Genomic DNA, 72,089 nt, shown 5'->3' on the forward strand with positions numbered 1-72,089 from the left:
ATGGCTATAAGTAGCCATCCGAATTTAACGGTATATTTCTGCATTATATAACTGATGTTTTTATACAAATGTAATCTTTTTTATGAGATGATTAGTTTTTTGTGAACGCCAGGCTTAATGCAACGTGAAGCTAAAACGGTAAAAGTTTGTTTGCACAAAAACATCTCACAGATAGCAACTATTGATTATATGTCTAGGTTTTAAACTGTGACGTAACGCACATACGAGCAGATTATAGTCTTCATTTGCATTTTAAATCTTGTATACGAACTTTAATGTTACCGTGGCGTTTTCTTTTATAAAATCAATTTATGAACAATATTTAATGAGATTTAACACGATACTGTTAAAAAGGTTCTTGAAACTGTAGAATGCTTGTTTTTAAGCCGACGGATATTTTTCCATTTTATAAAATGCAGCTTTAAGACGTTTACAAATGACACATTGAAAATCAAAATGTTATCTTTAGACAAAAAATGTACGGCATTACACATATGGGAATTAGCATAATTATGCCTTTAAAATATTTTGACATGTTTTCTAATTCGAAATAAAAATGTTCTTGTCTCGGTAAATGGATTTCAAGATTTATCGAAGTTTAACTATGTAAATGCATGTTTTATCAAAATTGCAATAAATAATGATGAACCGATCTAAACAGGCTTAGATCTATATGCATCAAGTAAAATTTCGTCAAATACATCAAGAAGTCTATAATGACAGTATTTATTATTTAAAAGACAAATTAAAAAAGTTAAGTTGCCGACATATACCACTCAGTCAAATAGGTTCGAATGAAGAAATACATTTTCAAATAACTGACTCATTAATTAATTGAAATTACAATCAGTAGATATCTATACGATCTATTTTTATCGACGTACCAATACATGAACAGAAACCTCATCTACACTCTAGCAAATATTTATTTTGGCTCAATATTGCAATTAAACCGAAAATAATATGAGATAAACTTTAACGACATTCCATTTTCTGATAACTAGAGAACAATTTTAAATTAACTTGGATTGATTTTATGAAATTTGATGGCTCCTGTTGTTGTGTTTTATTTTTTTTTTTAAATCACCATGCTCTTTTAAACCTATTTATCATCCATGTAAATTTAACTTGTTTGTGTCTTAGTTTATTAAACTTCTCTTCACGTAATGTATTTGGTATTCTATCCATAACCATAATTTCAGACGATCGATATTAAGTCTGTGTTATCAGTCGTTGATTGGACAACTTAAACGTATATTTTCTTCCTCTATCGATATTTATATAAACATTTTAGACACTGTTAAACATGAACATATAGATCAAGGATTATAACTATTTGAAACAATTGAAATTTGGCTACGGTAGATAGTTGATAGGTTGATAAATCTTATTTTGAGTTTTTTTTATGGTGGATTTCAGATTTCTCAATTATGGTAAGTAAATGTTTTTAATTTGAAATAATTATGTTGTAAAAGAAAACATGTTGTACTAAACCATTTATATAGAATGAAATTAACATCAGTGAAACGTTATTAGCGGTTTAAATATTATAAACAATAAAACAGTAAACATAATCACAATTTGATCATTTTAAATCGATGGAATAAAACTACGGGCACACGTTACTGCGTTGTAAATATGTATCTTTTAAAATCTGTCGGCACGACAAAATTGACAATATTGTAGATTGGGGTTGTTAATAGAAGGCAGTTTTTTTATGAATGCTGGACTTCCCAGCACCTGCTTTAAGCAGAATTCAAAATTCAACAAAAATATTAAAAAACATAGCTATTTGTGTAAATTTGCTCATATGCCTGTAATCTTGGAACCGCAAATGTGACACTTCTTTGTGATTCTATAAAAAAGGTACAGTATCACGCATAAAACAATATATCAAGGGTCATTATTATCTGTAAATATATTTAATTAACGCCTTGAAAAAAAGTTAACGAAATGTAGTGTTTAAAATCAATCAATACACATGTGTTCAATGACAGTGCTCTTAATGTCCTTATTTTAGAATTTATTTCTATCATTCGCTAAGGCTTCGGCATTTAAACTCGTAGTATTGACATCTATAAGTGTACTATCACTTTGGATGTACGCCTGGTATTTGTACATTGTTTTAAATATATTTTAAATCATGTCATTGTATAAGAACTATGAGCTACTAACGCATTTTTTCCAGCCTCCTGGTGCCCGAAGTTCAAACGTGGACGATGCTATTATGGAAAAAGTTGTAGAAGCTATAAGAGAAAGCGATGAGAAGACACTAAGAAATATTCTTGATTCAAATGCTGATATCGACCTTGACGATCAATATGTAAGGAACATGAAATTAAATGCAATCATATTTAAATTTTATTTACTATTTTACACGTTAATTTTGTTGTTCATTCATCTAGATGCCCACATTGTAGAGCAATTTTATGGTGATTTTGTAGATACTCAATGTAAAAATGGATTTTCAATTTTACAATATTGTTTTTCAATTTCAAACACAGAGATATTTAGACAAAATTAACTTTTGTAATATAAAAGGTATCAGAGTTGAAATAACATTTATGGGGAAGTTTTATTTTTCACAGGATGGTGCATATCCTTTGCATATGTGTGTAGGACAATTAAATTGTGTCAAAGTGCTTCTAGAACATGGTGCCAGTCCGGACATTCAGGATCTGGTACAAAATGCTTTAAAACTTGTTTTTATCCCCGTTAAATGTTAATTTTATATGCTGATCATTTCAGTATTGTTAGAAAATGTAATTCTCGTTTGAATTTTCCTTTTGTCATAATATTAAGAAGTGAACTTATGGCTAATCAGATTTATTATTTTTATTATTCTAACTTTTTCTATTCTACCAAAAAACATATCCTTTACATCATCACGCTCTGTTTAATTATCTTAATGGACATGACGAAAATAACTTACTTATATTACTAAATATACGATCAATGTGCCTTTCTTTATGAATTAAGATTAAAAATTAAGTTTGATTGAACTTTTGATATTTTTTTATAATAAACAGTCATCATTAGTCGCCGGTAGAAACCGGCGACTATATTTGTAACAGTTTAATATTATACCTATGGTAGGAGAAGGCATTAATTTCTGTAAATAAAAGCATTATAATTACTGAACAATTAAAGACTACAATTGTTTTCAGTAATCACAAAAATTCAAACATACAATAACGTTGCTAAATGAAATGAAATATTCAAATATTGACATCGTAAAAAGCAACATTACAATTTTTATAAAATGAATTAACGACGTATCCCTATGGACCAGTCATTGAATTTAGGGATGCTTTTACTTTTTTTTTAAAGTGTCAAGCGTTGATATTTTATAATAAATAAATCATGCATGATATTTGAAATGGCACTTTTAAATTATCTGGTTGTTTGTATCTTTTGAGACCTATTCTATTTTTTATCTTATTTATTATAAACAGTTTCTCCCAGCATCACGTGACTACACGTTGTATGTTATTGTTATAAAATCTATTAATAGTAACAAATTGCTGATAAGACAGACAAACAGATGGTTGGCAGCTGATAAAGTGCAAAAGTAGTTTTGAATGAAAAATCGGGTCGGAATCGTATTGGATACAAAGAGAAAACTAATAAACCATCTTTGTGTTGATAGTTTATCGCACTGAAAGGCAATTAAACGTTAACTATATCGTATGTAACGGCAGGAATATTGATTTCAGCCAAATAATATATTTTTTCGATAGTGCATATTAAGAATAATTTTTTTATGCAGACACCACTTTTACAGTAGAATTGCATTGTTTTATAAATGCAGTAATTAATCATATATATTTTCATAGTCACTTTGCAAATATACGATGATCGGTAATAATTTGTCGGTAATTATCGGATGCTGAAGAAAACCATACGGAGTTCAAATATATGGTACAGCGGTATATGTATAAAGTAGAATTATAATCATATCATTTGCTTTACAAGCATCGATGACAAGGTGTTAGATTTTAAGTTAGTTTCAAATTGAAGACTGTATAGGTTCGATAAAGTGATTTTTTATGTTTTCTTTTTATAATAATTTTTGTATTTTGCAAAAACTTGACCGTTTATCAAAATTATGAAATAAAAAGTGCTAGAAATGAAACACACGATTTATCAACTTATGTTTCATAAAGTTAAACGATATAATAAAAATCAATTTATGAAAACTACACACAGGATTTGTCCGAGTTTCGAACTTGCGCCTACTTCATGTAGGTTACAACTTCGTCATACTTACCACTAGGCCATCGAGCAGTATTAATTGATATAATTATACATGTAATTATACTAAAAAATAAAATCGTTAACATTAACCATAATAAATTATGTAAGCAAACGGAACAGCTCCCGAAAATTATTGAGTCTCGGGTAAATATTGCCAAACAATAATTGCTTATTTAATAATGATAACAGTTTTTTGACAAAATTGCTAAGCCAGTTTGTTTCAAATATGATGTTTTATTATAACATATATAACATAAATTTATTGCATAAAACTCTCAGCAAGAAAGATATAATTGTGACAAGTAAATGAAAACGTGTTTATGAATAAACATTACTAAACTTATTGTTCCTCTTTTCTTTATACTCGAACCATTAAACTGATATTTTCTTTTATTTATGATAATACAATCATATTTCTATCCGGCGACTTGATGCTTTAGCATCAAAATCTCTACTTGTATTTTTATTTACCTGTTTTTATATATGTAATTATGTAGGAAGGGAAACGTCCTATTCATTATGCTGCAGAGCGAGATTTTGTTGAAACTTTGTTGTACCTAGTATTAAATGGAGCTGACTATGACACACCAGTAGCATCTGGGAGCTCTGATGTAAGTTGATCAGCATTATCGTATGTCTGTTTATACTTGTTAATAAGAAGAACCAAAACTATCAACTTCAAAAACAATTTATATTGTAATATCATAAATCGGTGCTATAAATTCACTTACATATAAAACATCAGCTGTACATGAGCGGATGTGTACACACTAACTGCAGAGATGGAGTAGAACCTTTAATCGTTTTTTGAAGCCTTCATTTTTTTTATTTTAAAGATAAATTTTGAAGGAAACACTATTGTTTAGATAACTTTAATGTTTCCAACTCCAGATGAACGGTATGACACCACTTGATATAGCATTTGAAAATGACGCATTTGCATGCCAAGACTTCCTTCATTTTCTAGGAGCAAAGGTAAAAATGAATGTTTATATGCTTCTTAAAGTTGTTCATTCACTACATATTTGACAGTATTTCTGTGTCTTATTCTGAAATGATGTTTATCTTGAATAAATACTATTGATCTCTTATAGAAATTCTAAAATAGTGAACAAGAGAACAGAATATCATCAAAACTTTGATGTGTAATTTTCATTTTCAGTTAGGCCTTTTGTGTTATTACACACGATTTTATTCAGATAACTAATGTTGGGTTGAAATGAAAAAGAAAAGAAAAAAAAGAAAAAAGGAAAATAAAGTTAAAAAACATTACAAAACAACAGAGCAATATAGTCATACGAAACTTATTTTTCAGATTCATCGTCACACTATTTTAGATGAGGATGCAAAGTCAAAATATGATATTATTCAGAAAGGATATGCGGATGGGTTTGTTTTTATAATATATTATTACTTTAAACGTCTTTAAACATATATATTGTGTGTATTTTACACATGATGAAAGCAATCGAAAAATAGGGAATGTCTGAGGCAATTCGAAAACCATCATTGATTTCGAATTGGCAAAATAATTGCAAATATTTACAAGTGTTTCCTTTTTTAAAAGAAATACTTACCATTTTTAGCAATTTAATCTGGATTTCGAATTTTGGAATTCTTATGCTTTATGTTTGGTAGAATTTAGATTTATGATCATTTCCGTATATAACAACAAAGCTATTACATGATGATAATAATAATATAATATATGGCTATTTTATATTATACACATGTAATCAACAGTCGGTATACTTATTCGCTTTAAACTCTAACATGACAAAGATAATTTGTTTGGATAATACTTAAAAGTCGTTTAAAAGGATATGTAAAAACATCTCAAAACACAACAGATACAAGAAAACATAATCGTGAACGTGAAAATATTATAAACTGTTTATTCAAGGCCACACTATCATATATGCATCTATTTAGTTGTTAATACAAAGAACGTATTTAAATAATATATAAACAATGAAATTATTGTGTTCTTTTATTTTTTAAGTAAAATTATACACGGCGGAATTACAATAAAAGCCAATACTGGACGACCACATGATGTCGTTAGTCGCGATGGTAAGAGTGTTGATATAGGCTTACAAGGATACGGTGACTCGTTTATTGTATATATACGTAGAATGGAAGTGGACTACCAGTCAAGCAGCACAAGAATTCCACTGGTAAGTAACCTTTAAAATAAGTACAAAATGTACTTGTTTCAACGAAATGGTCTTCATTATTATTACAATGAATGACACCTTAATTGTTTCTTTAATTCATATACTTAAACATATTTGGAACAATTTGAATATATCAACGTGTTAATTTAATGCACGTTTTTAAGAATCTACATATTTTAGTAATATCTAAATATTCTAGTAATTATTGACTTTGAAATAATAAAAGTATTACTAAATGTTAAACAAAATTGACAGGTACTTGTCTCAGACATCTTTCATAACATTTTAGTTCATATATTTAATTTAAAACGTAAACCACATTTCATTGATTAGTGTGAATGATGAAATATTGCTCTTTAAGGTATCGATTCAAGACGGAATGGAATTGGTCAGCGACATATATCAATATAAAGTGGACAGAAATGCACAATGTGACTTACATATACCTGTAGTGGAGGGTCTAATGCTTGATAAATATAACAACCTTGTGGTGGTACACATGACCGACTTTGAACAAACCTCAAGTGATGTGTATACAAACGTTGATATTGTAGGCAATAAGGTGCACACTTTAAGAACTTATTATATAATAACACTTTGCATGCTACTTACAAGTTGCATTAATTATATTTGAATAAGAATTTGAGTTAAAATTGAAATATTTTGTTGCTATGTTGAATCATAAATAATAGAAAATCTAACTTTCTTTCTCAGTAAGATAAAATGAGACTAAAACGATATAACAAACTATTTTAAATATTCTTACATTTCTCTCATGCAAAGACATTTCGTGTGTTGCATTTAATAACTTTATAGACAACTGTCAGTTTATTTTTAATTTGCATTGAATAGATGATTATCAAAGGGATGACTTTGTGTTCTTATGGTAGCAGTCCGATTGTGTCATTTGGGATTTTTACGAACATAAAAACTGACAACATATCTCGTGATCCAAATGAAGAACTGAAAGTAAATTCGACGGTAGAAAACCTTTTTGCAGTCACTGTTCCAGCTGGTATTGCACCAACATGTACACAAATACAGCTTCAGGTAAAATGTTTACGAAAATAAGAAAAGAATATCAACGGTATAACGCCAAATAATTATCACTTTTCCGATTTATCTTCAAACTGAAGCAAAGACAAAATAAAGAAATGAAGTTTCTGGTACATCGAAAAATTAACCTTTTATGTCTGTAAACAATTCCAAAGATCTCTTGCCTGTCAATTCAATGAAAATGGTACATTTACATTTCTGTATTAAATAGATTCATGATAGTTATAAGAACCCGAAGGTACTTTCCTTTCCATTATTCGTTTACCTTGATAATGGAAAGTACAACGTGTCATTTAAACAATATTTCATGTATATTTTAATTTATTATCTAACGAAGTGCTGTTATAAGTTTTCGTGAAAGATAATTTTTAAATATAAAGAAAATACTTTCACTGTTACAATGCTCAATCGAATTTAACATACATTGACAATGTATATATCATGAGTTATATAAATCTCTTAAAACGTATGCGCTTATATTGATAGATCCCTACTCTGATCTTTTTTTTTGATTTAACCACAACTATTGACATGTGTTCTTTTCTTAACAAATAGGTTGTGGTGAAATTCTTTTTGCAATGCACTTATCTGGTTATTTGATTTAGATAGGTTAGGGTAATATAGGGATCTATAAATTGTCCTATCCATCAATTATCTTTTAATATTTAAAATGTTAAATAGTAAATAATAGTCTCCAAAATGATAACTTAATGCTTTGCAGTGTATATCGAAACATAAATTCGTGGCCTAATTTATTTCAAAAAGGTGATAAAATCAAGTGTAGAGAACTCCAGTGATAGCATCGACGATAACGACGAAGACTATGGCAATAGTTCTGATTTCCTCTCTGTAGCGAGTGTCAGCACGCAAACAAGTCGCAAAAATTCTATTGTCTCGTCCCACAATCCTCCTCTAGATACAAGGCGTCCAGTATCAGCTGCAAGCAGACAAACACACAGTGAAGAAAACCTTAACATACAACTACCAAAACCAAGAGATGAAAAAGGAAAAATCCAAGTAGTTGTAAAGTGTCAACAAGGTGATTTTTAATCAGCACATTTTTTAAAACATGAAAAGTGAACGCTGGAAGAAAATAGAAATTATATCGAATAGGTTGACATATACCTTGTTATGACTGAAAGAAAACACTTAAAAGTTATAATAAAATATTGTACAGGATAAAGCTTCATTTTATCGAATAAATATTAATCTCATTGCTAAATAATATCATTTTTTGTGACATTGATGAAAATAGTTTCAGGACTGATATCTAAATGATATACATAAATTTAAATCCTTTGATCTAGATCAGTATGATTTTCATTTCATTTTGATTCAAGAAATTATCGTGAAGATATAATTGTTATATGAATATTAATGTTGATTAAACAATTGTATCCTAAAATAGTTTACATGTATGTTTCTTCACAGGGCAAGACGGTACGGAACCTATGAATTGGGTAAAACACGAACAATATGAAGTTTCAGGAAGAGTTGTTAAATGTAAAGAAGCAAGTTTTGCAAAGTAGGTACATTGTATTACGCAATGATTATTATTTTGTAAAACGTGTTAAAATATTCGTTCTCATGAGTCAAATGCTAGAACACGGTACACTGTATAAGTACAAAATAAAACTTATTTTCAAAAACCACACGTTCTTACGCATATATACACCAAAACATTCTTTTCACATCCTTACGTTTATCCTTTACGCATTTCAGTTACATAGTAGTTAATGTGAAGAAATTTGGACACCTCATTAAAGAATTTGTGAGTGAACTGTACACAAGAGCGCTCGGCAATAAAAAAGAAGTTAGATTGTTTGCTATGGTTAAACAGGTTAACAGGCTAGAATATATTGTCAAAATAGTCTTGTGTGAATCAGATGTCTACCCAAATAGACTACAATCATGTTTAAAAGATGGTTTCCAGGAACAAGAATGTGGACCGACTGATTCATTTGAAATCAATACAAAATGTACATTCATGCTTAAACTGCTGTTGAAGAATGCTGAAGTCAGTATTGGTCCGGACACATTACCTATACAATATCAGGGTAATCATCCAAAATCACAAGACTTTCCTGTTGATGCACAAGACTCAGACACAAAAAGCGCATCCGGTCGATGTTTGATGTTCAAGAATGCTGTTCCAAAGAAAGAGGCCTCTTTTTATGGGTAAAAACTTTTTCTTTAAGATAACGTACTGATACATAACTATGACTTATCACATTTGTTAACTTGTACTTATGTTATTGTGATTCTAAATTTTTTCATAATGCATTAAGAGTTAATGTCAAACATCGTTTTGACAATGATTAGATGAATAGAATAAATGTCATCGTTCAATTTTAAAATAATAAATTTCTGTACTTCCTTATATGAATAGAAACATTTAGATATTTTTAATAACTAACACAATTTGTATCAATCATTCCCCTGGTGCCGCCTTTGATAGCATTTGTTTCAACTACATTAAATCTCTTCACTCTCACTGCAAATACAAAGCCAGAATTATACTTGATTGATATGTATCACTATTTGGTATGTTTTTAAAAAGAACTTTATAAAACCTGCTCTTTGGAAAATTGCCCATTTCACTAAAGTGATAATGCTGTAATTATGGACTTATATAGAGAAAAAAACTTTTGAAATCTTCTTCTCTGAAATAATTTCGTACGACCCTTGATTTTTTTTCATTTTTTTGAATAAAAAATACCAATAACATACTAATTCTTGTGACAGATAAACATGAATAGCCCATTTTAATTATTGTAAAAAGCATCAACTGCAAGACCTAGAGAAGATATTGTGTACTTAGATTTGTCCAGTATATAGACTAATGTTTATACAAATCATTCACCATAATACCTACTTTTCCATTTACTTATAAGGATATAATATGTATTTCTGGACTTTATCGCCTAATTTGTTTAATTTTTACTTATTTCCCATCAGTCACATTCATTAAGAACGTATGTTTTGAGTGTAAAAGGACAAATGCCATATCTTTTCTCATTTTCGTTTATAGCAAGAAGTGTATAACAACATTAGCACTTAGGTTTGGGAGTTGTAAGATTGACTGTATACCAAATGGTAAGTAACTTTCACTAGCTCTTTAAAGTAATCATAGTTTATTGACATGAATTTGAATTGAAAACATATTTTATTCCAGTAAATAGTACCATTTAAATTGGAGTAAGCTACTAACATTAGTGCGAAGTTTAAAGTTCGCATGCCCTTTGTTGTGTTTCTAGAATAATGAAATTCCAAAATTGTTAAAAAGGTAAGCCAATAACGTAATAGCGTTTAAAAGCTTTTCACTTGCAAATTGCCTAAGGAAGAAAATCAGAAAATATCATTTAGAAATTTACTTCAAACTATAATTTCTTAACAAAATTGCTTATGAGTTCTGTTTTAAACTGCACAGGCCATTATAAAAATTCAAATGTTATGTTTTTAGGTGTTTAAACCTCAGTGGAGTCCCTTTAAGTAAATAACATAAATATAAACAATGAAGATTAATGAAATTGAAAAAAAAAACATATTTGACCAGTAAAATAGTAAAAACTTTAAATTGGCAGTAAGCTATATACATTATGGTAAGTTGAAAAGTTCGCCAAATGGCCGGTATTGTTGTGTTTTCTTAGATTCCATTAAATGAACATTATGTCTCAGAAACGAATAAATTGTTTTCTAGTCCTAGGGCAAGGGTAGGCATGGTTTTTATAACGTTTAAGTATTGGTTTAGAGCATGTTACTTGCATATTACCTTAAGAAAGAATGTAAAATCATTTGTCATAAAAGTATCAAAATGTTAAGAAAGTAGTATATTTACTCCCATAACTATAATTGTACTTTACAAAATTGCCTTATGAGTATCTGTTTTGGAAACTGCAACAGGAAACCATAAACGTTGAAAAAAAACTTTTGAGAAATTAAAAGGCACTTCTGTGTTATAATGGGCCTTAGATATAAGATTAATCTGTATAAGATGACATTTGTTGTTATCCTGTACGTCTAGTATTAAGTCTTACATTGTCATAACTACATGAGTCTAGCTGTTTCTGACTTTTTTCAGACAAATTTCTGAGTGACAATTTCATTGAAGACGTTGCAAATAAAACAATTGGATTCAAGTGGTTTTCCCTTGGTGTTCATCTTGGATTTAGTTGTGAAGAACTATTTGCACTTCAAGATATTGAGCCGCGAAAAAGGAATGCGATGGTAATATTTGTTTCTATCTTATCATATGTGTATTCTGACAATTGTAAAAGCGTAGCTGTGTTAGATTATTACTTATCCATTGGTATTTGTGTAATTAAACTGTACTTTTGATATTAAATGATAATAAATAAACACATTTGTCTGTTTTTTAACAGATTTTGTACAAATGGAGAGATGAACAAGCAAGCAGTTTGGATGAAAAGTTAGACAACTTAATAATAGCAACAAAAGCAGCTGAATTGCCGAAACTAAAATCAGAATTATGTCAGGCTGTTTCTAAATTGTAAGAATCTTTTTAGTTTTTATAATCAGATATTGAAGTTACAAAAAGGTTGCCGAATAACTTGTTTTTAGATTATTTTGTTTAATAATTAACTTTTATGTATGAGATATACTGATGTTTTTCTGAGTATTATAAAATGTTAAAAATTGTTTGAATCATCTTGTGTACATGCATTGATAACCAAAAATTCTTAAAAATTTGACAAATTCAGGGTAGAAAGATATTGTATTGAACAACTTAGACATTACTCACAATTACAATAGAGTTTTAGGTCGGTGAGATTAAATTGTTATAAAAAAGCACATTAAGACAAAAATCAGGATACATTGTACATGTATTGATTTGTTTATAATTAGTCGTCAAGGAAACAGTATACTTGAAAGTTGGATACAGAAATATCAAGGATCGGACACCAGTTTGGATTTACGCAGTCTTCAACAAAAAACACGTAAGTACAAAAATTGTAGACATTTTACTAACATAAGAATAAAGCCGATAATACGAACTATTAAATGTTAGTAGACGATTCGTAGACCATTAATTTATTGAGATTATTACCCTCCAACCATCTTTTTTAAATATGATGCTAAATCAACTTGTAGCCTCCCCATATAGTGACAAATTCCTTCTGTACATTGCGGAACAACTTGGAGGAATAGACGAAAGATTGTTTATTGAACTAGACTTAACTGTTGCTGAGCGAGAGGAAATGCAGACAGGTACCACTTACCAAAGATGCAAGGTAAACATTTCTACTACTTTTAAACTGCTTCTAAACAATGATTTTGCAATGATTTACCAAGCAATGTACTCCATTGACCAATCACGTGTATTTCAGGATAATTTTACAGACTGTTCTTTTTCGGTTACTCCTAATATACTATTTATCAAAGAATAATGTAGCCTGCACACTCCCGCTGATGTCTTTCTTTTCTAGTTATGTCTTTCTTTTATATATATTTGTGTGTATCTTTACAATGACACTGTTTTAGCCTACTTTTCATAAGTTTAAACTTTCCTAGTAAGCTCTTGCGTTGAATGTTTATGTTTGGATGGCATAATATATTTTCCTTATTAATGTATATTGGTGTGTTGGGGGTCCTTCAAAACCGATTTTACACTATAACTTATTGTTGTATAAAGCATGAAGATAAAGAGCCAGAGAGCCAGAAATCAACGGGCACCAGAAAAACAAGTTTTTTTGTGTCTTTCCATGCTTGCTTAATATAAATTATTAAGTTAAAAGATAGAAAAGATGATAAATTATCTTGATAAATTCAATTCGAAAAGAAGTAAATATTTTCTGGGACACTAGATTCTGTAAACAAAATAGACATACATAGCTTTAATATTAACACTTTCATACAACACTTTCATACATTTATCATGTGCATACGTTGGTATACATGCATGTTTATACAAATCAAACATAATTTATCCTAATCTTGTGAGCCGTTTTAGTATTGACCTTTTCGGTTTTGGACTTTTTATTTACTGTGCCATTCTTGAAGTAAAACATTTCAACCACTAATAAACATAAGCAAGTTTGATTTTATTAAATGTATGTTTATTGAGTCATTGCCAGTTGCTACGTTTTTTTTATATAACTGAAGATCTTGAAAAATACTGTATGTTGATAGAAATATATTTTAGCTGAACTTTTCTACTTTACACTTTTACTCACAGCTTCTTATGTTGGCAAGAGACAAATCATCAAGTGACATAGCGTTTTTGAAGAAGCTTAAAGGAACGCTGTCCAAACAAAACTTAAACTTACAGCTTCTGGAAATATCCGAATGCGCAAATAAATGGTAAGCAAAATCTTCTTTTGATTACTAAATAAACGACGTGGGCAATATCAGGGTTAGTAGCTTTAAAGGCAATGTGACGAGTAAAAATTAAAGGCTTATGTCTGTGTCAGAGCCATAACCTTGTGGTGCCATAAATGTTTTTTAATCTATAATCTATCAGCATAGTGTTATATTGTAGCATCACTGTGTCTTTCACTCACTAATGTGTCCCATATAATATTGCGGGATACGTGATCCTGTCCTCCTGTTTACATTCGCAATATATATTTTTCTTATAGCGTGATGTAGACAATGAGTATCGTTTTAGATTTTTTCTAATGTTAAATTCGAAATTCTTTGTTTACATGAAAGAAAACATTATTTTATGCTAACCTGCTATGGAGAATAGGCAGAGTGGTAAAATAAAAAGAAAACTCACTTTTTCTAACAGGCTCTCGACTGAGGAAGCACAACACGTGGAGAAGAAAAAACGGGATGCAATAAAAGAAGTGTTCAAATGACAAAAACGTGTGTCTGATATTACAACCGTCTCGTAGCTTGCCATTTACAGATACAACTACTACACAACTATGTCAGTTTTAGTATTCATTTATGTATACAGTCTGTGATATAGCTATTTAAAACGTTATTTCATCGACATTTTATAAACTCATATTTGCGATGGTGCATGCATAACATTATACATATGTTTTATCCCTTTACAATAAGAATAACTAACACTTAATGAAACAATTATCAAAATGATTAAAAAGTATAGTAAACGTTTTCCCAGTTTTACTTTTCATTTTGACACTTCTAAAAAAAAAAAAAACAACAAAAAACAACAAAAAAAAAAACCACTACATTTTTAATTGTTTCTGTATGGTCATAAATAATAATGTTTAGGATCTACCTGATAAAAACATTATGGATTAAATTGTAATCCATGTAAAATGTCAAAAATGATACAAGTTATATATGTAAATGTTAAGTCATGTGATAAAAAGGCCAACGGCTTGTCATTCTCAGATTTTTTATGCTCCCCTAAGGGAGACCATATAGTCGCCGATTTATACGACCGTCCGCTTTTCTTGTCCGGAACATAACTCTAAAACAACAAGAGGTATCAACCTGAGACTTTGTTGGTAGATAAATATCATTTAGAAGATGTGCATCGCACAAGAACCGTAACACTGCCTTGCCTAATTTTGGAGTTATTGCCGTTTGTTCATTTTTACACTTTGAACTTTGTCCGGGACATAACTCTTAAGCTATAAGAGATATTAACATGAAACTTTGTAGAAAAATCTCATTGGGTAGAAGAACAGTACAAAAACCGTAACTCTGCTTTGTTTACTGTTGGAGTTATTGCTCTTTGTTCATTTTTACACTTTGAATACTATTGAGGACATAATTCTGACACTATAAGTGATATGAACAAGAAACTTTGTAGGTAGATAAATCTCATTGGGTATATGTGCAGTGCAAAAAACCCATAACTGTGCCTTGCCTTATTTTGGAGTTATTGCCCTTTGTTCATATTTCCCTTTTGATCTTTGCTCGGGTCATAACTGTGAAAATACAAGAGGTAGCAACAAGAAACTAATCCGGAGATATATCTCATTAGTTAAAAGTGCAGTGCAAAGAATAGTAACATTGCCTTGCATTAGTTTGGAATTATTGCACTTTGAACTTTGTCCGGGACATGGATTTAAAACTACAAAAGGTTTACTTTTCTATGTCCAGAACCTTTTCGAGGAACCTTTTCGAGGAGCATTACCAGGTTCAACCGGATCTTGTTTGATGATACTATTGGTGTTAGATAAGGAGGATCTTTATCCCAACTTATGTATAAATGGTTTTATATTGTTTTCGTAATGTACAGTTTTATGGTAGATCAATTTACTTTGTATGAATAAAACGAAATAAATACTACACGATCACATGAATGGTGTAATTCTATAAAGTGTATGTAAGAAAATCTTGGATATGGATTTTTGTATGATATTTTAAAGTAAACAATACTAACTATAGATCTTTTAACTCAAAGATATATTCAAGTTCAATATGTTCAGGAAGAGAATGACCTAATATGTAACTAATACAATATTGATATTATTAACGAATTATTGTGAATCAGATTATCATTTTTACATTGTTATCCAAATACAAGGAACTACGTATAAAAGTCATTCGTATGCTCATTTAAACACACATTTTCAAAACTTCTTCATTTTTTATTTTAGTCCGTGTAATATTTTCACACACACACGTGCATATCACTTTTTCTAAAATGATAATAAGAACAACATAAAATACGAATATCAAAAGCCTTTATTTGAGATTCTTACAGACATTTTTCTCAAAACGACGAAATTACAGATTAGTAAAAAATCTAAAACTAATATTGTTTAAATCAAAGTGTTCATATAAAGCTTTGTTCATTATTGAACTATTTTCATTGAAAACATCACAAGCTTTGAATTTAATATATCCACAGATGTTCAGTTTGAAATATCTTTAGAACACAAATATACAGGACAGTAAAGCAAGCAACAAATGAATCCATTTAAATAATGAGTATTGTTTACAGATCTCATATTTACCCTGCTGTGCATTTATTCATAGTATTTATTATAAATAAAAAACAAAAGATACACATAATATACCAAAACAAATTTCTAAATACATCTTCCTTTCTTTAAACTATCTTTCAAAATACATAGTACATCAATGATAGGCTAAAGAATATAAAATGTCGTTACTACCATATCAATCAAAAGATTTTGTTGAAAATATCAGGCTTTTATATATTGCTAATATCATAGATTTAGTTTATAAAATAATTGAAAAAATAGAACATTTATATATCTTATTTTTATTGCGCCTGAAATTACACTATTTAAGTAAAAAGTATTACATTTTAATGATTTGAATGTACTACGAAATAATTCCAATTTTGTATAAAACGATATGACAGCATATTTTAAGAACTGTTGTTAAAAACACGCAGAAATATAAGTAATTAACGCAAAAACAACATTTTTATACATACAAACTCATACTTTATCATTATGCTAATAATAGAAGAATTTACTGGCATAAAAATTTTTGAAAAACAAAAAAACTCATAAGACAAATTTCAAAATTAAAACGATGCATATATATACAAATCATTTTTATCAAATGCTACCGATACATGTGACATTTTTTACCTATAAAGCATGTAATATTGTAATCGTCATATTGTCTACTGCTCTGTGAAACAATAAAGTTTGTTTGAAAAATCATTACATGCGATTTTACGAATGTTATTGCTTATTATAAAAGTGAACATTATTAATTACACATTACAAACGCTGTTTAATATTCTTGTTATGCAGCTTATTTTGCGATGTCATTAAATATGACATATTCTATACTGGCATATACCGTGGCATTTGTGAAAAACATATACAAGTATATTTATAATATATATATTAAATTAACTGTGTGCAATCTTAAAAGTGAATCAACAAATGAAATGAAATGAGCGTATGTGCATGAACTTAACCTGAAGTGACGCCCATAGGGACCTGATAAATACCTCATCTCCTGTCTACATCTGCAGCTAATCTCACAGAGCAACCTCCTTACAACGATAACACCATAATAAGTTATTTGATATAGTTATTTATTACATAAACTTAAAGTTCAGATAAGAAGAATAAATCTGTCCTTCTTATGTTTATTCATAAATACGACAGAAAACGTTGTACTTTTTACTTTTGTTATGAAAACTTTAAACTATATTATAATCACAATAAGAACTTAAACTAAAAGTTCCAGAATCTATCATTAAAACTTCTATAAACTAAGACAAGTGTTCGTCATAGTGTTAAGGTAATGTAGAATTGCTCTGTCAAATTAGATGCAGGTAGCAGAGATCTTGTGATGAAACTGCTCGAAATTTCTAAATGAAAACTCAAAATCGTAACAAAATACATGCTCATGCACAACAGAAAAATGGAATAAAATATACATGCGCTACTGTAGTGTTTGCAATTGAAAAATGATTTCTTTGTCTATTTCTATCAAGATTCATGCTTGAATACGTTATTCTGTGTGCTAGTATATATTTTACATGCTTGAAAGCATAGCAAAACTATTTCTTAACAACTTTTCGAAATCTCATTTTCAGGCGGCTTTTGCAAATAAAATGTTATTTCTATATTTTAAAGTATGCATTTTCAAAATTGTTGATTTTTTGTAGAAAGACAAGCATTTTTAAGCTTATGACTATTTTAAAATCCAATTACTATTACAATCTTATTATGATAAAAAATCACACGATAACATATACGAGAGTAAATAAACGAATGAAATGTTCATGCAAAGAAACAAAATTCACAATTAAACTTTGAATCCAAACTTGAATACAAAAATTGGGACTCACTGGAACAAAGCATACTATAATAAGCATCATGACATTTGCTACACAATAATAAACTAGTATTAGTCGACACACTACCTAGTATATCTTACAAAAACGAAAAAATAACAAAACATACTGGCCCGTTTTGATTTTATGAGTTTAATATTCTTTTTTTTTTTGCAATTTTGGCAACAAAAAATGGGTTATTTATTTGTTTAGACTCTGTGCATTATTAGTTTATTATTACTTCCGAAAACGTTGTACAGTCTGAAAACAATAGTTGTTTTCTTTTATACTTAAAAGCAGTCGAACAAAGAAATGCTAAGCGAAAATTTGACGGGTCAACATGCTTGGGAAGTAATGAATTAAGCAGGGACATGCGGGCACCTACTGTAATAATGCTGAAACTATATGGAAAAGTAAATGAAAATAAAATGAAAATAAGAAGCATTCAGAATTATCACAAGTCTTTTGATTTGGTTTAATGTAATATCTTTATGGTATGTGATATTTAAGGCCCCTTGACATTACTCCCAGGTAGTCGCACTATCTGTGGTCCTCCTGCTGGTGCAAAATTACAATATTCGCAATATCCCGGAGGTCCCTGCGAACCTGGTGGACCTCTTGGACCATGGGTACCAGGTAATCCTGATGGACCTCTTTCTCCAGGTCTACCTTCTTGACCAACTCCAGGTGGTCCAGGATTACCTGTAAACACACATATATCGATAAAATCAATCATAATGAGGCAAAGATATTAAATAAAAACTTAAATCCGAAAATCTTGTTAAGCAAGAATAATTCGTGAAGTTAATACTGATATCTGAAGTTAAATAACTTATGACTATAATGTTAATCATAACGGATGATTTTCAATATAAAAGGATAGAAAATTCATAACACGCATAATAACATGTATGTCATCAATCAGCAATAGTAAACCAAGTTGATATGTAACTAAATACCTGGCATTCCACGTGGTCCCATAATGCCATCTTTGCCTCTTCCTCTCGGTCCTCGGTCTCCTTTCATTCCTTGTTCACCTGGTGGACCTACTGGTCCCTGGGTTCCTGGAAGTCCTGGAATACCCATGAAACCTCTTTCTCCTGGCTGACCTGGCTCACCACGTTCACCTGTTAACAAAAACATTGTTAAATATAAAAATAGGTTCAAAACGACTGTAACACTGAGAATAACATCGTGATCTCTTCTGATATCAAATATAAGGCCAGTTTAATATGGCTCAGAATGGGCGAAACTTTAGTGCTATTATATTTATGTTGGTCCTTCAAGATAATTGAAACCTAAACATTATTTTGTTGAACATTGACTACGGTTGAGCTGATGTTAGAGCACGCATGAGATATTTCGTTACCTCTCATGAGTAGACTCAATTAAACAAGTCTGCAATTTTCACAATAAAACTTTATTTCCGTGCTCACGAGTGATTTCTTCCAGATTTTGCCACAATCTAGATGATCTTCAGGATAAGATACTGCCCATGAACTAAATGAAACCGAGCCTACGACATTTTGTCGTTTTGGGCATTCTTTTAGGAGGATATAAAGAGAATTTATCTTTTCACTTTATTAAGTACAATTTGTCTATCATATGTCTGTTTCTTCAATAAGTTTAAAGGCAAATTACGCTTCAGTAATCCATATTTTATATTTATTTCTTTAGAAATATCAGACACTTGTTAAATTATGTTTCGATAATAGATTAAGAGCATGTTAGATGTTAATTAACTGAAGAAAGTAGCGCTGAATGTGCAATTACGTGTCAAATGTAAACAAAGAAGTATTTTGACTTCCATACAAAATACTAATTCAATATAATTATACCAATTTCCAACAGAGAAAAAAGTAAAAGATGGCTAATCTTTCTGGCCGAGGAGGTTTTGTTTTAACTAAAACACGATACTATAAATAAAAAAAAGTTTGAGAAATAAAAATGATTTTCTTTATATCTGAGGCATAATGGGCCTTTAATGGGTAAGGGAATTTTGTTTGTAAAGGAAATTCCCCTTTTGCATGAGCCTTCGTTTAAGGTCATATTATTGACTGCTTAACATAGTAAAATGTTAACACGATTTATTGGTTAAAAATAAATTTAGTTTTTAATAATTTGATAATTAATAATTATGGCTTAACCTATTTAACCGTTTTGCATTTTTTTTATTATAACAATTGTATGATATTTATTCATATAATTACCTGGGAAACCCTGCTGTCCAGGAGGTCCGGATTTTCCTGGTTTACCAACACCTGGTGGTCCGGCTGGTCCACGCAAGTCTGCTACTAAATCTTCTAGCTGCTCACGTAATATTTGGAAACAAATTTGTCTAACCTCTTCGTCTGAAACACCCCTACCCTAATTTAAAAGAATATCATTTCCTTATTTTTAATCTGTATTTTACATAAATATAATATCAAATGACATAGAATATATATATATATATAAAGTCCTGACGAGTCGTATAGGTACAGCATGTTTGGTTAATATTAAATGATTAATTTCATTTTCATTTTAAGACAAATTTTCATATATCTAACATTCAATTTTCATGTTCAATGTTGTTACAAACATCTGTATTATTTTTAACCATAAGATTATTTGTAATAGCTTAATATTAGAAGTAAAATTGTTGAATTTAATTCAATTCAGTGGTAGTTCAAAAGTAAAGTATCAGCACACATAAATAGTATCAATAACAAACATACTGGAAGTCCTGGCATGCCAGGAGAACCCGGTTGTCCTCTCTCTCCAGTGGGACCGGGTGGACCTGTAGGCCCCGGTATTCCAGGGGTTCCTGGTGCACCATTACTTCCCTGTGGTCCGCGTTCTCCCGGTGAACCTCTTGGACCCGACTATAAAGTGTTAAAACTCTTTAACATTTTTATCAAATGGCATGCGTTGAAAAAGAAACAATTACTAAATTCAACAGCAACATATTTTTTTCTAGAATAAATTTAAGTAACTGAAAGAAGAGCAAACATTAAATATTAAAAATAAAAATTTGTTATGTTTGTAATTCATGTTGCAAATTAGATTCAGCAGAAGCGTTAAGCACCCGTGTGTATTTAATCGGTTATAATTCACTATCCCTTGAGTTTTTGCTGCTCTCACATGCTTGCTAATTGGCTTAATAGCTTATTTCCTTTTCAAATTCAAGCATCAAAGCAATGTCCGTGTGTGCTATCAAGTTGATGCTTTTGTCTTATCAAAAACGTATAAGACTTCAATTAAACTATGAAATGAAACACACACCATGCGTTTGTAATTAACAGAAAACCAACGCTGGTTCAACATACCCATTTCAAAGCATTCTTTCCATTTTAGATTAAGGGGTTTAATTTTCGGAAGGTATGTCGAGTCAGTTATATAATCCTTTATCTACAAATTAAATAATCAATTTACATGCGAATCTGTTTTTATGTGTGAGAAAAAAACTTTTCAGAAAAATGTGAATCGTTTCCATTTTCACAAAATTTGAAGGGGTAGGAATAGTTTATTCACTTAAGAATTAAATTTTGTGGATAATTGTGCGTATGTCAAACAAAATCTCTTACCAAACCAGCACTCCCAGTGGGCCCAGATGGTCCCTAAAATATAATTTAAGATAAATACTAGTATTATATTGTTTAAATACTTATCTGGTTTTAATAGTTGTATATGAAAATAAATAATATTTTAGGAGTTATTATCAAACAAAATGCATATTTTATATATTAGTATCTGTAATATGAAATATCAAGAAACATTTCCTTCTTGCTAATTTAAGATGTATTAAATACTTATTTATTATGGTCAAATTGACAACAAAATATTTGAATAATTGCTGAACTACAATTTATTACTTATTTAACTTAGTAAAATTATTAAACGAATATAACAAAATCTGAACAACCGGTCTGCATTACAATGTAAATAGCTCTATACAACCATGACGTTTATTTTTTTTAATCTCTTAAAAGGTGACAAATCAAACAAATATGATTATCATGAACATTGTCGGTTTTTCCTTTTCCTGAAATAAATTGAAATGCGGTCAATATTTATTACGCTTTGAAATAAAAATAAAGGCTATCTTTTTACGAATTGCATTTAGTTAGTATATGAAGCAAAACCAAAATCAATATACTTGATGTTGAGAATACTTGAAAGAAAATTATATATATAAAGATTTCAAATAAATTTGACATATTTAATTGAAATTAATAAACTAAATGACAGATCATCCAAAAGAAAACGGGCAAACTGAATGTTTAAACAACACAACTAATAAGGTTTGGCTGTTAGGTAAACTACGCAATGCAAAAATAATAGTCAAGTAGGGAGAAGTAACTTAATGAGAAGAAAGATGGAAGAAAAATAAATTCAGCAGAATGGTCGTGGCGAGCTAAATGCTTACCGGTTGTCCAGGAGGGCCCTCTTTACACAGGGCACTTACCGGCAGCCCAGGGGGACCGCGCTGCTCTTGTCCACCGTTCTGAGCAAGTATATCATACGAACCAAACTCCTAATAAAAAAAATAATTGTTGATTGATATCATAATATATGTGCATTGAAAAGGAATATTTATATTCACATACATTTCATTTATTAATAAAAATGCTTGCTTTGTTTACACTCAAGAAATGTGTATTTGAAAATAGCATTTACCGTATCATTATACCTTATTATAATACTGTTGTCAAACACTACATACATAACATGTTTCTGTGACAGATAAACGCTTGATTATTAAATGATTCTTTTCAAATTTGAATATATCGAAGTTACTTACCAAGCCCGATCCCTTTTCTCCAGCTGGTCCTGGTGGGCCCTATAATGTAATGAATATATTTATTTCTAATGCATCATTCTATTTTCATTTTATCAATTTACGTTCTAATATGTGCGAAAGAGCATCTTCACTATAATTTTTCTTTAACGTACCGTAAAGGTAACTCCTAGTCACATTTCAGTAATCTAATGCAGTGAAATGTTACTTGTTTAAATGTTTAACTTTAAACATCATATGTTTAATCTCAACATATTTGTAAATAACATAAATATAGTTTAAAGTTAAGTGAAAACAAAGGTTTTCACAATTCATATTTAGACATTCAAAAAGAATATAAACAACACACATGTTAATTCCTTACTGACAGACCCATGAAATAAAAATAGAGCAGGAGTAGCCTAAATATTCATGCAGTTTAATTAGATTGTGATAACAACAACATCCAAAGAAAATAACCCATACACTGACAAGTCCAAAACACATAAGCTCCACCGAAATCCTTTCAATTACAAGCAGGACTCAGTCAGTTCTAGATGACGCTTAGTTAGATATGATTCAACTAATGTCGTTCAATGTAAGAAAAAAAACCTTACATGTATCTTTGGAATACTATTTATTCTATTATATAAAAACATAGAATGAAATTAGATTGCTATAAATGAAGATCACCATATGAATAAAATAGAAACAAGAGAAAGAAAAAATCAAAGAACGCCTTAAACGGCGGAAATTCGCACTTATCGAGCATGAATTTGAACCCTTAAATGAACATTTTGAATATCTTACAATTTTAGACATTTTCATATGTTTGTAATCTTTAGTTCTTCATTGTTATCATTTCAAGATTTATCAGCGTCAAAAAGTAAAACTCGAGCATATCTATCATAAGTCTTACCGGTGGTCCAGGTGGACCAGCTTGTCCCATCATGCCCATAGGGCCGGGTTGTCCAGGTTGGCCTGTTGGTCCCTAATTCGTGAACAATCATATCATGCATGGTAAAATGTACTTGCAAAAATATTATTTTATTTAATATTAAAATGTTTCATTTCAACATTTATTTATATGACAAAAAGTTTCTAGTTTCAGGATTTATATTTAACAAAAATATTTCCGTTTGTGCTACGAATTGTTTTATCTGTTTGTTAAATCAAATATTTTAGATTTTTGTTTTGTTTATACATAAATTAAGTTAAATTTCTTTGTATCATATCAACTGATGAATTTTTTCAAAGCAAAAAATGTTTTGTTAAATTGTGTTGGTTTTATCTTTATATCCTATATATAACCTACACATTTCAAATGTTTATAATGTTTATATAAATCTATTTTTTATCTAAAAAAATAAATTTGCATGATGATAATTCACATAAAATTAATTTTGTACCACTCTTCCATCGGTTCCAGGTGATCCACGTGATCCTTGTTCACCCTTTTCACCGGCAAGGCCCTATTTTAAATACAAGGAATGACATGCATGTATAATAAAAGTACTTACATATATCATACAGAAGTGCATTTCTTTTTCCAGACTGAAGTTGGACCTTTTTGCTTTGCATTATAAATGTGTTAGACAAAGAGGGACTTACTGTGAATGTTGTTCCTTTCACTCTAAATTCCTTCAATTTTCTACGTTTATTTTTCCTATTTCTACGTTGTTTTCGTTCTGTTTCCTCTGCATTTAGAGTTGCTACCACTAATAGCACGATTACAATGCAACAAATGCGTTTAATTAACATAATGAGGAATGTCCTTATACACAGATATATCTCCTCTTTTACTCTTAAATAAGCTCACTCTTTCTGAGGTCTGTTAACGTTTGGTCAGGGAATGCAAACAGTAAGGAGACCTGCTGAGCTAGGGGTTTTATATGAAGTCTGATCTCTATAAATCTGTGAAACTAAGTTAATCTAATTTATCAAATAATTGGTATGTGAATGTCTGTTTTTATAGTTTACACGTTGTGGTCTATACAACGCTTTTTCAAATATTACGGTCTCTTGCTTTAATTGGCTTTTAGATACTTCTAACATTCATTGAAAACCTTCAAGTAGGTCAACTTCAGTCAGTTTCGAAAATGCTTGAAAGAAAAAATCAAATTAAACAAACCATATTGAAATGAAAACAGTATAAAGGAATAATTAAGAACAAATATCAAGAAAATCAATAAAATTATCTATAATAATTTTATATATTTAACAGAAACTTTTAACCTAATTAACAGAAACTATTTTTTATACATTACATTAATCCTATCTCAAATGAAATTATCATCATATATTGAATTTTTATTTATTAATTCTCACCCTTGGCCCCTGTGCTCCTGGCTGACCGGGGGTTCCGTTGTCTCCACGCTTTCCCTAAATTTATATGAGATTCTATTTAATATTTTATTACTTTAAATGATAATTTACAAATAGCTGTTGTGCTTAAAAAGATGTTCTATTCAAGGTCTAAGAAAACTATACCGATAGATTTTAACAAAACATTTATAGATAACTAAAGTATAAAATATATCTTGCTATTTCCTAGAAAACAAACGAAACATTTTTCGCTCTGGGTGTTCTTTACAATTATTGTTAAAGTTCTGAAAGGTTATTTTATTTCCTCTAGTTAAAGGATGGGAACGTTTGATGCAATTCGTAACCTCTGAACAGCTTCCAAACGCATTTAAAACTAAAATAATGTAAGTGAATTATTTTTTTTATATCTATCACAATCTACATTGATGTCTACTTATATGAAAAAGGATTTTAAAAGCTAATCAGGTACACAATTAAAATTATGTGCTGTCGAACAAATACTATTCGAGAATACATTCAGGTGTTTATTTATTCAATTTTGGTTTAAACAGTATTTATTTATTATAATACAAACATATACAATTATGATACAACAACATTATATAAACAGGATTGAAAAGGAAGTCAAAGACTTATATTCAATTATATTTATTCAATTTTATTATTCAAGAAAATTCAACAAGATATTTGAGTACCTGCTGAGGCTAATATTCTTAAGTCAACATAAAGTTGAGCAAAATATCGTTTTTTCAGTAATAAAATCGTGAAATATAAGACATTTTATGTTATACATATTAAATATAATACATATTTGATATAATACAGAAACGACTATATTCATACACATCGAGAAATGAAAATTCGTTGACGATATTATATCATCAGGAAATGCTGATATCATTTTGAATATTAAACATACCATGAAAGATTATACTTAACAAATAACTTAAAGAAGAGCTCCCAATTTAGCAAATATTCAGTAAAATAGAACCAGATCTTATGTCGAGACCACTAAATTGCTAATAAAAAGAGAGTGTGTATCTGTTTAACATGAAAGAAAATAGAATTTGTCTGGGTCACGTACACTAACATATTCACACACGCTGTAATCAAATCTTGATCATTGATTAAACGAAAGAAATTTCTAAAGGATTTAAAATCTCTTCTTTATTATCAGGATTGATAGAATGAATTAACTTAATCCGGGGCATTCACTTAATGTACTTCAAATAGCTATTAAAATGTTGTAATTTCAGTAACATGTTGTTGAGAAAAAAAAACGCAGAGCAGATTCATTTCAAAAGTAACTGAGTCAGTTTTCAACTGTTAAATTTCTTGTTAAGCTGACTTTAACATTTGATATAACTTATTTCAAGAGCATTTTTCCATTGATTCCATTGATTATATTGAGGAATAATAATGTTTTAATAATAATAGAAATGCACTCCCTAAAACATTAGAAATTGTTGAAAAGAACAGTACAATGTTTTAAATGTAAAATTGTTATGAATCAAAATTATGCAGAAAAAAACCCAAGAAAGACAAAATTGTCGTACTAAAAGTGTTTAAGAAAGCTATACCAATTTATATATCAGATGTTACAATGGAAAAAGCTTTCTTAAGATTTAAATCTGTTCAACGATCGCATAATAAACTATCCAGTAATGAATCTAGTATACTGTATAGATTGTATTTGTCTGTTTTGGTGTAAGATCAAATGAAAACCAGATGCTATAGGCTTTGTATGAATTGTGAGCCATGAGCTAAATTATAACAACAAATTTTTATTTTCCGTATGATTTTTAATCGTTTTAGTTCATTTTATTGATGTTTTCCATTATTCATGACATCAACAAACCATAATGTCTAACTATTGAAAAATGATTCTCAAAACATTCTGGTATTGTGAACAATTTAACGATAAGTGCAAATGTGTATGTGCTTACATACTTATGTTATTTCTTCTGTCATTTCCATTCATTTATAAAAATATATACTTTTCATCTGCATTAAAATATCGATCGGCTTTGTCAAATTGTAATTTACTACAGTGTATAAAATTTTGGTAAATATACTAAAAGCATATAATAAATACATTTATTACTTTAGACAATCTCTTTTCTATGGATGATATCAAGTGTTTACTCAAGTTGTTTATGCCAAATGAATGATTTACTTACTGATGGACCTCTCGGACCTTCTGGTCCCTGTCGCCCTTCCTCTCCGGGTAATCCCTGAAAAATAGAGCGACAGAAATAGAATATTCAAAAACAGTAACAGAATAAATGTACTTTTATTGATATTAGAATCGTATCAATGCTTCACCTCTTAGATGCGTTTTGATGGTATTACAATTGTTTTGCTTACAAAACATTTTAGCAAAGAATAAACTTAAAGTCCCCTGAAAAATTCATTATCGTCAATCACATCAAAAGCATCAATGACTGGTGCTTCTATGTGTAAAACTTGTATTAAAAGAACTGGAAAGTAACTTTCTTATTATGTTTAAAATATTTCAAAAATATAAAAAGGCACAACTGCTTACTGGTGGACCTTGCTCTCCGTCAGTACCATCTCTTCCTGGGGGACCCTACAAAATAATTTGTTAATATAAATGACTGCATTTCAGGATGAAAATAGTATGAAATTATGATCTCATACATAGTGTTTGCAAGTGATATATGCATCAATAAATATCAAACAGCAAATTTATGTATTTCTTCAAAGTATCATTTTCACATAAAAAGAAAACAAATGAAACAAATTAACCTTTTGTTCATTATATAGTATATTTTTTACTTATCTTGTAAAATATTATTTATTACATTCACATAAACGACAGTTATATACAAAATATAACATAACATAACATATAGTGCATCATACGTACTGGTTCTCCGTTCTTTCCGTTTTCTCCCGGTGGTCCGGCTAAACCAGGTTGTCCCTAAAATGTAATTAATTTGTTTTTAAAATAACAATTACCCCTATCCACTGTTTGTACATGTACTTTGTAGATATTTTAAACTTTCATCAGAATCTGTTGCTAATCGCAAGCCATGTTTGTGGCAATGTTATTTAACAGTAAATACTTTTTGTAATGCTAAATTAAAAACCCAATATAAATATAAATTCAGGTTAATTTAATTTTTATATTCATTTTTTTCCTTAATATACTGTAAAATCTTATATAAAAGTGATAACGATCAAGTTTGTGCACTGTCTGCGGTCAGTTACGTTCATTTCATATTAATTCACATTGATTCGTTGTTTACTTGTTTTGACAGCTGTCATCTGTCAAATTAAAATTCTATTTTTTTATGTTTGTATAATGTTACTTATTTTCATATTTTCTATCTTAAATACAGATATTATTTGATGATCACTTTTCATTGATAGATTAAACCTCATTCAAAATATAAAAAAAATATTTTGCCAACAATTGAACCAATGATGCCAGGATGTAGGGTCGGATTCTGATTAATCGGTTACATTTAAAGTAAAGAAAATATAATTACCGCTTCTCCACGCGAGCCCTGAATACCACGTGGCCCTGGTGCTCCAGCTGGTCCCTGTAAAATTATATATAAATGAGTTTCCGGCTTCGTTTTATGCATAAATGCATTATAAAATAATCTTGTTATATGTAAATTTTCTTTTTGTAGAATAATCACAAACATGTATTTATTCTTTTTAAGAAAATATGTTTTATGTGATATGTTCATTTTCATGAATGTAATATATAATTATAAAAGATACTTGAGAAATTTTTAAAGATATGTCTGTTTACTGGTTGGAAATTTATTGAAATTAATAATGATGATTTTTGTTTTCATATATACAAAACCTAATCAAGCTGCATACATGAAACATTGATAAATAATGTAAACATATTGATGATACGTCTTATAGCATATTCGCAACAGCGTCTTATAGTTTGTCATTGCGCCAAAATTGTTAGTTCGCTCGCTTTGCAACACAAATCGCTGCGTAATTTTGCATGATTCCGTGCTTCTTAAATATAATTTCCAAGGAGCATTTTTCAAGTATTGAAAATTGTTTTTGGTCTTTTTGGTCTTTAATCCATTATAATCTAACGTTATGAAAGATATTTACTAGAATACATTGTTTTAATGATAATTGTTATAAATTTAATATGCTCTAAGACGGATCCTTTCAAAACAACCAAATACTACTCCAAGTAATTACTCACGGGGTATCAAGACAGTAAAAGTTTAATTGGTTAAAATGGAAGGGAACAATGAAATCATTAAAAATATTCTCATCACACATATTTGAATTGGAAAGCGTGTCAGCTAAAATTCTACTTACCCTTTAGGATCAGAATACTTCTGCGTGCATGTTTAAATATAAATAACATTACGTTTTATTGAAATAATAAGTGTAGCAATTGCATGTACCACATAAACAAAACAGACTGAACGCACAACGTGTCAAATTAAAGCCAACATTAGAAAAAAAACATAAACATTTGTTAGATAGAACAGAAACTTGTGTAGTGTAGGCACATTGCTTGTAAAATAGTTTCTAATGTATTAATATTTCAGTATAAATTAATATTTTTAAAGTAAACAATAAACTGAACTTAATATACACTAAGGTGAGCAGCGCTGGTGTAAAAAAGAAATGTACTAAAAAGGCGTTTTCCGTATATAATTGGCTACATGTATTGAAATAGCATATGTATAGTCTATTTCATGCAAGAATTACGATGGAGTAGTACTCGGAATTGCTGCTTGTATTCCTCAAGTACCGATTCTTCTAGATCCCTCAATGTTAAAACCTCTCCAGGTGGGCCTGGTAAACCCTGAAAAAAAATCATTTTTTCTCGTTTATATCTTATATGTAGAACAACTTCTTTTTGCCCGAAGCGTTATTGGAACTTGTTATATCTTTTATGTATACTCGTATAATTTACACAGAAATGCATATAAAAATGTATATAAAAATTGATTTAACTTTGATTGAATTGCGTTCATATTTTGCTCTCCTTTTTTTCTATTAAAGCTATTCCTTGGCTTTAGTCTTTAGTTTAAAGCCAAGTTTTTTAAGTCGATTTTCGTTTTGTATTCAACTGATACTTTTTCCTTTTCTCATTATGTGAATGTAACATTGTCTAGTTCTTCCTACTTTTAGTCTGGTTTAGCTACTAGTATACAGGATAAAGCAACATTTTACACTTCTTCCTATTTTTTGTAGATATGTTTTACAGGCGGTAATTTACCTCGATATCAGACAATAACAGAATGACATCGTAAATAACTTACCCTATCACCCCGGTCCCCTTTTTCTCCAGGTTGACCCGGTTTACCAGGTTCGCCATTTACTCCCTATTGTAACATAAATAAACAATTTTTTCATTATAAAATAAATACAACAGTTTAGATATATTCCATAAAAAGTGAGAACAATATCATATGTATTTACACATAGTTTGCAAATAACAGAATTTGTTATGTATCATATATTTAAATGCATTCAAATGGGCAGACAAAATCCGTAACTAGTTCAGAAATAGTGTATTTACAAGATATCAAATTTTAATGAATTTTAAATGATTAAATGTTTAAATGATTTTGCGAAAAGAAAGTTTAAAAAGTGATTTACCGGAATTCCTTGCAATCCCATCGGCCCAGGTTCTCCCTGTAACAAAACGGAAAAACACGTTTATTTCAGAAAAAAATATCATTGTCATCACAACCTTCATCTTAAGATAAACCCTATGACGATATTAAACTATAGTAAATATAATCAACTTTGAAATAACAAAATAAACCATGAATATTTCTATAAAACTGATTATTGATTCAATTAAGAAACACGATTATAATTGTATATAAAGAATAAGAAACATACTCGTTCTCCATTAATGCCAGCTGGTCCCTCCGGTCCTCGTTCTCCTGGTCGACCCTTCAATATAAATTCAACTCAGAACTCTATAAAAATTTCTAAAATTCTAACAATCATCATGTAATAATAATTTGATTTTTTATAAAGAGTACATAATAGTAAATTTATAAAAAAATAAAGAGGGTTACATCAACAACGTATTACATAATTGTCATAATGTTTTACCGGAAGTCCATCGGTGCCATCTCTGCCCTGTGGTCCTCTCTCTCCCGTCAATCCCTGCAATATATCATTTCATTGTTCAAAAAACCATAGGACTATACAAATTCTTAAACAAGGGAAGTAACACAAGTAACTTTAGAAATTCAATACATATAAAGTTATTTACCCTTTCTCCTGGCGATCCAGGCTCACCTGGAACTCCTGGTTCTCCCTGAAAAATTACAACAATAAATGTCAAAATGATTTTTGTAATTAGAAAAATAATTTTCATGATTATTGAAGGCTTACCTTTTTTATTTTCACTGTATATAACTCTTTAAACAACTAAAATATGTGTAAATCACTATCCTTCTTTATTATTCAACTGACATTTATGTACATGTATCATGAATATTACTAAAAGTAATTTCTACTATATTTTATCCAAGTAAAAAAAGCATTATAAAATAAGTTGGATTAACGTACAGCAATTCCTGAAGGTCCTTGTAATCCCTGTGGTCCTTGTGGTCCAGCAGGTCCCTGAAGGTAATTAATATATGAGCGTGCAAGACAAATTCCACATTAATGGGTTCGAACCAGTATGAGATCAGACCATCTGCGCACTAAACGAGTCTTAAATAGGATACATTAGTTCCTAATCAGTTTCTCTACTTGGAAATATAAGTTTGAAGCAACACTTGATTCTGATCAGAAGTGGAATGAGCATGCTAGTTGTATCATGCTTGGTCGCAACCATTATTATGGTTTTGTCACGACACGGTTTATGTTAATATTAGTTATAAAATGTTCTCTTGAATTTCGTAAGAAACAGCCTGTAAATGATAAGACAAATTTATGGCACTGAAACTATCATTTAAATAAGTACATATATTTAACATAATATTATCGCATACTGGTAAATTTAATTTAAGTCAAATCTTTGTATTTTACAAAATGGAATGAAGCATAAAATAGTTGTTCATGTTGGTGAAGCAGTAACAAACAGTAACAGTAATGATAAAATGACTTACTGGGATCTGTTTAATTTCTTCTTGAATTTCGTTAGAGACGACAGCCTGTAAATAATTGGACGTAAATTATTAGACGTTTTTCATGAGACACTCAAAAGTCACAGAAATATAGATTTCTCAATATCTTTAAATCATTAAATAGACAGATTAAATATGCCTCAGAAACGAATAAGTTTTACTTTTTTTTAAAAAGGGGCTGACATGAGTTGAATAACATTTTTAACTAGTAGTTTAAGATCAGATGCTTGTAACCTGAAGAAAAAAGAAATTATATGTCATTAAAGCAGCAAAAAATAAACAAAATACTAAATCACTATTGCTGTACTAATGGCCAAAAAAAAACAACAGACGAAAAAGAGTGGCTCGCTTTAAGGGAAAATAAATTATAAAAGTACACCAAAAATAAATAAAAAGCTTTTGAGAAATAGAACTGAACACATTTCTGTGGCAAAACTGGCTTTTTAAATATGAACAAAAAAAACAACAACAAATTTGTACTTTGAAAATTCGTTTATAAGTTTTAATAATAATAATAATAATAATGATAATAATAATAATAATAATAATAAAAAAAAAGAAATAATAATAAAAATATTATTATTATTATTATTGATAATGATAATAGATAATGAAATAAGATTTATGAATATTCTAGACTCTATAATATTTAAATGATAACATTTCTAATCTTATACAAAATGAACAATTATGAGAGCCAAATAACTTTGAAGTGTTGAGCTTACCTGAGGACCGGGAGGTCCCGGGGGTCCTTGGATACCTTGAATGCCAGCACTGCCATCACGTCCCTGTAAATATAACCGACATTCAGATATCTGAATAATGTACATCATGAACATTCTATAGTAATGATTATAGCAGCATTTAAACAACACTTGGTTTATGACAGAGTAAGTTACTTTAAATCAAATTTTATCTAGTATTTATATATCATTTGCCTATTGAAATGTTTATTCATAACATTAATGTCTGTTAAAAAACCTTTCACAAACTATTATATAAAAATCTGCATTTAACATAGTTAACTTAAACTGGATATTACCGGTGTACCAGGAACACCCCTATCTCCTTTTTGTCCAGAATCTCCCTTCTCGCCCTGAAATGTACATCAAAATGTTAAATATCTTTCATGTTACAAATTTAACACCGATTTCTTTCAATTGTATATTTATTTCTTTATCAAATCATGCTTTGCATTAAAGACGCTGGACTGCTTCTATTATTATTATTGGTAATTTTGTTATGTTAATGCATCAATTTTCAAAGCTTTTTATTGTTTAATTACATTATTATAACGAGGTGGCCAACAACGACTGTATTCCATGATTTGTGACGACCTATATGCTCATTATAGTTCTATAGTGTTCCACCGGGTTACCCCTAATTGTAATATTTTGTGTAAGGGGGACTTCAACATAAACATTAAATTTCTTTGTAGACTTTAACTTTTCGTACATTTGTTTTCAAATAGTGTTATCTATTCGCCTTGTGAGACTTTAAACCCATATCTAAATACATTTTACCATTATGTAGATAATGTTTGTGCCAACCCGATATCCCCTATGGAGAGGACGAATAAAAGATCGGGTTAACTATTTATTTATTGTGTTTTCACCTGACATAGATATCTCAGACATGATGTGCCATCAGAAATTACGACCGTGGGCTTAAATGCAGTTAAATTTATTTGAAAGATATTATAGTTTTACATGACCGATTTTTTTAAAGAACTTCAAGGATTACTTTTTGAAAAAAAAAAATAACAAGAAATGAGAAATTAACTTTTTCTTCGCAATTTTATTAGTACATCAATATTAAATAGCTTTCACGTCTTGTTTTCTTTACATATAACAAAACAATATTATATATATATCGTCAAAGAAATTAATGTTTATTTATATTAGTTATACAAAGATAATTCATTCCCTAAAATGCTCCAATGAAAACAATATTTGTATAATTATATAATCTTTTAATATCAGAATTGATATATACGCGTTTAATACGACAAGTTGTAGGAAATAATCGACAATAATAAAACTCTATTTACAAAATAAATTCTATCTTGTAATCAGTCTACATATTTTTATATGCATCTACTATAACTTTAATCAACAAGAGAAGCTACCAGAATGGTACACATAGATAACTTATGTGCTTGATTTTTCATGACCATATATGAACAACTTCTTCTTTATTAGTAACCAGTTTATTAGACATTTGATATTTCGACGAGTTTACCGTATAATATAATAATTTCAAAGTTAACGCCAGAGAACGTTCAGTGACACACCGATAGACAAAATGAATGCAATTAAAGAAATGGCTAAATGACGTGTGGCCACTTAGGAGGCAATAATGCGTTCAATGATACACAAAAGTGAAACATTTTAAGAAGTTAATGACTGCACGAAGATAATTGTGTAAGATAGAAGACAGATAAAACCTGGTGAAAGATGATAAGGTTAACGTTTAATGTGTGGAATGAAACGATACACCGTTAAAATTGTTTATTTAAGAGAGTCCTCTTTCAACAAAGGAAACTAGTGATTATCTGTTTTTCGCTTAATCATTTAGGCATAATCGTACATACATGATTGCACACTGTCTAGAGATAAAACAGTACGAACTGACAATGTAGGCACAGACTAAGATGAATGAAATGTAAATTGCTGCGCGAATGATGTCAAAATAAGTCAGAATAAACACTGATAATGTAAAATTTACCTTCACTCCCGGTAATCCATCCTGACCATGTTGTCCAGGATTGCCCTGTAATTCAAATTAAGAGTTAATTACTTTATAATAAGATTTTGTTAACTAAATGATATCTTTTTAAAAGTTGTTTAAATATAAAGTGTTTCTACAGGTTAATAAAGAATAACCGAATGATTGTAAGTAATTGGCTAAATTTAAACAACGAATCAGTAAGAATATATGATGTAAATTGTTACGTCATATCCTGGTGTTCCGGGTTCTCCGGCAGGACCACGTGGTCCGGGGGATCCCATCACCTAAAACAAAATAAGAGAACATAAATCAATCATTCTTTATATGTGATATTCTGCCGTAATTCCCTTAACCAAAATTATTCAAAAAATAATTAACCCTTAAAGTGACATTATGCCCATCTAAAGGTACATTGTATATAGTGAGTGAACAGGTGAGAGTCAAAATAAATTTTCATTTTGCCATCATTCCGTTTGATTAAATAATTTACTCCGCATCAACAATAAATAGTGGCCCGATCCAAACGAATTTCTGTAAATATCATTTAGAATTTACCTGTAACGTTCAATTTATAAAAAAAGTGGGGCAGTCTTTTTATATTTTAGCCAGATTTTAAATTCCATCCTAAACCTTTTCCAATATAAACAGTTGGTCAAACATCATTTAAACAGTCAATCTTTTGAAATATAAAGACAAGTAAGCTCAACTTGACTATGAAAATATGAGCATAATCGCACTTTAAGTCTGTTGGCGGCAACTGTTTCTGACCAGAAACCAGTGCAGACCAAAGATCAGCCGGCAAAGCTGCTATTCAAACATGCCAAAATATAATGGTTCAATTTTGTATTTTACATAAATCATTATCAGTACAATTTATGCTTACACTTTCACCAGGAATACCAGGTTCTCCTCGTTCTCCATCCCTACCAGGATCTCCCCTCTCACCCTACAAAACAAAACATAATCAAAGAATTACACAATAACACACTCTGTTTTATGTAATTATTTATTAATTGAGTATTAATAAATCAAGAAAATGATGTGTTAAGGATATAAATACAAGAGAAAAAAAATCTGGAAACAAAGTGATCCCTCCGAATCATTAATCACAATAAAATTACGTAAGAATTGCAGACTCGGTTTGATTGAGTCTGTACAAGAGGGATAATGAATACGTGCAACATCCCTCACGCCCCCTAGCACCGACTTGAGCGGTACTCAATTCTCAACACTTAATAGTGCTGGCATCAATGATCCCGAAGGACATTTACATTATATTTTACATTATATTGTCTAGGCGTTTGAGGATGGTAAAATTCTTAGAGAATAGCTCATTCTTTATTGCAAAATTAACGCTTTGATCTAGTAATGAGAATCATAATAATCAGACACTTATATGAAGTAGGTACAAAATATATTCATAAGATTAATGTAGATGTTGATAAGCATGATAATATATTTAACATGTGTTTGTTTACAAAGTACATCAAGTAAGAAAAAAAGGTGACAATGTTATTGCTGTTTGTGTGTTGTTATTTAAAGCTTATGGAATACATTTGAATTATCTTAGATACATTTTTGTCATTTTAAAAGAGCAAACAATATGGCTGAACATGAAAGTATTTGTTCACTCACTCTTTTCCCTGGAAGACCTTGTTCGCCTGGAATACCAGATTCTCCTTGTGGTCCCTTAGAAATTAAAAATATATTAAATAGATTGCTGACTGAATAATCTAAACAATGAAATAAGTTTACATTGAGCGTTGCATAAATCGACAACTGCATAATTTTGGCAGCATCTACTATGACGCTATCGTCAATAAACATGTAAAAAAAATATTTGTCATGTAAAAGGAAATTTATAATTTGGATTATATATATTTTATGGCTTAGTTGAAACAATAAAATGCATTATGACGGAGATATTTGTCATTCCTTAAATGTGTGATCCGTTGTTATACACTATATAATAATGTGTTTCATCGTTCAATGACTAATTGACATCAAAACACACTCAAATATTAAGGACCAAAATTCAACAATCGTTCTCACCCTTTTCCCCGGAATTCCATCAATACCTGGTAAACCATCTTCACCTTGGTAACCCTTTAGACGAAAAGAACTTTTTGTACATAACAGTATTTTAAGCTTTGTGTATAATTAGAATCTTAATGGATAACACTAAAATATATTTCATATATAAAGCCGACACATACATGAGATTGAACAAACTAATAAATCTGTTTAACTATATAAAAGCATGTTCCTGTACTTTCTTTTCAATCAATTTCATTTTTTAAATGTTTGAAAATTGAAATTTAAAAGCCTAATTATACATTTAGTTAACTTCCAAATATTTGCATGTAGCACATTTTTTATTATACTGCACGTTTTGTAACGTCGCTTCTCATTGGATAATCGTGACGTTTATATAAAAATGATGCTTGCTGTATTATCAATTCGTTATAAATATTTCTGACAGGTTATATGACCGTATATAAACGGTTGTTCGCAATATAACCCGAGATAGTGGCTCGAGTTATATTTATAAACAACCGTTTATATAGGACCATATAACCTGTCGAAAAAATGTATAACTAATAATATAAGTGAATCATCAAATTACCCTCTCTCCGGGAGCTCCTGGCAACCCTGGTTGTCCTGGCTGACCTGGCGTTCCCTGAAACATAATGAATCAGATTACTTATAAAATTAATCAAAAAGTTAGATCGGAATAACAGGCTAAAATCTAAATGAGTACATTTGCAAGAAAAAGATACTAACGTTTTTGATTGTTTACAAATAAGGCATTTGACTTGAAGATTGACAAACTTATACCATAATACAAATGTAATAATAATTAACAGAATTAATATTTTTAGTATTATTAATAGTCGAGACATGAATGATTCAATAAGAAAATATAAACAAAAGACCTTTGTCACTTACATCCTTTCCGCTTTTTCCTGATGTCCCTGGTTTTCCTGGAATTCCGGCTTGTCCATCGGCTCCTGGAAGTCCAGGAGCTCCTTCCGGTCCCTGTGGTCCAATGGGTCCCTGTAAAGTATTTACATTTCTGTCTCACTGTTGTTTTTTGTGATGACTGCAAATTTGTACATTTTTTACTTATAATATATAAAAAATGTTACTGTTTTCTATTACCTCAAAATACAAATTATCATCAAATGTCATTCTTTGATACTACATATGATTCAAAATTGTTCCACACCTTAAAGACTGTACACATTCCAAAGGCAATGATCATAGCTAAATATTAGTTGATTAAATATTCTGAATGAGCTAACGATCTTTTACTAAGAATGTTCTCACCGTTTCCCCTGGAAGACCTGGAGCACCAGCTGGGCATGTTATTGATGAGCATTCACTTTCATTTGGCTGGTCCCCTCGACGTTTACTGCTCTGAAATAGTGGTTATAGTAACTTGCATCAAATTACTTTGTCTCATAAATTGACTGAGGTTAAAGAAACAAACAGCATCGTAACAATTTTTTGTCACTATTGTAATTAAATACTCTAAACAATTCATAATTCTTTTCATTATTTTCATTTAATTTACACTAATTTCATTTTGTTGTTTTATACTTACACATGAAAAACATTGGAATTAATAGTTAAAATTTGAACAGATAACAGACATCTAAATACTTCATCGTGTGCATCGGAAAACATAAAAAGAACAGATGGAGTTATAATAAAGTAATGGGTTGGAACATGCTAACAAAACATCAAAAGCATGCACGCGCATATTGTGAACAGTTGGCAAGCAAAAATAAAATACAACGGTCCAACTGATTAGAAAGGGCATTACATATGTTTGGTTCTGGTATAAAAGAAGATGTCACTAAAACTACCATTTGTAGCCGTCTTTTCTCAAAGTAAAAATATAAAACACAAATATCAAAATATAAATTTCCCCACTTTTTTCACAGTCAGGTGCATGTATATGGCCTACTTATTAAACATTTCTATTTATTTAGAATTGACGGTGACTAGTATTTAAATAAGAAAAAGTGATACAGTTGCATATTGTGGATTCTTTATATGAGGGCAATTAATTAGTTTATAGAAATTCTTTTCAAAATTATTAATAAGTATTATACAGTTCAGTAATTCTGTAAAAGTTATGTTAATCAACCAAAAATATATAATTGGTCAAATGAGATTCCAAAATATACTACGAAATAAAAATATAACAAGATTAAAAGCCATCCTAAAGGTTTTTTATCACTTGCTCATGAGAAGTTTCATTCTCTGGAGAATTTTTATACATTTAGGATGGCTCGATTTGAAGAACAGTATGGTAGCAACTACTTTGAACTGGAGAATAAACGAAAAGTTTCTAATACCTGCTTATCTTTTGGAGGTTTTTCCTAATGTATTAAAGTGTTATGATGAGTATGGTTGCAGATAAATATTGACATTAGTTCGATTGTTTCTTATCAAAATTATTAGTCGAATAAAAGTTGGAACATGGATTATTTAAATATAAAAATGTTTATATCAAAAGTAAGCAAATATATTCTCGGAATAATCCTATTCCATGGACATTTTAACTGTACTAAATGTGTTTTCACTCATCTGTCAGACAAGAGCAATACATGATTTTAAATACACTTGAAATTATCTAAATTCAAACCACACAAACATACCAGTTCTTGCGTTCCCTTGTATTTATTCGCCTAAAACAGACAATGTACACATTTACAAAACATGATATACATTCACTACTTTATAGATTTACATGTATGTGGAAGATGTGTAAATGCGTCTGACTCTTTTGCTTAATGTACCAAAGTACCACTCAAATAAAAATACAACTCAGCAGAACATAGACAGTAGCTGTGCGATAACATTTAGCGCAATACAAAACAACTTCCGACAATGACGCATGCGCAGCAGTAAATTGCAACGCGGTGCAAAAAAGGTGTCCTACAAAAGTACAATAATGTATGATTTAATTTTAGTATAAGTATATAGATAGATTTACGTGATATAAATGATATACACTGTAACATGTAAATATTGTTTTTAATCTGATATATTTCATGAATTTAATATAATAAGAACATATACACAATGTCTCGCAATCTTCCAGTATAGCCAATGTATGCAACTTCTTCACAGTGCGTGATTTGTAAGGCGTGTGATGATAAAAGCATCAACAAATGTATGAATAAAACAAACCGTTTCAAAAATTTTACAAAAAAATACAATATGAGATTAATGTAATATTAATTGTAATACCCTCTTGATTTCCTGACAGTCCCTCTTGATATTTGGATTACAATGAAACAACATCCATGAAATTTTCATCTGAAAGTAATCAATTATTAAATTATTTTTAGCATTATAAACTAGCAAAACTACAGTGTATCTAAAACCGGTTTCCGAAAATGTAAAAAACCTTGTGATCGAAATAATACAAGATGATTATCTTAGAGATTATACTATGAGATGAATTACCAAATATTTGGAAAAAATTGATCCATCGGAAGCATTTAAAACAGAAAAATAACATGAAAATTGCAGACTGGTTTGATTTAACCTGTATATGATGGATAGTGAAAAAGTGCAACATCCCTAACGCCCCTAGCACCGGCTTGAGCGGTTCTCAATTCTCAACACTTAAACGTACTAAACTCAATGATCCTGAAGGACCAGAAAAATATAACAACACTGAAGTGAAGTACGGGGCAACTTTTTACGGCTGCCACACAGCACTTGACATCTGCTGTTGTGATGTAGAAATATCTGGGGGAAAAAGTGATCCATCGGAAACGTTGAAAACAGCAAAATTACATGAAAATTGTAGACCAGGTTTGATTGAATCTGTATATAAAGGATAATGGCTAGTTGCTTAAATATCAGTTATAAATTAAAACAACGCTGAAGTAAATAAGTAAATAATACACATAATTTGTAGCGTTTATGAAATAAATAATAAACTGTTTGTGTTAACCAGAAATTTATATAAAATGGGGCAATATTTGTGTTACACACCCTTTGAGATTTTCCATTAATGTCTTTTGCTATCGATGTATAACCACTTAGATCAATGTATTCCTCTCGGATCCGATCCAGTGTATGTTTGTCCGTGTATTCACAATCAATATTAACTGTAACAACATCGACGTCTTCCATGAACCCTTCATTATTTAAACGTTCAGTCCTCACTAAACTTAGATATATCTTGTGCCAAACTTTTCCCTTTAACGCCTAAAATATAGGAAAAAAGCTATTTAATTACATGTTCTTTCCTATTTAAATATTTCTACTTGCCACAAATTTTTTTAGAGATGCAATTTTAATATGAAAGATAACGTTTATCTCACTTGAATTGATTGCAGTACTTTACATATTTTCGCAGGGAGAAAGAAAATACGATGGTGCAATTTCTTGAAATTTAACAGATGTGTATGTATTTGTGATTTTATTTACTAAAATTTTTCAAAAATGATAACATACTGTATTATTAATAAAACGGTAAAAATATTTTTATAAAATGTAAAACAACAGATATTCCAATATTTCCCGATGATTAGTTAAATAAAAAAAGTTAATATTGAAAATAAATTGACCAAAATCAAAGTTTGTCATTGTATCGATCTTAATCGATCTTACAAAAACACCTGGCAGATTGAATTATCTAATTTAAAAAAAAAAATCACTATTTATTTGTACAATTATCCAAAATAGATTCCGACATGACAAAATGTACCTGTTTTGTAACATTTTTATTGAAGATAACACGTTTTTCTTCTCTGTCCTGGTTTTTATAGACCAATGAAAATTCTTTAGCTTTTCCATTTACTTGTAACGCAAGGTGGGAGAGTCCACCACTGTCGCTAATATTGAATAAGTTCCAGATTCTTTTACGCTGATTGTTCTGATATATTGTTATAAAAACAAAATTGTTCGGAAGCTGATTTGCAAAAAGATTCCTGAAAACAGATAAGAAACCATTGACAGTTAATTCAAGGACATACTATGATATAGTTAAGTTATTGCAAAGCCTATGTTTTCTCTAGATAGTATCATTAATTTCTTTAGTACCTTTAATATGTTATTTTAAGCCCTATATGTCAATGTTAATACCTTTCAATTTTAACGTAATTTTTATTTAAGATGGAATTGTATCTACATGTATTGTATACGTTTCTGTTCTTCTGTCCTATTATATTTCAATACTTTTCAAGTAGCTGCCAGCTAAAAATCCCTAACGACTTAACTTTTTATATATAAGTATAGAAGTGGAAAATTAGCTTACAGCCTCTAGCATGATTATTGCTTTTACTCTATCAAGCAACGTTAATTGACAAAACATGAAAAATAAGATGCTGAATAAGTAAATACCATATGAAAATAACATGCTTTCGTTTTGCAAAGACTCAATAAGAAAGTGTTCTGTAGGAAAGAAAATACTCCATAAAAAATAAATTATTTTCTTTTATGTCATATCCTACAGGGTTTTATTTTGGAGTAATTATCGGTCAGCAGTTTAACGACTGTTCAAGATATCATAAAAGTCATACCAATTTTTCTCATCTTTCAGAATTTGTTTTTTCGTGATAGTATAAGCAGTTCCATATTCTCCATAGCTGCTCTCTTTCTTCAATTTAGGTACATTGAACTTAGATAAGAAGTCAAATTCTGTAAGAATAAAACATAAAAAAAAACATAATAGATCTACGCATGAAAAATTTGGAAAAAAATTGTCAAATGCTTTTTAGTTTAAAAAAAAAATAAATAAACAAATTAATAAATAAATAAATAAAAAAAAATAAATAAATAAACAAATCAACAATATTAAAGAGTAAAAGTCAAATTAATTTTTGAGCGCTAGTTTCCCAGCATTTATTTATGAAAAATGTTTTTCAAAAAAGTATTTCAAAATTTAAATATTAGATCTACGCTCAAAATGTCATTTTGTAAATGATCGTTATTATCATCATTATTGAAATACTTTTCTACAAAAGGGATGTTTTGTGACAGTTTAGCGACTGACTGGGCATTTGGGAAATTTAGGGACAGCTTTCCGTGATCGTTACATCCCCTTGTTGATCTTTTATCTTAAATTATACTACACATCATGACACAAAACGTTTGCCATTATATATGTATTTCGTATTAAGTTTGCCTTTTGCCTAAATAAATAAATATGATAGGGACTTATTCATTTACGTTTGTATCAAAATGTGTACAAATACATATTGCCATTTTGCCTTTATATTTTAGAGTATTCCTCCAACAACATGCTATGCATTTGATAGGTACTTTAGACTTCTGAAAATCCTTTTTACATTTAATTTGGAACACATTTTTACCTCATTTACTTTAACATGCGGGGTTCTTTTTAAGTGATTGCACTATATCATAGTTGCTATTTTGAGTAAATTTCATCGATCTCATTTCTGCTAAAATGTATCCATTCTGCATTACTAGAGTAATGAATCTTCTAATTCAATTAATTTATATCTTTTCCAGATAAAGATGTCATTTATCTTGTCTGAATAACTACGTAAACATTTTCTTCTAGCATTAATAAAGTACATTTCAAACGTGAATAACAGAGAAAATAGGCTAGTTTACATTGTAGAGCGCAAACAAGTGTTTACATTTTTGCTAGAGTGCATAGCCAAATACTAAGATTCCATAGTCTAGTGGGAGGCACAGATGATTATTCTATCTTCATAATTATTTTGTTTTTAGCAGGAGATGTTCTTGTCAGAGAATGCAATTTAGAAAATAATTGGAACTTCTTACAAAATGTTTTCAAAGCAGAATCAACATTTGAAGGGGGTAAATTTTGAGAAGATAATTGGGAGAAGTTTTGGAATCACCAAATTATAGAGTCATCATTTTGAAGTTTATTATGTTGTCTCTCAATTATGATAAACACTTATGCATTGAAAAAAATGCAGCGATTACATTGTGAATTTCACGATCACAATGTCCTAGCTCTAACATTAATATTTAACTTAGTTAATAAGCCTTTTCTTTTAAATTCCTACCTTTGACATCGTAGCTGTGGCTATCTAGGTCACCTTCAGGACATACAAATTTTCCCTCTGAAATTAAAAAAGAAATTCACGAACTGAAAATCTTTTCGAATAAAAATTTTCTATGGTGTTAAATCTATCTTCTTACATCTGTAAAATATCTTTCGTTTCTAAAATAACAATTCTAGGTATCTATTTATAATATTGTACTAGAAAGAACATTGCCTTTGTATACACTTAAAACAAGATCATAGTATTTGATATCACTACTGTAATGTGTAACACGTTTGATATAATGCAAACAGGTGCACGATAAGAGCAGAAAAAATGCCTGCACAAGAATAGATATAGATTTGTGATAGCTCATCGTTGTACAAGTTTAAAAAATGTTTACGCTGAATTATTCTTATTGTCGTAGCATTATCAAACATTTATCTGCGTGTGAGTCCAATGAATCAAAAATTGTCTAATGGTGAATTAGGCAAAGTGCACACGTTGTTTAAATCAAGTGTGAAGCTTTTTGATTAGAAAGCAATACAGCGAAAAATAAGGTGATTTACGTGCATAGTAATCATTTGTACATCAGTGTATATCTTAATGTGTATAATAAAGATATATTCTGCCTTCTCGGATACCACATTAAAGACGTTATAAAATGATTGATACATTCTCTCAGATAAAACTAATTGTGACATAATTAATGCATATAAGCATTGTTTTGATGTAAAGATTCCAACTTTGAAACATTAATATTTGTTTAACCGTGACTTGCTTTGAAGATTACATAGCGATTTAGTAAAAGATTCCTTAAAGGCTTTCAAAGGTTCATTTACAATTTAAGATAAGCAGACAATCAAGGGACGGCGGTTTGGCATGCTTAAGTTAGAATGAGACATCATCGTTCCAGTGCACGAACCTTTTAATAGTCTACAGTCTTAGCCCAAAAAAAAAGAACATTCGTTTATCTTCCTAAAGTAGCTAACCTTTACTAGTACTTTATGACAGCTGTTGTAAAAAGAATACTTGTTTTTGCGATACTTTTAACTTTATGTGCAATGAAATCTTAACTTTCTTTAGGTACTTAAGCTTTCATTACTATATTATGTTCTTTTCTGTGTATTTCATTATTTTCTTCTTTATATCATTATTCTGGTCAAAATAGCCTTTTGGAAAATGTCTAACCTTTGTTAAAATGATCGCTTGTGAAACAACCATAAATCGTCTTCAAACTATGTAAAAGAATATGATAATTTAAACTTGGTTCGTGCACAAACTCAAATGATTTCACTTATTTGTTTGGTATGTTTCAATGGACAGGTATAATTGTGTTCATGTATTTAAAAGGGTGACAGATCGTCAGACAACTCCTCCAAAATACGTGTCGGCTGAGATATGGTGAAGGTATTTAGCATTCAATAATTGTCGCTTTAATTGACTTTCATGGTGGCACGAATAATTGACATGGTAGTTTACGAGCTATTGATAGGTCTAAATATGAATAGGAACTGATATCATTTTCGCTTGACCACCCAATGTCTTTACAGTTTTGATAGACCATAGATATCTGATTTATCTAAAAACTTCGCTTAGAGTGGTAAATTCAAGAGGAAGACAAAAGAAATCAATAAACGATAACATCACATTTGACTTAACAAACAAGGCAGAACACTTATTTCAGTAAAAAAGCGACATGTTTGACATACTTTACTGATCCGAATAAGACAATTTATCGTGATTTATGTCTTTTCCGTAATTAAGCAATCAACATTAAAATTTTGTAAGAAAATCAAAATAATCAGCACGTTACACTCATCTATAATTACAGCAAATTCAGATATCAAAACATGTCCATTTAATTGATCGAATTATTGACTTTCTGTAAAGAATAAACTCGTCCATTAATTTAATCATTTGATAATCTTATCATCTAATTTTCTCTCTTGAAGTCATATTCAATTGTACATTTCATTTACAGTATACATGTCAACGAATGTACAAGATACCTATCACTTGTCAACGTTAGCGTTCCTATGCACTTAAAACAGTCACGTTAATCTATCTTCCTATAAAAGTTGTTTTCAATAATTATGAAGTTGAAATATATATTCACAACATTGTATGCACTCTTTTAGGTTTTCTATACCTGGTAAATATCGTATATATAACTGACGTTTAATAAACTTTTAGCAGACCTATAAGCAATGTACAATATAGTGTCAATATAACAGATGTTTGTTTTCACAAGTGACAATTAAAAATAATAACTCAGTTAAATTTAGTTGACTATGATGCTCACAATTTCATCATTTCAGTCAATTTATAATATAAACATGCTTCTTCATTTAAAACATTTTCATACTAAGAACCATGTGAATCATTTTTTGCACTATTTGTCCTCGAATGAACGTGAGAATTCGATAATCAATAAATTTATAAACGTTTTTACAAACGTATGATATCAAGTATTACTATTTTTAAACCTATTATTACGGTTTGTAACACACTTTCCGTGATATTTCTATTGCTGTGGTGGAAACATAAAATACGAATATGTGTGACTAATGATACTACAAATAGAAATTTATTGTTTTCTGGAGTCATTAAGTCTAATAGAAAAAGCATTAATTGCTTATTATATAACTCCTTTAATTTGGCTAAAGTAAATATGAAAAATACTTACGAGTTATGACAGAAGGTACACATACAGCCACAAGCACACATATAAGCGGTAACAATTTTACTGAAAAAGAAAGAAGACGAAAGTTCAATAAGTATTTTTATCATAAAAATAATAATAGATAAATGTATATGAATATCAATAAAAAAGAATGGGATAGAAAACGATAAAATTAAGATAAAAACAATCTGACACCTATCAATTAATAGCCGACATTTTTCTTATAATGTTAAAATTAATTTGTAATACATATCTGACAGCTTTAGCTTTGCTATCAGTCGGCGGAAATTAAAAGCACCGAACGGATGATAATTTGTTCAGCACGCAAAAGATGTTTGCAGGATAAGTGAAAACAGCAAAATTGTTTTTTAAGTGGATCGGCAAGAATGCAGTTGGAAGTACAAACTACATCTGTGAAAAATCAAATATTTTCAACCAAGGTTTAATGTCAGACATTTTAATGTTTAAGAATAAAAAATGAATGGACTACCTACAACTAACATGATGACATTCCATTACATTGACTTGCTATGTAATATAAAGAGGTATTAGCTATCGCTTTAATGTTTTCGTTTAAATATACATTATCAAACATGATATGTACAAACAACCTCCCAAACATATACACAGCTATTCACTAATTAAGTTTTAAAACATTGACTTTAGAGGGGTGTCGAATACCAAAACATAGGCCTTGTATTTTATCTACAAAACGATCTAGTAAAACTAAATTTGATTGTTTATACAGATTGTATGCGGATTTATCTTATGTCATGATGCATATGCATTTTTGCAAGTAGTGTTTCTACAGCTGATTGATGTGATGTAAAAATTTGTACAGTTCATGTTTTTCAAGTCTTGTCAATAATGCAGATTTTTATTATTTTATTTTAGCGAGGACATTTTAAAAACTACATCAAGATAGAATAACAGGTGTTTTATGCAACATCTGACCTTGTTATAAATATTTAGTAATATCATTGAACTACAAATAAAAATTTACTAACAATAGATCACAGGAATATCATGTCTTGTCTGGGGCATAGAGCGCATATAAATTATTATTTTTGTCCCAATGCAAACCCAATGCAGTTATTGTACAAACATACGACTCCTGACAGTTCTATTGATAACATTTGACTTGTTTTTGGCACTCACTCGAACCGAATCCATTTTTTTTTTATTGAAACAAGAGTAGTATATATTTGGCAAGGCTTCTTAACAGGCCAAAATATGCACAATCAGTGTAAAATGAACACCTGTTTCAACTAAAATGTGTGTAATAATATACATTAATTTTCTTAACAAACTTATCTTGTAACTCAAAATGTTTCAAATCACCATCAAAGTCATTAGAGTCAATTAATTAACATTCCTAGAGGTTGCGATCTTTAATGGTTTGTAAAATGTACCCTTGTGTACACAGACGTACATTGTTTCACTTGATGTAGGTTGCCAAATTGGACAGTTTTCAATCTATGAAAGTGAAGTACACAAAGGTGGTTTCGCAATAATGTGTTTAACCACATACACATAAAACATGAAATGGTTAAGGTTATAGCAAGTTCGTTGAATATCGCTACTATTGCACAATAAAATATTCTTCATTGATTTTAACGCATGTACGAGCGTAATAAATAGGTGCAGAACAATTCTTCTCTAGTGCTATAAAAGCTATGAATTAAAACTTCATTCGTTCACCTGCCTAAACTTCGTTATTTTGAATTTCCATTTTAACAAGCGTAAGATACATTCGACAGAAGTCAGTAGTTTTTAGTTGGATACGGATTTCATAAAAAGTATGGTATAAAACTATTAAACGAATACAAGAATACTTCATATTATACCATTATTTGTATGGAACGTTTAAACGGTCGTCAAATAAATACACTTCACATTTAAAGTGTTGAACATTTAAAGAGATAGAACCAAAGAGAAAACAACAATATCAACTTTGCAAAATGATATTTTTAAACGGAAGTTGTATGAAACGAAACAGTGTTTATTTAAGCAATCTAATTTTGGTACATATTGGTGTCACAACTAACAGTATGACGTGTAAGCAAATATCGCACAATAATGCATTCGACTATCAAATCTGCATGATAGGAGAATAAAATATACCCTTTGTTAAGACGTAATCATATTCAGAGTATTAATTGGTGTGTGTCGAATATCATTATTTATTTGACTAGCCTTAGAAATGCCAATTTCATTTATGTCAAACGACAAGAATAAGAGAGAACAAATTGTTTTGTGCTGAAAACATTTTCTGGACAGAAGAAAACATTGCTTTTTGCTATATTATAATAAAAAGAAATACAAATAATGATAAACATAACCAATCGCAATAAAAAACAATTATAGCTTCATCAAAACCAAGGCAATGTCAAATAAAAGAAAATAACATATGTAAACCGGAAAGTGTGACTGATATATAACAAACTGTTATGCCAAGTGCTTGCACATATTTACAAACATTTTTTTTGTTGCCAACAACAGGTAAGATAACCTCATAGATAAAATGATTAAGGTGATTTGTAGTCTGGCTGAAACAATAACTGTCGTAAATAATCATCTAATGTAGAACATCTTGAAGTCAATTAGCAAAACGAATTTCACTCCAGAGACTTTCTTTTAAATAGCAACCATATCTCAACTCGGTATGGTGCTCTGACGGCTTAATGCAAGAAAAATAACACACACTTAGAAGTTTACACGAACTAATTGAAAAGAAAAATATGAATGATGCAAAATTTCATGATATTATTATTGAAATAAAAAAAAATCCCTAAATTTGATTGACTCTTATATTCTGCGAACGGAAACGCGCACGAGTTACAAGATTTTAACTACCCGTGCGTATAAGAATAATAATGGTTGGGTTTTGTTCATTATGGCACTTTTTCGATTATAAAAATGGTTTATGGTGTAAATGTACTTTAATTACTAATTACTTTCTATTTGCGCAAGATTCACGTAATCTTTGAAGGTCAGTTGTCGCCTTCTTTACGTGCATATATCATTCTTTTTACAGAAGCATCATTATGAATCATTGTATATACCCGAGACTTAAGCATGGCCTATATTACAATTATTGGGTTTATTTGAATTAAACTAACAAATAGTTTACTTGAGCAAACGTTTGATACCAAATAAAACAAATTGAAATGTAGAAAAAATCCTTCTTATTGAATTCCCCTAGTTGCAGTCAATTGATTTGATATATATTCCAGATGAAAAACATGATATTTTGGCGTTTGCAGCGATGAATTAATCCTGCTCAATTGAGACAGCATATGTGCACTTTAAGTAAATATTGGTAGAGAAAAAAGCAGATAAAATGAACAAGATTTTGAGGTCTTGAGAATTCATTGCAACAATTACTGTTTTGTTTATTTCAAGCAACGAATTATTTACATTATAAACTTTCTACTTTTAGAAAGTATAAATTCTAAGGAATTCAGCTGTGTCAGCTGAAATTACTGGAATTGCTTTTCGCAGCAAGACCTTGAAATTAAATCAAATACGATTAAACAAGTGTATTAATTCTACAAATATTTACGTACTGGAATTTTAACTTTGGCCTCGGTTCATTTTCACTTGAAAACAACTCATTTATTACGTTCGGTGGAAACAGGTTTTATATGTTGTTCATTTATGCAAAGAAACCATTGGACATCAGTACCAGACATTGGCAAGTCATGACAACCTGCGCATTTTTTCATTGTTAGAAGAAATTAACTGATTTTCATCTTTAGAAGAAATTAACTGAATATATTCTTCTAAATTACTATTCTAATGTTGTTCTTGAAATTATGAAACATCAATCAAAGTTTTTTTTAGTTACCACTTTGAATAAATGATTACAGTTCAGCAGTTAATGACATGGTGTTTTCTCTCAAAGCAGATTACTTTTCTGATTTGACGTGAACACACACACATACATTTCCAGTAAATAGTTTTCAACATTCTCCGGTTTTCATACATATCGTTAATGATATCCATTTAGATTATGATGGCTTACGTCAGACGGAGAATTGAGGACAAGCTGGAATAAAACAGTAGTAAAATATCCAAAAATCTTCCGGAATTATCTTTCTACATCTTTTATTCGTTTCGGTTTGGCAGACAACACATCTTGCGCTGTATGAATTTTACAGTGGTTTATGATTAAATGTAACAGGTCTTAAATTATGCTTATTTAATATATGTTGATGCACTGAATGTAAAAGTTTGTTCTGAAATGGGTACCTATTTACAGAAAATGTACCTTCAAAATGTCAACATAAATCTTTTTAATGAATATGAGAAAATATAAAATACAAATATATATTTTAATTTTCATTTTACCGGTTTTTCATTTTTAGCTAAACCTTTTTAAAACGTTTTATATATCACCCGTCGGGTTTAAACTAATATTTTTTTTCCTTTTTAGGAAAAAAATAACGTTACGTCCCAAACGGGCACTTGCGCATATAATTAAAAAATCTTCACTTATAATTTAATTTCCCCCTAGTTTGGGGGTCTTTGTGTCCAATGGGGTTTTAACTATCCAGTTCTATTTTACGTCGGTGTAAACAGAAAATTTAACACCCCCTATTTTACACCATCGCAAAACTAACTGCAACTTTCCCCTTTTTGGGAAATGGGTTTTGAAAAAAAAACAAAAGTAAAATTTTTGACAACCCACAAATCTCTTTAAACCCCTTTTTTTAAGTCAAACCACCCAATTTTTTTTGTAATCCTATTGGTTTTTAAAAACCCCGTTTAAAATCGTTTTAAGCTAGCCAAACAAATTTAAACAAAGAAAATTCCCAAAAAAATTAAAAACAAAAAAGGTTTATTGAAAAAATTTTTTTAAAACCCGTGGGAAAACGAAAAAACCCACCAAAAATTAAAAGCTATTTTAAGTAAACGAAATTTAAAAATTATTAAAAAAAAAACCTCTTAGAAAAATCTTTTAGTTCAACACAAACAAAATTAAATAATTTTTCCTGATATAAAAAAACTTGATAGTTTAAAAAAAAAATTGCTTAGATTTCTGTTATTTTAAATTTTTTAAAAAAAGATCTAAAAAAGTAGGTTTCCCCAACCTTTAAAAAAAGTACCTTTTGAAATTTTATATAGGGAAAAACCAGGGGGAACTAAATAAAGCGTTTTCTATGATGAACGAAGTCATTTTCGTAATTAAATTTGTTTTTTTATTATTTTATTTAAACCCTTTATAGAGCATGGGGTTTTTTTAAAAAAATATTTAATTTTAAAAAATTTTCTTTTGAATTTTAAAGCGTGCAAAATAAATATTTACGTATTTACAAATAAATTGTTCCTAAAAGGGTAACCCCGAAATGTTTTAAAAAATTTCACAAACTCTCTATTTATAAAAAAATTTCCAATTTGGGGAAGATCAAAAGAAAGAAACACAGTAAATAAGTGCCAAAATTTTTTTGAAAAAGATAAGGGTTTACTGTTTCGTTTTAAGTTTAATCACATTTAAAAAAAAAGTTTTTTGCAAATAAAATAATCTAAACTACCTTTCATAGTTAAAATAACATTTCAATTTTTTATTGGGGATTTTAAAAATTTTTGGCGTAAAACCCCCAACTCTGAAACATTTTAATTATATTTCGTACACTTTACAAAATTTAATTTTTGAACAAATTTTAAAACAAAATTTTAAAAAATAAATTACAAATGCAAAATATTTTTCTTAAAAATGTTTGGGTTTTGAAATTTTAAAATTCATTGCGGGACAAAAAAAAGAGGAAAATATGCACTTTAAAAAAGGGATATTTTATACCCAAAATCAGCTTATAGTTTTTTAAATTATACTCCTACACTTTATAAAATTTTATTTTAGTCAATTTTTATAGAAACGAAATTTTTCCTTTTCCCTGGTGGGTATATACTTGAAAAAAAAAAATTCCGTATTTTTAAATAAACAAAGGTGTTCTTTTTAAATTTAAAACCCCCCTAAAAATGCCCGGTAAAATACCAAAAAAAATGTTAAAAAAAAGGTTTTTTTTAAAAATCCGGGTAAGGGGTGACCAAAAAGGGGTCAAACCTCGTCAGGGGGAAACCGGGTTTTTTCCCCGGGGAACGGATTCGAAAAGTTTTTACAAATCACGCTTTTGCACAATCGGCAAAAAAAAATTCAAATTTAAAGTAAGTGACATTCAAGCAATTTCAAAGTTTTATAAATCTGCACGTGATATAGTAAAGTTCGACAACACCCTAGGGAAAAGGGGCAAGCAAGAAAAATTGTATATTTAAAATTTTTTAAAATTTTTAAAAGACAAAAAATTTGTTAACTTAAAAAATTAATTCCCGTTTTTTGGGGGGGTTTTTTAAAGCAAAAATGATAATATTTGGGTTTAAAATCCTTTAAAAATTTATTTATGTCGTTAAAAAAAAAGGGAAAGTTTCGACTTTTTTCCTTTTGTTTTAAATTCTTTAAAAAAAAATGGGCCCTCAATAACGGGTATGTATTTGATCTCACTTTTTACCATTTCTACTGGTAACGATATCATATTTTCTTTAAGAAAGTCATTAAACTCATGATAGAAATATTTATAACTCCCGAAATGTCGTAGGTACGTTTTCTCGTATTGATCATTATTCTTTCCATGAAAGTATGATGTATTATTTATTTATTTCATTGATAGCAGCCTTTATGATATTGACCTTAAAAATAATATTATATACTATTAAATACTCGTATATATATGATTACTCTTTCTTTGGTGTTCATTGTAAAGTTTTATGTGTTAAGTTGTATATGTACGCTGCATTGAGTAAAATGTGTTTTAAAATAGGTAATTCTTTAAGAAATGTGATTGTTTTAACAATAGTTTAAAGTTTAATCATACAACAATTGCGAATTATTTCAAATTCATCGAAAGTAAAAATAAAATGTTACAAAATGAATCATTTTTCTAAATTTTCATCGCATACGGATGACTAAAATACATTCATCCAATCATCTTGTTATAGCGGTCTAACATTTTTTAGGTATTAGACATTCTCTTACGCATGATTACATTTCAAAACAAATATTTAAGATAACAGTAACCTCTCCAAACATATGCAACGTTATCAACAACAGGAAATTAAAAAAAAAACGTTGAAATTTATTTCAAAAGCACGTAGGATGAAAACATCTGAGAATTATGTTCATTATTTTCATATTTCCTTGAAACCAGCTTATCTGTTAGCAGATGCACCATCCAAATATTTACACTATCATAGTAACCTCTCTGACTCAACAAGTTACACCAAAATTCCTACAACAACCGTTATGCACAATAAAAGACTGTTTCAGACGATGATAAATGCGCAATGTGATTTTGATCACTGTCATAATGTATAAAAACCACCACCCACGCACAGCCGGTTTTCTAATTATTGAACAAAAACACAAAGATAACACATCCTTTTCTTTTAAATATTTGCCGTGTGTGTCATTTTTGCTACCTTTAATTATTTCAATAATGCTTTAAATATAGCAGAAAGATAGACAGAAAATGTTTTAACACCTAGTACAATAAAGGTTATAATGGAAAAATAAAGAAGTTAATTTATGCATGTAGGAAAAATAAAATAGAGAAAAACTGAATCCCTAAAGAATGTACAAAACGACAAAATTGTAAATATTGCAGGCTCGGTGTAGTACTAATAAACATATTTATTAACATATAGTTTAAAAATATCTTGTCTAGACTTGGGCACTTAGAGTAACAAGCATAATCTTTATGACACATAATAAAAGCAGGACACAAATATTTTCTTGTTCTAGTATCTAATGACTTACCATTTATTATATACACGAATATAGCTGTGAGTTAAATTTAATGACAATGCTACTAACACCATTTTCACCTGAAATGAATTATCTCCACTGACACCAAGAAAAGCATTTTGACTCAATGGTATACCCTTTTCATAAATTTTTTAGATCATTTAAAATCCCTCATTATTTCAATTTTATTTTTCAGCATAATAAAATTCATTCTACTTCCCCTAAATATAGGAATAGTTTATTGTTCATTCTCCACTTTGAACAAAAAGCCATTTCTTACTTATTTTTCAGAAATTACATTTATGTGCAAATAGAATAATATGTAGCGGGCCAAAAATAATGCTTTTTTTGGCACTCCACATGGTACATCCACTAAAATGATTATCTAAGCATTTAATGTTCTAAGTGCAGGTTTCAAGAAATACAGTAATATACCAGTATACGGCATGCCGCTGAGACAGACTCAGTAATAACCGATACTTATGTATAGAATTTTGGTTTTGCAATCGCTTACACTTAAAGTGGACAAATCCAAAGTTTAAGCAGTACACATTCATTACCCAGAACATCAAATGGAAGTAGTTGTAATATTCGATTACTCATTATCAATATCAAAGATTCTAAGCATACAAAATAATACGGAACAATTTCTTTGGGTGACATTTAAATTAGTCTATTATCAGGAAAGAGCAATATCAGGGGTAGATAATATTTTTTTAGACATGTATTTCAGGAAGTAGGAAAATAAATGAGCACGTTTTGTATTTATCAACTTATTAAAACAATCAAAATAATATAAACGTTCGTGCAACTTCAGAAAAATCATTTTACAAAACACAAATGCTCTCATCAAGACATAATTGTCTAGTTATATACTTACAATACAATTACAATACTTGCAAAGTAATTAATGATAGGAAACTTTTTATTATATGTATTTCATTTCTCGGTACTTTGTCATAAAATTGCATTGTAAAGTTACATAAAGATTCTCCAGAAAACCAAATTTTTGTCACCTCTTAGCAATTGCTTAAAATACTAAGTGTTTCAAAATAATAGCAAACATTCTTTGTAGGGTTTACAGGATTAAGGTCATTCAAAATTTATTTTTATTTGATGTAATGCAATTAATCCTGACTATTTTTCATACAAAATCTATCATACGTATTTAACAGGAAAATGAAATAGTTCAATAAAATTCATTTCTCTGATAAATACTGAAAGATAAAAGAAGGTATTCTAGGCATAAGTATCAAATAAAATATTTCAGGAGTTCTAAAACAGAAAATGTACTTAAAATAAAAAAAAACACAGGTGCAGTGATATGATTAATATCAGTTTACCATTTGTGTTTTATAAAGATAAGAATTTATTTCTCTGTATTATACTGTACTATTACGTCATCCACATTTCGAATGATATTTGCAGATATAGTGTATTTTTCCAGAAATCAATTTTGTAAACGTTATACCACACCGATCAAAAACAAAATGCCTTACAATATGTAAATTCGGATTAATTACCTTTAATAAAATAACATTTTTGTGTAACAAATCGCAATGAATTATATACATCGGATTAAAATATGTTTTCACATCTGAGCCTACAATTGAAGGTATCTTTCTATTAAACATATTGGCACCGATGCTTATCCCATCAGCTTAAACACATTTATTGTATAAGTTTATATCTCCTATCAAATACGGGTACAATACTTAATCTCCAATGCTAAGTTTAGAATCATACAAATCTATCCGCCGTTTAAAGTTCACATGCTTGAAAATAATGTAAGTATTTTCACATAAATGTTAAGAGTAATTCTCCTTAAATAATAACTTTCTTGAATAATTATAACATGCCAATAAATATTTTCAAAATAATGTATTTATATAATTGGTATGAAAATTACCAAACAAATCAGTTATTTTATTTCTTATGAAAAGTATAAAGTAAATGTTTATTATTAACATAGTAATTTTGAAATTTGTCACTTTTTTAAACGTGTAACTGCCAGTTTTGCCGTATTTCAACTACTTCTTATTTCTCAATTACTCTTTAATAATAACATGTAGATATATTTTAAACTGATTTTAACATCAGTTAAAGTCTCTTGTAATATGACGTACAGCTTTATTTTCTTGTTTTTAACTTTGATACAGACTGATATAAGGATATCTATAAAAATGATATATTTTTAAAACTTGTTAAACCTTTCAGTCTTTGCACACCAAATGAGATAAAAAGATGTAGTTTTACTGATTTTTTAAGTATTATTTGCTTGAATGTGTAAAACTTAAATGTTAACTTAAATATCTGCTTAATCCATATTTCCATAGAGTTCAACGTTTATATTTCAAGGGAAAAACAGAGTTTAATTTGGCTGCTGCTTAATTTAATTGTACTGTCTCTTTTCCCAAAATTTAAAAATACTGAGATTTGATATTTTCATGCAAATAAGTATCTTTTTTCCCCTAAATTTCCACTAGTTTAAAAATAAAAATTTAAAACTTTTTTTAAAAAAATTTTAAAAAAACATTAAAAAATAATTCATTTTACCTGTAAATACAAGACACGTTTGAAATCAATCATTTATATAAAAGACTGACTTAATATCAACACCCCTGCATTTTAACATGAGCCATGAATCAAGGAATATAAAATATAAAAAATATCAATACATTATGTTATTATTGACTCGACACTATTTCACAAGACGTACTGCGGTATAAAAGTAATTTTTTTATGTTAGAAAAGACTGTAAAGGACTTACTGAGTTGACAAATTTAGTAAACGCACATGTTCATTATAACCTTTTTTGCTCCTCCAATTATTGTACGTGTTGAATTTAATGCTTGTGAGAATCTTTATTATTTTGTCAATAAAAATAAAAATATCCCATAATTATAGTTAGCTCTATATTTGATTATGATGTAACTGATGTTTCAAAGGATCATATCGTTAACTGTTATGGGAAACTATTGCTATAATTGTGTATATGGTATTCCATTTGTATATTAAATGGCCGCTTAGGAGATAATAGGAGTATAAGGGGATTTACATATTATTGCAGTGCGTGAATGTTAAGTTGATCAATTTATAAGCAGTAGGTCCTTGTATTATCTTAGTATGTCTCTTGGTGTAGAGTGACTAGATACCAGTAATAATGACACTTAGATATATTAAAATTTAACTTTTTAATTTGACGTCTACCATTACATGATGTCAACATAGACATTCAAACTATGTTAACACCTAACATTGCCTTCCTGCACAAAGACAATATCATTACAAAGAAAACAAACACAATACAGCTAAATGGAAATAACTTTACAAACAAAATGGAATGAGAATAGCTGTTCTCACACAAAAACCAACATATACAAAAATACGGAAGAATGTAACCCCGTCAGGGGCAAGCCGTTATTTCCTTGAGCAAGAAACTTTACATTCATTGCTTAGTACTGGTTGGTTCCTGGAACGGATTCAGGAGTGTTTCAATAAGCTTATGGCTTCCAACATAATCGAACTAAAATAAATTCGTATCAACTATAATATCACAATATCATACAAACGAAAAGAAAACAGATATTATTCGTCACAATTTCAGGACATAAGTATAGAATAACGCTTTTGTACTGTAATGTTGGGGTTTCGGTGTATATCGATAAAAACTCACCATCAGTCATAACAGATTAAGTGTCAATATATTTAACAAGGACATATCGTTCTTGTGGTAAATAATCAAATATGCTGATTGTTCATTTCGGAACATTGCTTTTTCATTTATCCATTATAAAGAACCGCGGTATTAACACAAACTTCAATTACGATTGTAGCAAGTAGTTAAAAGACAGGTGAAGTGATACCATCAATAGCTGTAGGATGTATCAAAGATAAAACACTTTATACTTTAAGATATTACGAAACAATTCTTGGATATATCTTACAAAATGTAAAGTGTACATGGTGCAAAATATATGTGCATTTAATGTGCATTTAATTTTTAGAAGGAATGATCGTCTGACAACAGTAAACAACGAGCATTGATAAATTATCTGAAATATTGAAACAATATTAAACTCAGACATATTGCATTCCTGTCACAATAGGGACTACGATGGGATACCAGGCCGACCACAATTGCTATCTAAAACAATCAACAACTCAGAACAGAAAAATATATACAAATTTATTTACAGAAATGAATATTTATAAATGAAAAATGACTATATGTGAAAAGTCACTGCGCAAACAAACACTATCAACGTATCTCAGTCTATTTCTCCCGTAAAGTTTCTGTCATGATGCTTCAATAAAGTGGTGGCGTTGTTGAACAAAAGTCGTCACAATGGCGGGCGTCTTGGTATAAATCTGATCAAGCGTAACTGTACTTTTCCTACAGTGTTGGCACAGTTGAATAGGATCCTGAACAAGGCATGCGTCACCCTTTAGCCATGGACATACGTTGTGGAGAGGGCCCGTGTCATCTTCGGGTGTGTCCTCAAATAAGAAAACTACAAAGTATAAAACATGGTAAGTTCCATGATAATCAAACATAAGGAGTAAATAAAGTCCCTTGGAAAAGACTCGACCTTTGTCGGTTCCAATAAAATAACGTGCTTCTTTGAATAAACAAATGTCCACTATAGTACACCATACATTCCGTGGAACAAAAATTCAATCACATCCGCATAATACTGCGTTGCAAATATATCAACATATACGCCACATAATAACCACCAATAAATAAACGTCTTCCAAAATCATGCCACTGAAGATCCTTCTCTAGAGATACGTTAGTTTTTGATACGTTGTATTTACTTATTAAAAACTGTGATAAATGAAAATGAAGTAAGATGATAACGTAAATTAAATTGATTGAACAAATCATTACGATAACGAAAATTAAAATTGATTGAAACAAATCATTACGATACTGCAGCATTTACATAAAGTAAACACAAATACGGGTAGAACCATAATAAATTATTATGAATAGATATATATATATATCTATAAAATATTCATAGCTCCTATACAAATTACAATATAATTAAAACTTCAATTAACATACATCAATTAACATGTCTCGGTATATAATTTGCAAAAGCGAAACACTAGAATAAAAGAGTTTTAAAATTTAATCTTGCAAAAAATTTAGAAAATTTAAAACAAAATTACTGCCAAATAACTAAACCTGAATCAAATAAACGTATATTCTAATACAAATAATAGAAATAGTATTTTACGAAATAGCAAAAATTTATGAAACAAAATCACTAGAAAATTAAATTTACCTTGTACAAGCTGTAATTTTATGACAAATATAATTTGTCTGTCACCCGTCAATAGTGACTGTATAAACGTCCAGTGCATTGCAATATATCACTTAAAATTTAGTCATTAATATAGCAACTACTGAGTTACTGAGGGGGAAAACAGATCGTGCAAAACATGAAAAATCGATTTGCACGAAATAAAGCTTTGACGGCGGGAAAAATAGTTATGTACAAAAAAATAAAGGGCCCGTCCTTCAATACAGACATAATACATATATCTGGTTCATAAAACAAAAATGTAAACTTTCTTAAAATTACTGAAAGGATTTTTTGTGAAATAAAACGGCAAGATGTTTAAATTGAGAATAAAATTTTTATGCAAACCATAAAAATACTCTAAATAATAAATTTACGCCGAAAACTCTAAATTAAACAAAAGATATGGATCTACATCAATGAATATAGAGTAAAATGAGGTTCGGAGTGAAAATATAAAATACAATATTTTACCAAACGTACTTTTCACTTTGTGCAATTCGCCATTTTTCTCTTTTTAAATAACGGTATACAGCAATAGCAGAGTTAATAAAACTCATGGTTTTAAAAGGGATTGGGTAATTCTCAAAACAGTACCAACCAATATTACAAACATTCAATCCCAGTGCTTGATTTTATAGACAGCTTAACACATCTACCTAGATTTAAACAACAAGTTTAAGCAGGACACATTTAATCTTATATATTAAAAAAGGCAATGATGTCACTCCAAACCCACCAACACTCATTTTGTTTAACTTTGTATTTCTTTACAGTAATTGTAAACCCCGGTAAACCATCAAATATTTAAAAATGTTGACTATGTGACATTTGAAATGATCGCCATTTCGATAATGGCGACACAATTTGTTATAGTTTTCAAAATTTCTATTCGCCCATTTAAAATTATCTATACTGCCCTATTCAGGCCTGGTTTATTGATATACAATTATCAGACGCTATAAATGTTTTTAGACTAAATATGTGTACACTTATCAGTTCGTACTAGCCGTTCTTCAGCCGAATGCCCCCTCTTTATTCCAATAACTTGATATATTACACTGATCACGCAAGCAAAACTTCAACATTAACAATAAGATGTTTTAGTGATAAAACATACCCTTTGAAATGACGTATTTAATTAACTCAAAAGTTATATTACCGATTGTAATAGCAGTAGTTAGATAGACATTCTTGTCAGATATATTTTTTGTACAAACGTATTCAAGTTTTGCTTAGACAGCTCATCCCCGTGTCGAGGATGATTGTTATCTTCTGTAAATTATTTTCTGATCTATATTCGCACGAAACAAAATAATATATCATTCTTAAAATACATTTTTAAAAAGTCCCAATAACTGTTCTTTTTGTAAATTTAGACAGCAGCACCTATTTAAGTTAAAGTTTACCATTTCGTTTGCATCATGAATTAAACTACATGTATTACATATATTTTCTTTCCTTATTTAAAGATTAAAAAGGTAAGTTTTGCTAAATATATATATTTGTTTGAAACAGTTTTATAAACGTTGACATAATTATAGTAAAATGTGAGAATATGTTTAATAGAATCTTTAGAAGACAAAAATGACAAAAGCAATCAGCTACTGTTTACAACAATACCACCGATACCGGCCTAGCAATATTTTCCTACGTGTTCTGAATTTATCAATTTTATCAACATATATCTTACTATTCAATGGCACTTTGGTGTGATTTTATGAAAAAGCATTCATGTAACAAATCATACAAGCAAAGTAATTTGTTTCTAATCGAAATGCTTGAAATATGTATTACAGGTTTTCTTTGTTCGTCCATTGTTCTAAGGCCCCAATATAAATTCCCTCAACCAACCCAATATAAGGCTGTTTCAAAGGTTTTCTTAATTTCTCAAAATTATATTGGTGATCTTGTAAAATTGAAAATCTTTAAACCGTTTGTTTGAAAACTTATATGATATAAAATTTCATATGCACAATTAAAAGCAAAATTAAAACCTAAAAAGAATTTAAATAAAATTAAACCCTCCTTGAAGGGGTTTGGGGAGTCATAATTTGTTAAAAGAAAAAAGAAAAATAAAGTTGGCCCTTCTTGGGTTTGAACCTACAACTCTCAGTTGCAATGCAGTTGACAGTAATTCCAGCTTATGCGAATACTCTTTAAAGCGGGGGTTACCTTTGTCGAAGATTAATCGATTTGTTTCGTAACTACGTTTTTACGACATAGTTTTTCAAAATTACGACGTAGTATCTCATAATTACGAGACATAAATCTCGCTATTTCGAGATAATTAAATTCTCGTTAAAGTTCTGTTCTTTTCATTATACATAAGTATTGAAAATATCTGATTTTTGATTTCAAAATCTTATCATACTTTAAAATAAGAGAGCATGCTTATGTGGGGTAAGAATGGTTCCTTATGATATATACATGTAAATCTGTTTTATTTTTTCATTTTGATGTATGTCTGTATCTCTAAACAAAATGAAAAGCCACAGACATGTTCCGCTTATGATTCCACTTTATGATCACTCCTCCCCTGGCTCGTTAACCAGAATAACGTTATGACTATTTAATAGTATAAAAAAACATGCAACGAACTTGTATCACTTTACGAAACCACAATATATGCATGTATTTCATGAACTCAATCGTAAAAAATTCTTACGTTTCCAGTATGTTGCAAATGACTTGTTAAAATTTAGAATTGACTTCGTTGTACCAATTTTGATCTACAATATTACTACTCCCTACACATTTTTATACAAACTTCCAAATGGGAATAACATTTTGGGTCAAACCTCTTTTATTGGAGGCGGCAAGGTTTTGGCTAAATTTCGTATCATTTTCCTTCTAAATGCTTTTCAACAAACAGATTTACTTGTTCACTGAAAACGAGGTAAGCCATAAAAGGGACATCATGACTTTCTTGTTAAATGATATTTTCATAAAAGATTCAATTATAATTATATAGTTATATAGTTAGATTTGTAGTACTTGTTTTCGTCAATTTAGCAAGCAATATCCAGCTGTTATACATGTATCATTTTGTATTATCTTGTTACAACAAAGTCATTTTAACTTGGAACATGCCACATTTATTCAAAGTTTTCCTGACTTACTTCCCTTCTTTACCTACGTGATTATCTTGCAAAAAGTGCCAATACAAGTGTTATTTGTTCTGTTGTTAAACAATCTATGAACAATTTTATAACTGACAACATGCAACATATTAATATTGTGGTTCTATAGAAGAATTACGTGCATATTTACCGACATACATTTATCATTCAAGCATGCACATTTCTCTGGCATTATTCATTGAATATACCTTGTGGCATAACATAATAATACATTCATGATTATACAACATTTAGGTTGATATAAGCGTAATTACAAAAGCGAAAGTCTTAATTAATGAGGGGAAATAAAAAACATAAAAACTTCTGGAGGCACTGAGTTCGGATTAAGATAGACAGACTCATTATAATCTGTGTCTGTTTCCAGAAAGTATCTCTGAATAATTCTGTTATGATTACTTTTGAAAAAAAGCAAAATGAATTAATATATTTTGAGATTAATAAATGCATGTACACGAATATTTTAGAATATTACATGAAGATACATAAAAGCACGTACACGTTTTAATTGAGTTTAAATCTAATTTATATAGTATAGTTCATAATACTAAATTCTAATAATTATTATACTAAAATAATTATGCAATTTGTATGTCATGTCGCCCAGAACTTGAAAGCTCTTCCCTTAAACTTCTTATCATTTTAAGCAAATCTCGTTTTCCCAAAAGGTTGATTGTATTGCTGACTATAATTACATTCTATACAAACACATTGAGTATTTCATATTTTGAATAAAATTTTAGAGAATGAGAAAATAATTCAACATTGAAAATTCTCTTTTTCCTTCAAACATTAGATTATCAGACTGCTTGCAAACTAAATGAAATACCCCAGCAAACTTAACACGAAAAATGCTGACGCCGTCTTACCCCTCACAAACACATTTGTATTCATTGATAAAACATCTTTGCATTGCTGGTGATATCAGATTAACATTTCTATTGTTATAAACTTAATTGCAGTTTTATTGATGTAAATTAATCGTACCGAAAGAAACACGTGGCGTTAAAAAATTACACCGCCTTGCCAAAGAAGCGCACGTTTCTTTTGAAGTAAGCTAAATGTTACAATAGGAATTAAAGGTATGTGCAACTTGAGGTTCACCCTACTGCGATACTGCAAGCCGTGAGTGGTACATAGACTGCATGGGAAAAAGGGTATCTAATTTTTGAACTAATACACGGCGTAAGTATTTCTTATATAAAGTTGAGAATTTCATTGATAGGCGTACTTGTAACATAAGAAATACAAAAGTAGTTTATTGTGTTAATTTCGGGTTAACAAGACTATTTAAGTATATAATGTAGTATGATATCTGCTGTAAAATTCAGGTGTTCATGACAGTGACTTTTTTATCTTGCACAATGTCAAATCAGTGTTATAATAAGAGAACACCAATTATAAGACCAAAAGAGTAACAACTGTCTGTTAATCTGAAATATATCTCTTAACAAGCAGATAAAAGATCATATGGTACAGTTGCATGTAAGGTTTTTGTCAATCATAATCAACATTTAAAGCTTAGAGAAAAAACTTGGAGCGAATAACCGGGCCAGAGATCATATGATAAGACATGAACATTTTCTAAACTGTCAATCATCTTTCAACACAATTAATTCATGCATTAAGACATTTTACCCCTTGTAATTACAAACAATAAGAGATATTTTGTCTCCCATACCACACATTCGATATATTGAATGAAGACAGATAATTGCTCGTCAAGTCAAAGATTATATTCCTGTATAACCAGTCCTTAAAACAAAAGACAGCTATTAATCTTAAGTAACAAAATCGCTTAAGCTAAAGTATTTTAAGTCAACCTAAATACATTATCCACGTCATTCTTCAATTACGACAGAAAGCTAAAATGGTTAATATTCTTTGTAAGGGTCAAGTTTTTAACAAACTTGCCATGAATTCCGACAAAATGCAAACCCAATCATCATTCAAATATTGTAAAGAATTCTTATTCTTTCTCCGCGCTTGTTTATGAAAAAACATTTTCTTTCACACAACAAATAAAGTAGAATAGAAATGTGGCTTGTTTCCGTTGTCACGTAAATGATAGTGCTGTCAAATTTTGCATTAAATGCACTATTTACTTGTCCAATAGAGAAAGGTACAAACACTTAAGATTATATATTTACATTACCTTTCATAAAGAATACTTTTACATTTTCTATTCGATTAAATACAAAAAAGAGTTCTTGTAAGTTGTTTGCAAGCATTTTATGTAACGTTTACTTCTTTAAATGGATATTATATATAATATAGAAATATAACAACTTCTCATTCCTTTTAAGCAAACATGATAATATTGCATTTCAAGGGACTCCACTGAGGTTTAAAAGCCTACTAACATAACATTTGAATTTCTTACATAAATGAGCTGGGACACTTGAAACAGAAAAATATACAAAGAGTGTGAAGAAATATACTTTGAAATAAATTGAAAATCATATTTTTATGCTTTTCTTAGCCCGATTTGAGTGAAAAGCGTTTAAACACTTTTCATTTTTGGTCATTCTTTTACAATTTGAATAATCATTTTGGAAAAAGGAAATGCGCGAATGATCTGAAATTTTGCACAAAGATTAGTGGTCTAAACCTACATCAATTGGTTTACTTATCTGGAAAAAATATGTCCAGTCCAATTATGTCAAATAACCTCAGTGGAGTCCCTTTAATGCTTGATTTAGCATGATATCTCAGATACATGCTTAAATTATTATAAAAATCACATACAATGTACTTTGATGGACGTATTTCGACCAATCTTTAAATTTAAAAAACGGAAGAAATACTCAATTGGTTAACATAAAATGACCTTACGCTTTAAAATGATAATAATTCAAACTTAATAAAAAAATTCCATGAGCTTGTTTTCAAATGTGTAAACTTCTTGTATGATATTGCAAGATTGAATCACACTTCCTTTCATGTGAATTTATTTGTATGTGTTGTAAAAGATTACTTTCACACTATGCCTATCAGCGTAAATTCCTGTTTTCAGCGTCTTTATCTGATAATGCAGTAAGAGAAATGTAACGAGATGTTAAAGCAAGACGAAGATCATACCGCGATTACCAGCTAATTCTTACTTCATTGAAACATCTGAGTCTCATCATTTTATCGGATCCTATTTTAACTGAAAATGAATCATAGCTATTGATGATGCATTATTTTAATACGGATAGCCATTTTATTGTTCTTTTTGTTTTTAATGTACGATTTTTATTCATTACATTAACTGCATTAAAATAAATTCAAATTATTCATCAGTAAAATCATACATAAATTTTTACATCATAACATACTGTTGCATACTGTTAAAAGCTTTACAACTATGTATTGGAAATACAAATGAAATTTAATCAAACTTGATTTTATACACATTTAAATATTTAATACTTTAGTTAATTTTCTTCCACAAACTAATATGAAACTATAATTTATATGAATAATGTTATATTCAAATTCTGCAAGAAAGGAAATTAAGGGTTATTAAAAAGAAAAAAAAGTGCGAGTTTTATGTATCATCCCTTTAAAAGAAATGTATTTATCATCCGCGTTACTACATGATTACCTTTGCTAAGATTCTCAAAAAGGTAATTTTAGATCCGAATCAAATTAAGGAAATTTGATATGAAGTACATACTCATTATTGTATGGTCAACTAACATTGACAAACAGTAAGTTCTGAGAATAACTAACCTTTTATGCCTATAGACAATGACTTCAGGCTTTCGAGCACATAACACTCATTGACAAAATAAATAAAATATATTGAAGCTGTAATTTGTTTTGATGTTGATAAATCTAAGAATTATCGAATACAATCTTAAACGGATAAGTAAAAACCTAAGGATCGCTTGCCGGGTAGGTTCAAATTCTAACTATTGAATACAACTGTTTCGTTTGATTTAACTTCAGTATTCGTACATTGCATTTAGTGCAATAATAATACGGTCTGATTTCCTTTCTTTAGAGTAAAAAATCACAGGCATTTCATTTGCAAATAATAATAAACAAATAAGAGAATAATTTCTACAGAAAACAAAATAATTTAAAATAAATATTTCTTTTTATTGATCAGTCATCAAGAATTGTGCCACTGATTTTAGGGCCGTTTAAAGCTGCTGTTGTATCAGAATTTAAGTTTTGAAAAACTAGTTATGAACTTACTATTTAAAGGAAGAAAGCAATTAAAATAGTCGCGCGATCAGTGAAAATTAAAACAACGCATTCCTTGTAAATTCTAGATACAGAATTCAAGATTATCTTTATCGTAAAATAATATGTTTAAGAAATACATAACATAAAAAATTTATCTTGCAAGATACGTATGGTAAATGTCTTGGAAAAAAAATGAATCAAGATTAAACAACTCTGGGACTGAAACCGGCAATTAATTTGTTCAAACAGGAGAATGTAATAGGTATAATGGCATAAAAACTGTAAGATATTCGAGTTCAGATTCAAGTTTTACTACCAATTAACATGTCAAGGATTTGTAAGTTATGGCAGCAAGAAGTTTAAGAATTTGAAACAAACACATACACCTGACATGTTTCATTACTCACAATTAAACATGCCATACATTTGAGTAACAGATAAAGCAATCGTTTCAAATACTTTTATACATCATTTCAAGAAATAACTCATAAAACTTAGGAACTTATGCTTAAATATTTTCCTCTTTTTTATGAATAGCTGCTTTTGATTAATATTACTTGTGATCGTTTTATGCATAAAACTTGAAAAGGAGATAATCCCCATCTGAAAACATTGAAAAACAACATCAGTATGCAAAATTGGCAACGTGGTCGAATGATGAACGAATTTGTGAATAATTCAAGGATTGTTGGCTGTAAGCCGTTATTCAATTGAGTAAAAACTTTACACTTTTTGCTTATTGTTGGTAAGTTCCAGGAACAATTTCAAAGTTTGTTTATAACCCTTCAACTTTCTACACAATCGAACTAAAGTATTCATAAAATAAATTCTTTCTTACTTTAATGTGATTACAAATTTTGATAATGCTATGTTTCTTGGTTTCTTAAAGCATTTTTTTTAAATAAATATTTTTATATAACATCTCAAATAAAAAGTTACTTAAATAACATAAAATACGTTTTATGAGAAAAATGTTATTCTGACTAAGAATATTTCTGTTAGTTGTGAATTATTTTAGGGTCCATTGCAATCCCCGCAATCAATCAATCTTAATTTCATTAACTGATCAGTTTTCCACAGAATTAATTCGTGAAAATTTGTGTGATTAAAACCATCCTGAATTTAAAGTTATTTTAAACACTTTTAGTTATAAGAAACATGCAATATCCGATAAAAGCTCGCTTGTTTGCCAAACGAACAACTGATGAAAGATTTTTTTCATTTGTATGATGAAAATGATGTTTTATTTGCTTAAATTTCATTAAGCAATGCATTTTGCAATTTACATAGCTAGATCTGCTCTGTCATTTTGAGTCTCTGTCAATTAAGATATAACGTCGTAAATCATGTTCAGCTAATTTAACACATTTAAAGAGACTACTTTGTGTTTATTTATTGTATGATCCTCCACCTTGGGTTCCATAATTACCCTTCTAAATTCAAACACAATGGTATTTAGATGTTCTTTATATTTATCAGTTTTCAAGATCTTCCATGTATCACAGGTCAATCAAAAGCCCAGATGTTTGGTTCAATTAAACTGAAAAGCAGGTTGATAGGCAAATATGTGATTATGACACCAACAAACGCCAGGGCACACATACGCATATTGTTTCATAAGGTTATTAGCTAACCAACAACGGAGACGACTATACTTTGTTGATCTATATCACAAACAGAAAAACACACAAAGGTGAGATTTGACTCCGATTAAATTGATTTATATCTTTAACCTATACCCTTGATATTTATTCCTCATTGACGTTAAGTTATTTGAGTCTCTTCAAATTATCATTTGTTAACAAAATTAATTGTATATACATTACAGAAAATGAACAGATCTTTAGATTGACTGATATTTAAGATACCAAATTTCAACATAAGCTAAAGAGGTATGACCCCTGGAAACCTTAATTGTCACACGATCGGTATTTTAGTCACGCCTTAAAAGATTTTAAAAATCGTCTGTAGTCCGAAAGATATTGGCCATTACTGATCTTTTTAAAATGTCAAGTGGGACATGAGTATAGACACCTAGTTACTTTGATCATGCTAAAGTCCTTTGTTTTCATAGTTGGAGAATGACCAGAGATAAAACTAATTACCAAATATTGCGGGCTAATTAGGTAACCTTGTATAAAAGGTCAAATATCCATTATGTTAAACAGGCTTAAAAAACTTATCTGACAATCCGTTGTCCATGTTCAATTAGCAATTTGTCATTGTTTGAGACATGACTATTAATTGACTTTTAACATGTACAGTACTAGTCTATTATGAGTACGTGAAATAAATTTAAATCAGAATTCCGAATTAAATGATGTCTGCAAATTATCATATTTGCAAAACTTGGTTTATGTTTAAGTCCCAGTAATAAATTAATCGTTTTTTTTTTATAAACTTAGGGTCGAAATTCAATTTGACAAATTTTATTATTAACAATATTGTATATTTTATGAATATAATTATGTGAAATATAACATATTTATTTAGTTTGAGTTTAAACATATATTTATTTCAGTATTTTACATATATTATATTTATATGTATATTATTGTTACTAAAATTGAAAGGGATTAGAACGAAAGTAAACTTATATAGTTCCTCTCCCTTATTTTTATTTATTTGTTAATTCAAATCTCTTTCTCACATTGACAGATACATGTATAATACACAAAATTCATATACATTTAAAATATATGTATGACCAATCAACTGAGATTTATAAGAGACATATGTAACCATTATCACATACAATCTGACTATTTACGTATAAAACAGATAGGAACTAGAATACTCTTGTTAATGTGAGTTATTTTTAAATTACTATAAAGGAAATACTAAGAAAAAAGAAGTGAAATAATTTGGCAATTTTTCCATAATACAAAATGGTTGTAAAATAATGATATGTGTTTGATCGAATCAAACATATTTGGATTAACAAGTGTATTTAAGCAATTAGGTAAAACAGTTTAACCTAATTGTAAAACATGCTTCTGTCGTAAAAATACATTTTTTTACATGCTGTTAATATCAAAATATCATATAATTATATATACACATTTTACATATAAACTTTCTGACTTATTTACATCAAATAATTTTTCAGAAATAAAATATTTAAGAACAGCAAGATTGATGAAACGACACAACTTTTATCGCGATGACTCATAAAAGATAACCAAACGTCTAGATTAGCAAACTATTAATCTATTACACGGATAGCAAATCCCGAGATAGTGTAAAATCTGTGTTTCATGCAATCAAATTCTGTTTTTTTATGTTTATAATACTGTCTTTAATTTTACGTTTTTACCCAATGAACCTTTATTCAGAATGTTCCGAATGTACTTTAAAGTCTTCAGTAATTTTTGACATGCTCTCGGCATACTGATAACATTTATGCTGAGTCAATTTGTCGTATTAATGAAACCTGTGAATTGCAAATCACGCAAAATCTTAACCTAAATGTACTTTTATATGCCAACTTAAATTTGACGAGTAAAATTTATTTTATAAAAATTTAGAAATGAAACTGTTTTATGCCTCAAAATTTGTATATAACCTGCTGAAATGAAAACCCTTTTAAAGTAACATTACAAATGGCTGAATTAAAAGAAATTTTAAACATTGTCCATGTTTTAATGTACTGTAAAGCGGCACACTACTATATTTTTAGATTCTACATAAAAACTCATATGTTGTTCATGTTTTAAGTATCATATATATATATATATATATATATATATACAAGAGAATGGTCTAGTTTAAACTAATAATCAAATCTTTGGACGAACAATTTCATTGGAAATGTTTTATATCCTTCTTGTTTTTCATGATTCTGACAAAAGCTGACTGATGATAACGATTGTAGGAATGTAGGTGAAAGAATAAACGAAGTTGTTGCAATTTTCTTTTTCATGTTAAAGATATGTTGTTATTTTGCAATGGTTGCATGAAGTAGTGTATTTTACGTAGGTTGCTTGCACTGAAACATGATTGCAATTGTGATAATCCCTGAGAACAGCTTAGATCCGATAATTAGACAAAAATTTAGCCTTGAGCGGATTCATGTCATTTTTACCCTAAAAACTGATATTATCATTCTGATATTTCTGTTAAAAGCAAAGTAAGTGCATTGTTGTAAATGTGCCTTCTAAGCGTGAAAGGAATTATCATTAACATTAGAGCAATATAAATTTATTTTCCTCTTTACGAATGATGATGTAATCAGGTGTTGTGCAAACGCCTAGTTATTTTGACTTTAGTTTTTTAAAGCAGTTTTTAAAATGTATTCCAGATCTTATCTGTTATATAAATGTAAATAGACATAGTATATGTGATATTTATTACAGGTTTGTTTGATCGGTTAAACGGCACACCAATACAGTATAAGTGATATGGTTCCGAAACAGGAAAGACGATTTTGGCTAACCTCGATCAAAGCAACTGCATGGGTCAAAACCATATCACCTACTGGAGCAAAGAGATGCATAGACTCCATGAATACAAACCAATTAAGTTGACTCTTACTATCACACAGGGATAAACGGTGGTTCCAATTCTTTTGTCTAAAACATTAAAGGCAACCAGTCGGCGAAATGGTAAGATATTTGTTACAAATGTCTCTTATAAATCATTTTTGGTTGGTTCTACATTCATTGTACATATATATGTTTTTTGTGTAATTAACTATTATATTTGTACATGTGAGAAAAAGACTCGAATAAACTAAAAATAGAGAAAAACAGAATCCTTAAAGAAAGCCCAACAAGGCAAAATTGTAAAATGTTGCAGGCTCGGTTTGATAGAGCC

The 72,089-nt window shown here is 29.4% G+C and overlaps 2 protein-coding genes across 6 annotated transcripts; one reads left to right on the forward strand and one right to left on the reverse strand.

Moving 5' to 3' along the window:
* The first annotated feature begins 1,269 nt into the window (after positions 1-1,269).
* LOC132752335 (uncharacterized) lies at positions 1,270-14,597 on the forward strand. The gene is made up of 19 exons (XM_060742644.1): positions 1,270-1,433; positions 2,189-2,323; positions 2,589-2,681; positions 4,755-4,868; positions 5,149-5,232; positions 5,573-5,646; positions 6,260-6,434; positions 6,796-6,996; positions 7,287-7,484; positions 8,256-8,529; positions 8,922-9,015; positions 9,213-9,668; positions 10,522-10,586; positions 11,572-11,717; positions 11,873-12,000; positions 12,357-12,448; positions 12,603-12,742; positions 13,687-13,811; positions 14,242-14,597. The coding sequence occupies exons 1-19, from the start codon at positions 1,431-1,433 to the stop codon at positions 14,309-14,311; spliced, it is 2,667 nt and encodes an 888-aa protein (XP_060598627.1). The 5' UTR covers positions 1,270-1,430; the 3' UTR covers positions 14,312-14,597.
* A 1,509-nt stretch (positions 14,598-16,106) lies between these two features.
* On the reverse strand, positions 16,107-46,982 carry LOC132752336 (collagen alpha-3(IX) chain-like). Of its 5 annotated transcripts, none has more exons than XM_060742647.1 (40): positions 46,843-46,982; positions 44,175-44,231; positions 42,696-42,813; positions 41,882-42,104; positions 41,164-41,379; positions 40,408-40,476; positions 39,813-39,842; positions 39,510-39,533; positions 38,473-38,562; positions 38,092-38,199; positions 37,769-37,822; positions 37,195-37,248; positions 36,778-36,831; positions 36,026-36,088; positions 35,367-35,426; positions 35,140-35,184; positions 33,455-33,508; positions 33,138-33,200; positions 32,395-32,439; positions 31,850-31,903; positions 31,551-31,595; positions 31,388-31,441; positions 31,169-31,222; positions 30,920-30,955; positions 30,580-30,642; positions 30,066-30,119; positions 28,810-28,863; positions 28,185-28,238; positions 27,840-27,884; positions 27,475-27,528; positions 25,298-25,351; positions 24,379-24,441; positions 23,889-23,960; positions 22,994-23,032; positions 22,619-22,726; positions 21,777-21,809; positions 20,928-21,074; positions 20,421-20,577; positions 19,170-19,337; positions 16,107-18,912 (listed from the first exon to the last, which is right to left on the reverse strand). In XM_060742647.1, exons 5-40 carry the CDS (start codon positions 41,302-41,304, stop codon positions 18,716-18,718), a joined length of 2,559 nt encoding a protein of 852 aa, XP_060598630.1. In that variant the 5' UTR covers positions 41,305-41,379; positions 41,882-42,104; positions 42,696-42,813; positions 44,175-44,231; positions 46,843-46,982; the 3' UTR covers positions 16,107-18,715. The 5 variants fall into 5 exon arrangements, with proteins under 5 accessions (XP_060598630.1, XP_060598631.1, XP_060598628.1 ...); XM_060742648.1 differs by having other exon boundaries at positions 22,658-22,726; positions 30,036-30,119; XM_060742645.1 differs by having other exon boundaries at positions 30,036-30,119.
* Between the last annotated feature and the right edge of the window lie 25,107 nt (positions 46,983-72,089).

This window comes from Ruditapes philippinarum, unplaced genomic scaffold, assembly GCF_026571515.1.
Source record: "Ruditapes philippinarum isolate M1 unplaced genomic scaffold, ASM2657151v2 ctg606_1_1_1_1, whole genome shotgun sequence".
NCBI classification, from domain to species: Eukaryota; Metazoa; Mollusca; class Bivalvia; order Venerida; family Veneridae; genus Ruditapes; species Ruditapes philippinarum.

Bases quoted from the DNA above. Each gene is read 5' to 3' on its own strand.
- LOC132752336 (XM_060742645.1), bottom strand. From the start codon at position 41,304: ATGGAAGACGTCGATGTTGTTACAGTTAATATTGATTGTGAATACACG. The intron at 33,201-33,454 runs GTAATATCCAGT...TTATATTTACAG, and splicing joins GGGGTGTTCCTGGTACACCG to GGACGTGATGGCAGTGCTGG. The intron at 21,075-21,776 runs GTAAGAGATTTT...AACACTTTATAG, and splicing joins CCACTGGGAGTGCTGGTTTG to TCGGGTCCAAGAGGTTCACC.
- LOC132752335 (XM_060742644.1), top strand. The intron at 9,669-10,521 runs GTAAAAACTTTT...TTTCGTTTATAG, and splicing joins AAAGAGGCCTCTTTTTATGG to CAAGAAGTGTATAACAACAT. The intron at 12,743-13,686 runs GTAAACATTTCT...TTTTACTCACAG, and splicing joins CCACTTACCAAAGATGCAAG to CTTCTTATGTTGGCAAGAGA.